Source organism: Lemur catta, chromosome 6, assembly GCF_020740605.2.
Source record: "Lemur catta isolate mLemCat1 chromosome 6, mLemCat1.pri, whole genome shotgun sequence".
Taxonomy (NCBI): Eukaryota; Metazoa; Chordata; class Mammalia; order Primates; family Lemuridae; genus Lemur; species Lemur catta.
In genome coordinates this window covers 83899190-83971278 of record NC_059133.1, presented here as the reverse complement: position 1 = coordinate 83971278, position 72089 = coordinate 83899190, and positions in this window count along the sequence as shown.

Sequence of the window (72089 nt, the reverse complement as noted above, 5' to 3'; positions counted from 1 at the left end):
CTTCATTTTTTATAATATTTTTTCTGATTTGCTTTAATTGTATATATTGTATGGAGCTCTTCTTGGGCTTTAATCAATACCACTTGGAATAAAATCAGGAAGATTATTCTATTCCCTAGACTTAGTGTCTATAAAAAAAACGCAAACTGGATTTTGCAAATGACTGTATGTGAAAACAGTAAAAGAGTTACTGGTTTTTAAAGTGACAATAGTCTTGAAGTCTGTTCTTAGTTTGTCTCCCACATTTTTCTTCTTCTCTCTCTCTCCTTATATATAATCTTTCATTTCTCTTTCTCTTCTGATGCCTCTGGATTTGGATTTTAGCTAGACATTCATCTACATATGTATATTCTTCTCCTTAGCCTTATTGCAAATATCACAGTCAGTTAAACAACAGAGCTTAGTTAATTCTTGAGTTATTTCCTAGAAGGCATGCTCTACTCTCTCCTATTTACAGATGTCAAGGTTTGGTGCTAAGAGGGGTAAGGGGGAATAAGGATCACAGGGTTATCTAAATAATTGAGGCACCATAAAACACTGTTTCTGCTTTTCTCCTTAATCACTCTGGGACATATAGCAAAAAAGTAATAATTATGTTATTTTCTATTCTGGGGTGTGTGCTTGCTCTCTCTCTCTCCCCCCCCATCTCTGTCTCCCTATAATTTTATTATTATTAATAAATTTTGAACTGCATATTACTTATATTACTTGCCTTTTATTCTTTTGGTGACTACGGAAAGAGAGTCACAGTAAAATCACATTCTTTTTATTTTCTTATTCCAGCAGTGTTCAATTTTAGAGTTTTCCAAGAAAAGAGGTTTGATTGCTCCTGGAAGAATTCTTTATCAAGTCCTTCTCATTTTGAAAAGGGTTCATGATTTCACTGTCAAAATTTTCTGAGCTTGCGACTTAAAGAGACAGATGAATGTCAATTGCTTATTGATAGTTTTAGGAAAGGTATCATAAAGACCAATATTTCTAAGGTTGTAGGAACCTGTGTGGCACTGGTACAATCAGCTCAATTTATTGTTAATTTCTTCAGGCAAGATGCAATGAGCTTTAGTGGAGTAGGGTTTTGAGGAGCTAATAGGCAAAAGTGTCCCATGGAAAGTAGTTGTTGTAAATGTCTATATTTTATTTATTTTATATTTGTGAAAGTAAGATGTTTGCACTATAAGGTATTAAAATAAATTATATTTACTTATTCTAAGTAAATTTTAAAATATATAATTACTTCATTCTGTGTACCATGCATTGCTGTAGACTTTTGGCATACACTGTAGAATACAACTAGCCAAGATCACTTAGTGGAGCTTACATTTTAGTACCGAGGGACAGACAATAAGCACTAAGTTGCTATATAGGTAAGTTATATAGAATATGAGAAGTTGATGAGCTAAAGAAAATAGAAACCAAAGTATGAGGTTTGGAAAGTGCTAGGAGTGACTGGGCAGGTTGAAATAGTGAATAGGTAGGTAATTCTCAGGAGACAATGAGCTTGAACAAAACTGGAAAGAGCGAGATTCTAGTGTAGCAGATGTCTGGGGCAATATGGGCTAAGAGGAAACTAGGGCAAAGATTCTAAGGCAGAAATGTGTTTGGCACGCTCTATGAGCCGGAACAAGGGGTGGAGTATAATGAACCTAGGTGGTGCGGCTTTGTAACAAAGTCTTAGATCAGTGTGCCAATAAACTACTTTTAGTGTTTACTCTAGAGAAATGTGCAGTCATTGCAAAGTTTTAAGCTGAGAAGTGGCATCGTCTGACAAATTAAAATTTGTATGTTATTAGAATGGAATTGAAGACTGATCAAAATAGGAAACCAAAAATGGTATCAATGTACCTTTATTCAGTAGCTTTTAAAAAATAATCTCTGTAAATCAAGACTTTTTTTCCACTTGAATTAATTAGAATTCACGTGAGGATTTGACCTTTAAAGGAAACTTATAGTCAACCTTTTGTAAAGACTTCTTCACTTCCCTGCAAATAATCATATCGTAATTTATACCTAGGCCATGTACAGCACCATTTCTAATAAAATGGAAGCTAGAATAAAAGGAACCCTAGATAATCAAAGATAACCAGATATATTGACTAATTTTTTTTTTTTTTTGGTGGGATGAGAACTGAAGGTATGTATGTATAGGATGTTCCACAGGTCATTTTGCAATTGCAGTGGACTTCTAATCTTCAATATTTATTTTTTTCCCCATTGCACATATGAGGAAGGGGTGTATGTGTGTATACATTTCAGTAAAAAAGAAAAAGAGAAGGAGGGAGAGAAGCTGCTGATTTTTATATATTTATTATACTCATCTAATCATTCCATTATTTCTGTCTCTTTCTTTCTCTCTCTGTCTCTCCTTCCCTCCTTCCCTGCCATCTATCTATATGTAATTATACTTTTAAAAATGTCAATGTCTAATTTCATCCTAGAAAGTTGCCAAGATAAAAATCTTCTTGCATTACTTGTTAGCAGGAGTAACTTAGGATACCAGGATATTAGAGTAAAATGTTATCTTTAATCTAAGCAGAAGAAAACATGAATCATTAAGAGAAAAGTAGGAAGAAGAGTTGATTTTCTCCTCCCTTGCCAATATGAGACCCTTTTGACTACATCGTTGCTCATCTATTGCTTAAAACAGTGACTGTGCAAATTAACAAGCGATCAATGTTTCTGTTAAAATCATTCATCTCAATTCCTATCATTTCAATATTTTACTTTTATTTTATGGTTTAAGTTACCTTGATTTTGACGTATGTACACACAGAATAAATAGGAAACCATCTTATGTCACAATAGAGTAAGAGGAAACATATACAGATAAAAAGAACTCTTAGAAAGATGTGCCAGAATGGAAGTTGATATCAAAATAAAATTTATATTTTTCTCCAGGGTTAGCTGAGGTCATGCCTTTTAATTTACCCTAAATGCTACTTTTGTAACATGCTATAAGTGGCTTATTCCAGTTATTTAGATATTTATGACAGTTCTTATTTTTCTTTTGACATCCTACAGTGTACATTCCTAAAAGATATTAAAATTTTGAAGTTTATTATTTAGTAAGAGGAAATTTGACAGGAAAAACTTAAGGAAGCTTTTAAATTATTTTACCTAACTTTTTCTTTTTTATTTATTCTAGGTATTAACACCTTTTTGATGTCTTGTTGAAGCCAAAGAGAAAAAAAAATACCACATGAATTTCTTTTTCAAATCTAAAAAATCCTACAGAGAATGTACCCACAGTGAAAATAGTTTGTATTATGTTAAGTATATTAACCATGTGTTGCTTGTCATAAGATAAAGAGACAGGTCTGGCATACATTTACACACAGTTCATAATCACATGACCTCCAAAAAATGACAGGCATCTATATTGTAAAAATAAAATTATATATATATTTTTATCAATATGAATATTTTCTGTCAACATACATTCACCTTGTCATGCTGGCTTTTTATAATTGCTATCTTGAGAGATTTAATTATGTCTTAAAATTATAAGTACAGTCATGCTTTGCTTAATGAGGGGATATGTTCTAAGAAATGTGTCATTAGGTGATTTTGTCATTGTGCAAACATCATAGAGTGTACTTACACAAAGCTAGATGGTACAGCCTGCTACACATCTAGGCTATGTGCTATAGCCTATTTGTCCTAGGCTACAAACTGGTACACCATGTTACTGTACTGAGTACTGTAGGCAATTGTAACACCGTGGTAAGTACTTTTGTATCTAAACATATCTAAACATAGAAAAGGTACAGTAAAAATATGGTACCATAATCTTACCTAGCCACTGTCATATATGCAGTCTGCCATTGACCAAGTACTGTTATGCGTCACATGACTGTATTTACATTTGCTTGGTCTCATGACTGTTACTGCCAATATGTCACGTTTTTTTCATGTGTGGTGACAACCAGTCACTCATTATTAATAAAATGACAACTCTCTCATGCAAGCAGTAAACACAGATTTTAAAAACCAACTTTAAAAGATTGAAGCTTCTCTGTGATTTCCTACAGAGTATACACGTCAGTAGAGTTGACTGTGTGCTGTTACTGTCTTCTATTAAGGCTAACTGAATTATCCAGCACACATGCACTTAGACTGACAACATCTTCTTAAGAATTAAAGTTGAGAGCAAGCAAGCAAGCAGTTAGAATGTTTGCCTTTCTTCTGGGAATCCAGGGTCTTTTATAAAATTGAAAACAAAAAAGAGAAATACTTTCCGTTGATCTTGAGTCTCGTTTATATGTAACCATGTTGTAGTTAACGGTCTTATATTATTTATTTAAGCTTAGTAATGACAGGATTTATTTCTTTTTAAAACTGAGCGACTTAATGTAGCTCATGTCTTGGTAGGTTATTCTTTAATAAAACTTTGTTAAAAGAAAAGAATTCAAGTTACACAAGTCATTTTAAGAATGTGTATAAAGTAGGGTTAAAGATATAATGTCATTTGGGCTATTTTGAGAAAAATACAGTTTGTAAAACTAAGTCAATTTCCTGTCAAAAATTTGTATGCAATATCTACAAATTTTATGTTCTAGAGGTGTGCAATGTTTTAAGACACAGCAACAACTAAACACAGAACAATGCAATATACAGAAAATACATGAGTATGTTAATAGCTTTGCCTCAAACTAGAATATTTGTAATTTAAATCTTATTAATAAGTACAGACATTAATGCACATTTAAGCCGTACAATTTATTCATTTACTCATTGATTTGATTTATAAAATCAATAAAATATTTACTATAAACAAGGTACAAATAAAAAGACAGTATAGTCACATCGTTTTCAAGAAACTTGAAATCAAATTAGTGATGACAAAAGAATAATACTATAAACAACATACAAATACTGTAAACAAATTCTGTAGAGTGGCAGGTAAACTAAGGCAGTAGCAATAAAAATAGAGAAGTTGTGTGTTTTAGAGATATTGTAACAGTAAGATTGACAAGATTCTATGTTAAATAAATGTAAGAAAAGGGAAGAATCAACTATTACTGAAGTTTCTTGCTATTGTGATTGAGTGGATTGACTGTCATGATCCAAGAAAATTAGAGCAAGAGTCTTAGTTCATTTGCATTGTTACAATAGAATACCTGAGAATGGATAATTTATAAAGAACAGAAGTTTATTTCTCACAATTCTGAAGGCTGGTAAGGCTCAAATCAAGGTGCCAGCATCTGGAGAGGGCTTTCTTGCTGTGTCCTCACATAATGGAGGGCAGAAGGGCAAGAGAGAGTGAACTCACTTCTGCAAGCCCTTTCTGTAGTAACATTGATCCATTAGAAAGGGCAGAACCCTCATAACCTAAACTCCTCCCAAAAGGTCTCACTGTTCAACACTATTTCATTGGGGATTACATTTACAATACATGCATTTTGAGGGACACATTTAGACTATAAGAACAAGTTTGGTAGGGAATAGTGGAATGTGTAGAGTTTAAGGTTCCTGCTATTCATTCAGGCAGAATGTCCAGTGTCCCAAACATTCAAAAGAAATGTGCAAAAGGCAAGTGGAAATTAATCTGCACAATGTAATATTTTTCAGCCTTAAAATAATGAAATCCTGTCATTTTGCAGCAACATGGAACTGGAGAACATTATGTTAAGTGAAATAAGCTAAGCACAGAAAGATGAAGCTCCCATACTCTCACTCATATGTGGGAGCTAAAAATTAAAACAATTGATCTCATGGAGATACAGAGTATAATGATGGTTATCAGAAGCTGGAAAGAGTAGCAGGGAGGGGTGGATAAAGTGGCAATGGTTAATGGGTATAAAAATATAGCTATACAGAATGAATAAATCTAATATTTGATAGGATAACAGGATTACTATATTCAACAAGTCATTCTACATTTTAAATTAACTAAAAGAGTGGAACTGGAATGTTCCTACCACAAAGAAATGATAAATCTTTGAGGTAATTATCCTGATTTGATCATTACACATTGTATGCCTGTATCAAAACATCACATGTACCCCATAAATTCCATTCTTTGTGTTTTTTTCAATTTCTTTCATCAGTGATTTATAGTTTTCATTGTAGGGATCTTTCACTTCTTTGGTTACATTTATTTCAGGTATTTTATTGTTTTTGTAGCTACCATAAATGTTATTATTTTCTTAATTTCTCTTTCATATTGTTTACTGTTGGCATATAGAAATGCTACTGATTTTTGTATGTTGATTTTGTATTCTGCAACTTTACTGAATTTGTTTATCAGCTCTAATAAATTTTTGGTGGAGTCTTTAGGTTTCTCTAAATATAAGATCATATCACCTGTCAAAAGGATAATTTGACTTCTTCCTTTCTAATTTGGATGTTCTTTATTTCCTTTTCTTGTCTGATTGCTCTAGCTAGAACTTCTAATATTATGTTGAATGACAATGGTGAAAGTGGACATTCTTGTCTTCTTCCAGATCGTAGAATAATGTCTTTCAGTTTTTCTCCATTCGGTATATTACTAGCTGTGGGTTTGTTACATGGCTTTTATTATATTGAGTTTTTTTTTCTATATCCAGTTTTTGAGACTTTTTACCATGAAAGGATGTTGAATTTAATTGAAAGCTTTTTCAGCATCGATTGAAATGATCATATGTTTTTTTCCTTCATTCTGTTGATGTAATGTACAATACTGATTGATTCGCATGTACTGAACCATCCTTGCATCCCTGGGATGAATCCCACTTGATTATGATGAATAATCTTTTATAATGTGTTGTTGAATTCAGTTTGCTAGTATTTTGTTGAGGATTTTTGCATATATTTTCATTAGAGATAGTGTCCTACAGTTTTCTTTTTTTATTGTGTCTTTGTCTGATTTTGGTATCAGGGTAATAGAAGCCTTGCAGAATTAGTTTGAAAGTATTATCTGCTCATCAATTTTTTGAAATAGTTACAGTAGGATTGCTATTAGTTCTTCTTTAAATGTTTGGTAGAATTTAGCAATGAAGCAACTGGGTCCTGGGTCTTTTCTTTGATGAGAGACTTTTTATTACTGTTTCCATGTCATTACTTGTTATTTGTCTATTTATGTTTTAGATTTCTTCCTTGTTCCACCTTGGTAGATTGTATGTGTCTAGGAATTGATCCATTTCTTCCAGGTTTTCTAATTTATTGGCACACAGTTGTTCATAGGAGTCTCTAATGATCCTTTGAATTTTTGTAGTATCAGTTGGAACATCTCCCTTTTTATCTCTGATTTTATTTATTTGGTTCTTTTTTTTCTTTCTTAGTAGTCAGGCTAAAGTTTTGTCAATTTAGTTTATCTTTTCCAAAAAATCAACTTTTCACTCTCTTGATCTTTTGAACTTTTTATTTTCAATTTCATTTATTTCTGCTCTGATTTTTATTATTTTTTCTTCTACTAATTTTGGGTTTCGTTTGCTCTTATTTTTCTAGTTCTTTAAGATACATCAAGTTATTTATTTGCAATTTTCTACTTATTTGATAAAGGCATTTATTGCCTTTGCTATATGCCATAGGTTTTAGTATATTATGTTTCTATTTCCATTTGTTTCAAGACAATTTTTAATTTGCTTCTTAATTTCTTCATTGACATATTGGTCATTCACAAACATACTGTTTAATTTCCATGTGTTATTTCCATGTGTTATTTCTTGTTATTGATTTCTTATTTTATTCCACTGTGGTCATAGAAAATACTTGATATGGTTTAAATTTTTTTTTAATTTTTTAAGACTTGTTTGTGGCTTGATGTATGGTCTATCCTTGCGAATGATCCATGTGCTAAGGAGAAGAATGTATTTTTTGTGCCTGTTGGATAACATGTTACATAAATATCTATGATTAATAGGGTCATTTGGTCTATAGTTTAAGTCTGATTTTTTTTTCTTTGTTGATTTTCTGTCTCAATGATCTGTCTAATGCTAAAAGTAGAGTGTTGAGGTCTCCAGCTATTACTTTATTGGGGTCTATCTCTCTCTTTAGTTCTAATAGCATGTGCTTCCTATATCTGGGTTCACCTGTGTTGGGTGCATATATATTTATAGCTATTATATCCCCTTCCTGAATTGACCCTTTTATCTTTATATAATAAACTTCTTTGTCTCTTTTTAAAGTTTTTTTTTGAAATCTATTCTATCTAAGTACAGCTATCCCTGCTTTTTTTAGTTTATATTTGCATAGAATATCTTTTTCCCCTCCCTTAATTTTCAGTCTATCTGTGTCTTTGTAGGTAAAGTGAGTTTCTTATAGTCAGCATATAGTTGTGTCTTGATTTTTATTCATTTGGCCATTCTCTGTCTATTGATTGAAGAATTTAGTCCATTTACATTCAATGTTATTATTGATAGGTAAAGACTTACTTTTGCAATGTTGTTATTTAATTTATCATTTTTTTAATCTTCTCTTTCTTTCTTCCTTGTTTCTTGTCTTGCTTTGTGTAAAGCTGTTACACAAAGTGTAGTGTGTTTTAATTTCTTGCTTTTTTATTTTTTGTGTATTTATTGTGGGTTTTTTGATTTAAGGTTACCATCAGGCTTGCAAAAAAATCTTATTACCAATTATTTTAAACTGATGACAACTTAATTCTAATTACAAAAAACAAAGAAACGAGCAAAGAGAAAGCTAAATAAAACTATGCCCTTCTACCCCATCCCCCTTGCTTTTTGACTTTTTGATATTTTTATCTTTAAAAAACATTTATTAATTTTGATGTTTTTTTAAAAACATATTATTATGTATAATTAGTACAAATAACTTTTATGAAGTTAGTTAACAACACTATTTGATGCTGAGTTTTAGATTTCAAAACTAGTTCCCTGAATATCCAAAATGAGTAATATTCACTAACATATTCTAAAGTTGGGCAGTCATTACTCTCTCTTTATAATTTAAGTTTTCAATTTTATATTATACTTATAATTCAGGAGAAACCATTCATTTCAAACATGAAGACACCTGAAATCTATAGGGAATTCATTTTAACTCTGTTACAGCAATGATCTCTATCAATTGTTTTCCTTTCTTTAACTTTGATTTTCTGTTTATTTTTAATAAAATTAATTGAAAGTCTGGGAAAGTTTTAAGTTTAGTTAGAAGAAACTTGCATATTTATGGTGTCTTAAAATTCAAAATCTATTTTCTCTATGGATGATTATCTTAGTAAAATAACATTGAGGCCTTGTGAGGAAGATTGTAAATTTACATTTATTTATTGTTAAATTGAAGTCTACTGGAGCCTATGTAATACATTCTTTATGCAAATTACTGGTCAACCAATTACGAAAGAACAAAAAGCAATGCCTTGCAGAAAACCTAAAAACAAAAATATCAGTAATTGCTAAGCTATACTTTGTTCTTCCCAACTTTTCACAGAAACATATTTATTTGGCAGGGAACCTGAATAAAAAAATGTCCATTCTTTCAATAAATCCTCTAATATTGCTCTCTCTAATTTCTATTTTTGGGCTCTGTAACCTCTAATTTCTGAGACTCTTCTAACCCCTGAGTTATTTGATAGTTGTTAATACTTATGTAATCACATAAAGCATTGCATCTATCCATTTTACTAGCATAAGGAAAGCACAATTTTTCTCATACTATGCTGAAATGCTGACTACTTGAAGGTGCTGACTTAGGGAGGTGGGGGGTGGGGGGAGGGGATGGAGGTATGACTACATGGTGAGTGCCAGGCGCACTGTCTGGAGAATGGACACGCTTGAGGCTCTGACTCAGGGGGATGGGCGGGACATTGGACAATGTATATAACCTGAGCTTTTGTACCCCCATGATGAGCTGAAATTAAAAAAAAAAAAGATGATTTTTGCTTAGTGTTACTTGTTTCTTATTTATATTTTTATAATATCTATATCATAAAAATTGTGGTTATTATTTTCAATAGGTTTATGTTTCAGTCTTCCTACTCAGGATATGAGTGGTTTACACACTGTAATTACAGTGACAGAGTCTTCTGCCAGATGCATTGGAGGTCCTTTAGATATTATTTGTTTCTTTTCCTTTTCTGCTCTTAGGATCCTTCTCTCTCTCTCTCTCTCTCTCTCTCTCTCTCTCTCTCTCTCTCTCTCTCTCACTCTCTCTCTTTCTCTCTCTCTCTCTCTCTCTCTCTCTCTCTCTCGGTTTTTTTTTTTTTTTTTTCTTTTTTTCTTTTTAGAGAAAGTCTCCCTTTGTCACCCTGGGTAGAATATAGTGGTGTCATCATAGCTCAGTGCAACCTCAAACTCCTGGGCTTAAGGGATCTTCCTGTCTCAGCTTCCTGAGTAGCTGGAACTACAGGTGCATGCCACCATGCCAGACTAATTTTTCTATTTTTATTAGAGATAGGAGTCTTACTTTTGCTTAGGCTGGTTTTGAGCTTCTGAGCTCAAGCAACCTCCCATCTCAGCCTCCAAGAGTGCAAGGATTACAGGCATGAGCCACTATGTCCTGACAGGATCTTTCTTTATTCATGACCTCTGGAAGTTCGAATATTCACTGCCTTATGTAGCCTTATTTTGGTTAAATTCTCTTGGTGTTCTATGACCTTCTTGTACCTAAATTACTGGTATCACTTTTTAGGTTTGAAAAGTTCTGTACTATTTCTTTGAATACACTTCCTACCGCAATCTTTCTCTCTACCTCCTCTTTAAGGTTTATCCTTTTGAGGCTACTTTCTAGATCATGTGGGCATGCTACATTATTTTTTATTCCTATTTTTTATCTTCTGACTGGTATTTTTATGTAACCTGTCTTCAAGCTCACTAATTCTTTCTTCTGCTTGATTAATTCTGCTGTTGAGAGACTTTGATGCATTTTTCAGTTTGTCACTTAAATTTTTCAGTCTTAGAATTTCTGCTTGTTCTTTTTTATTATTTCAATCTCTTTGTTAAATTTCTCCGATAGGATTCTGAATTCCTTCTCTGTGTTTTGTAGAAGTTCAGTGAGCTTCTTCAAAACAGCTAATTTGAATTCTCTCTCTGAAAAGTCCCATATCTCCATTACTCCAGGACTGGTCACTTGTGCCTTATTTAGTTTGTGTGGTTATGTCATGTTTTCCTAGATCTTCCCAATACCTGTGAAAATTCGTCTATGTCTGGGCAAAGAACAATTAGGTATTTATTCTAATCTTTGCAGTCTGGGCTTATTTGTACTCATCCTTCTTGAGAAAGCTTTCTAGGTATGCAAAAGGAATTGAGTGTTCTCATCTAAGTCTTTGGTCACTACAGTCATATCAGCACTGGGGGTGCCCAAGCCTAATAATGCTGTGACTCTTGCAGACTCCTGGTGATACCACATTCATGGACTTGGGTATGATACAGAAGAATTCCTTTAATTACAAAGCAAAGTCTCTCACTCTCTACTCTTCCCTTTCCTTTGCCTGAGTGGAGGGAGTCTTTCTCTGAGCTGCACTGCCTGGAGTTGTGGGAGGTGTGATGCAGGTACTCCCTTGGCTGCCACAACTGGTGTCTCACTGGGGTTATGTGCACCCCAAGTCCACTGGCTTCAAGCCTAGCCCAGAACCAGGACTTGCCCAAGGACTGCAGTCCTTGTGGCCTGATTGCCTTTCAAACTTATTCCAGGTCTCAGGTCACTATAGTAAGTGGCGATGGAGCTAACCAGAATTCAGGTTTCTACCACTGGGGCAGAAGATTCCTCTCTGGTTATGGCTGGTCTAAATACCACCTGCATTTAAGTACCAGCAGAATACTGCCCTGTGTTGTGTTCCACTGTGACAAGGCAGCACTTAGTTCCAATTCAAAAACCCCATAGTCATTTCTCTATTCTTCCACCAATCACAAAGATTCTTTCTCTGCCTGGACTTGCTGGAGGATGGATGAAGGCTGGTGTAGGCAATGCAAAAGTGTCTTTTCCCTACCCTCTTCAGTGCCTTTCTCCTGATATGATGTTAAAACAAGTACTGTGATTGCTCACCTGATTTTTGGTTCTTATGAAGATGGTTTCATGCATGGATAATTGTTTAATGTTCAATTTGGTGTTCCTGTGAGGGGGCAATCACTGGAGAATTCCATTCAGCCATCTTGGTCCACCTCTGGCAGTTGTTTTGCTTAGCACTTGATGTATATTATTCCACTGTCTTCTAGTTTTCATCATTTTTGCTTGAATATTAGTTATCAATCTTCTTGTTGCTTATTTGAAAATATTCTATATTTTCCTTTGGCTGATTTTAAGATTTTTCTCTTTGTCATTGATTTGCAGCAGTTTAAGATATGTTAAGGTGTTGTTTTCATAAGTCTTAGTGTTCTCAGAACTTCCTCAATCTATAGTTTAATAACTTTACTTAATTTTGAAAATGTTTTGGTCATTATCACTATAAATATGCCTCTGTTCCACACTTTCCCTCTTCTCTTTTTCTTGAACTCTAATTATTACTGCCATATCATTTCATTCAATATTCTCTTTTTTTCAATATTCTCTTTTCAACATTCTCTCTATTTTTCTTGGCATTTCAATTTAAATATTCTCTATCACACTGTCTTCAGTTACTAATCCTGTCTTCTCTGTCTAACCTGTCTTTAAGTCCATTTATTGACAATAAATTGTTGTTTTTAGTTCTTAAATTTCATTTGATTTTTTATTATATGCTGAATCTCTGACAAATATTAATCTTCTATGGTCTTTCCCTTTAACATGATATTTATAGTCTCTTGAGAGCTCTTGCCTCTAACTATAATATCTGGTTTAGGTATGGTTTTTTCTTTGGATGTTCTTTTTTTTTTTTGGTCTTACGGTCCTATCTTATGAATTGATTACATAATTTTTATATAAATGTAGAACATTTTGTATAAAAGATAAAGTAACCTTCCTCCTATGAAGGTTTACCCTTTATTCTGTTAGGCAAATTGAATGAGGACTAATCAACTTATTTCAGTAATGGACAGAAGAGACAAAGGGCAAGATTTGCCTTTGCTCCCAGAGCAGAGCCTTCCATTTCTCCACTTGAGAATCTGTGTGTTTACTGTGGCATTTTCCTGGGCAGGTCCCTAATTCTCCTTATACATTCAGAGACTGCCTTCTGATAAACTTTTTAGGATTCTGCCCAAATACCTTTTGAATTTGGTAAAATGTCTTAAGGGGAATAGCCAGAATTCAGAAAGTTTAGTTCTCCAACCTTCCCTGAAATGTTTTGATATCAAGGCTCCAATCTTGATTTTCTAGCCCCGTCAGCCTGGACTTTCTATCTGCTAGTGGTGGCCTTCTGCCCAGGAAAGATCTGGGTTCTCAGGCTCATGTTTTGAACCCAGTAATGGCAAATACTTCTGGAGTAGAGTGGCTCAAATGATCAGCTTACTTAAAATGTTGTTTCTCCTCCCCATTCTGTAATATTGGCCCCTAAAATCCTGGTTGCTTCAGCTGTTCTCCAAATGTTCTTGTGTGTACATTTATTCAGCAACTTTTCTTGATGTTTTTGGTAGCAATGTTGTTCTTTCACAGGCATATTCAGAAGTCCTACAAAAGCTCTTAAAAAAGTCATTTGAAAACACTAAACAAATTAAGTGCAGATAGTAAATGTTAAGTTTCATTATCCCCATCTCACAAGATCGTTTTAGAGTTTAAATGAAAAAAGGTTTAGAAAAGATATAAAATTATAAATACATTTATCATTTTCATTATTACTGGGAAATTATCAACTTTAAGTTTTGTGTGGAATTACTCATGGAGGCATGTTGATAAGACTGGTGATTTTTATTTTTTTATTTTTTTTTAATTTTTATTTTATTTTTTTTTTGAGACAGAGTGTCACTTTGTTGCCCGGGCTAGAGTGAGTGCCGTGGCATCAGCCTAGCTCACAGCAACCTCAAACTCCTGGGCTTAAGCGATCCTACTGCCTCAGCCTCCCTAGTAGCTGGGACTACAGGCATGAGCCACCATGCCCGGCTAATTTTTTTGTATATATATTTTTTAGTTGGCCAGATAATTTCTTTCTATTTTTAGTAGAGACGGGGTCTCACTCTTGCTCAGGCTGGTCTCGAACTCCTGACCTCGAGCGATCCACCCGCCTCGGCCTCCCAGAGCTAGGATTACAGGCGTGAGCCACCGCGCCCGGCCAAGACTGGTGATTTTTATTAAAGAACAAAATAATAAACAAGTTAATATCTTCAAGATTAGATTTCACCTCATTTTCTATGGAAGTCCTGGATATTATGAGTGATATTAAAAGGCAGGCAAGTGCTTTGGGAAAAATTGAGAAAATGAACATGGTCACCTGCTAATCATGGACCCCTAGAGTAGTAACAAGTAAAAAAAAAAATGGTTCAATTACCTTGGTTCCCAGCTTTCTGGAGAAAAGTTTAGTATTATTGTAAAAGCAAGTGATATTAGTATAGTATATAATTTTACTAAACTGAAATATATATGAGCAGTTAATTTGTGTCTGTAATCTGTGTGCTTCCTTTTTATTTGTAATAAAGAAATTCTGAATTACCTAAAGTATTATCAAATTTATAATTTACATTTATATGAACACCTCCATCTACAAAAAAAAAGTAGTTAAAGTAATTGCAAAATTAGTTATATCATTTTTAAAGAGGAGAAAAAAATGAGGCATATTCTATCTTTACCTAGAAACTAATATGCATGTCTGTGTGAAATTAGATATGAATGGTGATAATATCTAGACACAAAGTCTCCTACCGAAGGGACTACTTTGAACAAGATCAGCTATAAAATTTAACAAATGATTCAGACATTTACAACTCTGCACCAATATAATGGAACCTATACCTAATACTTACATTAAACTGCAGATTTTATGTGGTACAATGCTATGCCCAATGAATTAGAAATGTCCTTATCAATCTTATGGTGAAAATCAAGACAATCTAACAAAAAAATCTTACTTATTGTAAAGAATAAATAAAGTAAAACACTTTATGTCTTAGTGACAAAACCTCATATATTACCTTAGGTAATAGCATGCATGCTACAGACCTGAAGAAATACATGGTTCTCTGATTATGAAACAAAATTTAAATTTCAGTAAGAACAATAGATTATGTTTAAAGATGTCATGGTATTGGATCCTATCCTAATTCAGTGATGGTGCAATGAGAGCTTAAAAAATAAATTCATTGACTTAAAAGGGTAATGTTTGAGGTAGGTATAGTTACTATGGAAGTGACGCATTGATTTTTTTATGGACTCCAGCATGTAACAATTTTTCTTCCATTTTAATACAACACACTATCAGAAAAGAGATAGAATAAGTTTGATCTAGCTAATTTTAAGCACTTGAGTTGAACAAAAATGTGTTAAAACAGAACTGAGATAGAAAAATGATTGAGGATAAGGCATTTAAAAATTATAGAAGCGATATGCAATCTTTGTACAATATATATGATATTGATAAAAATCATCATAGTATGACCTTAAGACAGTTATTGTTAAAGTCTAGGTATAAAATGCACTAAATCACTGCCTCCTGATCTTTTGACATAAGGTGTGGTAAACAGACTGACTGCCTGATCCCACGTATTCTTGTCCACAATATTTCGTTAAAAATGCTATTTCCACTGACATCACATTTATAGCAAAACATTATTACCTTGTTGAGTACTGGCACTTTGAATAACTGTGCTAAATGTTAGCAGAATTTGCCCCCTCCAACTGTCTATCACCTGTGTATCGTCAATCTACATATATCTATATCAGAATATAATTTATTAAGGGAAAAAGACAAGATGTATGGATGCAATGATTTCTCCCTTTCTCCTACCCTCTAGAGCCTTTTCATAAATGCCACATCATCCCCTTCCATATGCATCACTACCCACTGAAGAAAAGAATTTGGGGGGGGCACTTATTTTAGGTATGCACTGCAGAATCTGTAAAGAAGAGGATTTAAGTAGAAAGGCTGTGTTGAAAAAAAATCATAAATATTTCTGACAGAAATCTGAAAGAAAATAGTAACTGTTTACAATAGGTCAGAGGAGGAAGAGGTTTAGGGTTTGACAAGTGATGGTCCTCAGAGTAGGTTGATGGCACCAGAGAATCCGTCAGTGAAGATGGGTTTGGGGTTGTATTGCTATGGGGTATCAATCATGCCCCTTTTAATGCTTCTGAAGGATGAAAGTAAAATTTTTCCATTTTAAAACTGCTATATGGTTGAAACCCTGGGACTTCATGTCACCCCCTTCCTACGTTTGCTATAGAAAAACAAAATAAAGAGATGGAGAAAGATTTGGTGATCCAAACAGAATGTCAGTCAGGAGAAAATGCACATGTGAGGGGACAGAGAGAGAAAGAGGGGAAAGGATTTAAGATTAATTGAACCCAAAAGGACCAATAGCAGAGGGATAAGATCTTGGAGATACCCAGGGAAATGTGAGCATGTTGTAAGCCCTAAGGGCATCTCAATACAGCACCATCATTACCCTGTCCCTCCTTAACTATCCATTTATATCTCTCTAAAGCCATTGGGGTAACTAATTGGTATCCAGAACTTTACAAGTCTAAAACGAAAGTCTTGATTTCTATCATCAACCTTTTCCTTTCTCTTTTCTTGTTTTAACTATTTCAATAAATAGCGACTCATTTTTACTAATTACCCAGACAAAAATACACGAAATCATCCTTGACTCTTTTTCTTACATTCCATATTTAATTTACCAAAACGCATAGTATACTATCTCTATTTTTTTCATGCACCTAAAATTTAACCATTTCTTATTACCTGTATACTATCACCTCTCCCTGGGAGCATTGCTATAGCTTCTTACCTGGTCCTGTAACTTCTATCCTTGACCTGACACAGTTGTCAGAGGGATTCTTTTAAAATATAATCCAGATCACATTCTCTTCCACTCAAACTCACCAAGGGATTTTATTTTACTTAGAATAAAATCCAAAGTCCTTTCCATGGCCTACACATCCTACATGAGGCTACTCATAGTTTTCTGATGTCATCTTCTGCTTTTCAGATGCTTCCTCCTCCTTTTTCCCTTTCACTCCATCCTCACTGTGTTCTTTGCTATTTGTTCATTACTTCAAATGAATTTCTCAAAGCTTGGCAATTGCTATTCCCTTTACTTGGACAAATCTTTCAGATATGTGCATATCTGAGGGATATGTATCTCTTATATCTGTCTCAATTACCATAGGTGAATTCTTAGATTTTATCCACACCTGACACATTATTTATATGTTTACTTTTATCTGTCTCCCACTATACTGTAAATCTTTTGATACCCGGCATTTTGTTTGATTGCTGTATCCTCAGGACACAGAATTATCTCTGACCCACAGTGGACCCTTATTTAGTGTAATATTTGTTAACTGAGTGAATATTTGTTAACTGAGCTCCTTCATCGGAGCAATGATTTTATTGTATTGCAAGTATTTGAATATTTTTAAAAAACTCAAAAATTTGTGATTCTTGAGGGTAGGGTTTGCTTTAGTTTGGGTTGTACAAGAAGCATATGCCAAGATGGCATTAGAAGTATAAGAGATTTATTCAGGGAAATGCCTGTGAAAGATAAGAAGTGAGCTCGAGAGGACATGGAGAGCCTGCAGACCACAATGCAGAAGTGACTCTTGTAAAGGTAAGGGGAAGGAGGCAGCATTAGGTAAAAAGAATCGCGCACTTCATTGCAATTCCAAGAAAGTGTCAACTGGACCATTGATACAATAGGACTCCCTAGTCCTTATGCCAGAGTAGCCATTTAAGGAGCCTAGTGTCTCCCAGCAGTGACCTGCATTGTAAGTTCACTGTGCTCAGTAATTGGTTGGGAGCAGCCTATGGGAAGTATGACCTAGGAACAAATGTGATGGCAGATCCAGAATGGCAGCAGCTGGGGTCATCAGTCAATTATGTTTCCTGTAGCAGGAGATCTGAACAGCACATTGTCACAGACGCCACAGGGTCGAAATGTTTATGCCCACAGTTCCTATCACAGAATATGACCAAATCAACGAGCACTTGAATAATCATATTCCCCCTGTCTAGAATGCCACTCACTGTTATTTGCCTATTTTATTCCTTTATCTATTTTTCCAGACCAATTTCAAGATCTCTATTCTGTGAAAATTTCCTCAAGATAATCCTGTTCATCAGGAATGTTAACTATGTTAGCTATATTAGCAAATATCAATTTGTCATCAAAATGAATATTAAATATATCAAATATATGAATGTCTTGCTCTTCCATGAAATCATAAGTTCTCTGAGAGGCAATCTACCTGTAATACTTCTAAACTTATTAAATATATAAATATATAAAACAACACATATTCATAGTTGTTGCTTAATACATGAGTATTGAATCAGGGGGTCCCGAGTCAATAAACAGTCTCAAGAAAAAAGTATGAAATACAGTTACAACTGAAAAATCAGGGGTGTGGAGTACAAGGAGGGCCGTGTTGTTGCTATAAGGCAAACAATAATAACAACAAGAGCCAAGAGGCAAATTTGCTAAGAGAAAGAATACCTACACTTCTCTGAATGCAACTTTCACTTACAGTGTAAAGGATTAATGCATAGTAACAAAACTCTTAATGAGCAATATTTTCTTTCTAAAATTTAACTTGTTTATCAAATGCATTTAAAAAGTATCTCATGATATTTGATGTGGAGAAAGAAAGGACTAATCATTAAAAACATCAAAAATAAATTTATTAAGAGGCACATTTCAATTAACTTAAAACTTCATAACAATGTATAAACTGAATACTGGACCACATTTATTTAATTGATATTGTCAACCTAGAAATTAAATTGTTGGAAAATATTTGCATATGTAAATATGTGTATGATGTATCACTAGAAACTTTAGAAACAATTGAAATAATTTGGCATTAAGAAAATGTTATTTAATTTACTATAAAACTTAAGTTAATCTAATAATGACCAAATCCTTCTTTCTTGTGCATTGTGCGAAACCCGAGTAATGTTACTAACAGTATAAACATGAAATTTCCTTTGTTTGACAAGTTACCATAATGGAAGAAGCAAGGGTGAAACAATTTACACTACTGCATTATTTGTGGGTAAGAACGAGGCAATAGGCAGGATAAGTTTTCCTTTGTAACAAAATTTTTGAGATTAATACTTAATGCTCCCACTATTGAGCAAAATTATTGTTTAAATATCCTAATAAACAGGCCCAAATTTTCCATGGCACTTTTTCTAAAATGCTTGAAAGAGCATCAGTCAGATGTCCATTTAGTAGACTGAGTGCCACCTGCTAAATTTCTCTATTGAATGTGAATCTTCACCAAGAGGAATTATATAAATAGACATTTTGTAGTGTCACTGCATAACAGCTAGATAGAAGTTCCTATATTTCTAGGGATGAAAAAAGTGATATGAATTTCCTAATAAGAATAAGCATTGCCATAGTGAATTGTTGAGGAAGAGGGGTCTACTCTTTGCTTATGAGGCTGTTTCCTCCACTGCCTACCTGCATAACAATTTGACTCCTTTTGAAGGAAAGAATTGATACAATCTAACATGTAAACACTAATAACTTTATCAACTTCCATGTCTTTTTGAATCTTAACTTTTCATCAAAATGTCATTGAGAAGATTGAGAAAAGAAAACTTGCCAATTATTCATAAATTTGTAATTTATGGAATGCTTGTTAATCTGTTTTTCTGATTTACAATAAAGAATCCTCTGGTTACAGTAGTCTTCTCAATCTTTTTCAACACTGTTCAACTGATCAGAATTATACTTTATTTGGACAGCCTGATATAATATCAAATGTCATCTTTAGCAATTTCATGTCTGCTCTGCCATTCTCAATGTAGTCTGGTGTTCATATACAGATACTCAGTGTTGTAAGATATCCGTAATTTAATACTATCAGTATGCAAGCAAAACTTATTTTATTTTGTGACTATAATTTGCAGCCTTATTCTGGGTCCTCGTCATGATATTTATAGAATGAAGTTTTTCTTTCTTCAATTATCCTTACTTACATAATTTAATATAGTACTGTGCAGAGAAAATCATTCAACTCACTATCAAACATGAAGAATGATTATTTACAAGCCCTGAATTAAATCTCCACATTGGAGAAAACTTTTAAACTAAATACTTTCTTTGCCCAAGAACTGAAAAACTGGTTGAGAATTAAAGTTTAGGATTACAAAATTTATACACAGAACATTTCTACATGAAAAGTCTTTTAAACATTTCATTTATTTTATATTAGGAGAAATTCAAGTTGGTATGATCATTTTAAATCTTTAATTTTAAAGTTCTTAAAAAGATCTAACTCTCATACATACTTCTGAAACATTTCTTTCCTGTATCTATCTTAGAATCTATGTCTTTAAATTGGCACAATCAAGATTATAATTTATTTACACATTCATTTTTATATCAAAGGATAATAAGAGAGTATTCCATATTCCTTTATTTCTTAAAATATGTAGTAGATTTTTTAAAAAGAGTTTCCAGGGACTATACTAAGCCACATAAATCATCAATATTTTTTTCATCCTAACAATAATCTGAAGAATTAAAAATTCTGACTCCATTTTACAGATGATGGAACTGAGGTACAGAATGTGCACAGAGCTAGTACATGATAAAACTTCTAAATAAATCCTGCAGTCTGCACAGCCAACATTCAGAAACATCTAATATTTGTAATAATTTTAAGAGTATTATTTGTGTGTATTTTTCTAACTTGGAAAATAATATAGTCATTCTAGACTTCCAATCCTGCAAGTTTCATTCTCAGTCAATAGTCACTCATATTGTTTTAAGATAATTATCTCTACATTTCTATTTTTATTGCCATTGCCTTACTTAAATGTTTAGTCATTTTTCATCTGGATTTTGGCAAAAGCTTTCTAATTGCTCCCTCTACTTCTATTTTATTGCCTCTTTTCAAATTGTCCTTTGTGTAAATACTAGAGTAATCCTTCTAAAATATAATTTTTTTTTTTTTTTTTGAGACAGAGTCTCACTTTGTTGCCCGGGCTAGAATGAGTGCCGTGGCATCATCCTAGCTCACAGCAACCTCAAACTCCTGGGCTTAAGTGATCCTACTGCCTCAGCCTCTCAAGTAGCTGGGACTACAGACATGCGCCACCATGCCCAGCTAATTTTTTTCTATATATATTTTTAGTTGGCCAGATAATTTCTTTCTATTTTTTTTTTTTTTTAGTAGAGACGAGGTCTCACTCAGGCTGGTCTTGAACTCCTGACCTCAAGCGATCCACCCTCCTCGGCCTCCCAGAGTGCTAGGATTACAGGTGTGAGCCACCGCGCCCGGCCCTAAAATATAAATTTTATTATGCCATTTCCTGACCTAGAGTACCCACTCCTGTCAAGGTAAAAGGCCATTTTCTTGGAATGTTGTACAAGATCTTACTTCATCTTGTCTCAGGTCTCAGCACACATTACTTGCCACATCCACTCTTCACTTCTGCTGCACAAAACAAAGAACAGTTCTCAGATTTAGAGCACTCTGTCTCCTTATCGCTGTGCCTTTGCACATCCTATTCATGCCCTTCACTCCTTTCTCTGGCTACCTTGCACCTACTCATCAACCACAGCACCCTGGTGTCATGTAGGACATCATTTCATTTTGTAATTATTTACAGGTTTATATATCACTCTACCTGTACTGTGAGCTCTGCAGAATGGAATCTACTCCTTATCTCTTAAACCCTAGTGACAAATATTCATAGTAATCATGCAATTCGAATTGTCTAAAGAAATTCTTTGAAACAGCTAAACATCCCTTTCAATAGAAAATCTTACTCAGGCCTATGTATGTATATAATGAAGTGGCCTGTAGGAAATATACATATAGATCAATATTAGAGGTAAATAAATCACCTGTATCTTGGTAACTTAGAGCTTAAAACCAAGAATTTTCTTGTTATACATCATTCTTACTCATTAATTCCACCATAATCCTCATAATTTCAACGTGTCCATTTGCATGGAACCAGCAAACAACCAGCAACATTTTTCAAAGCATGTGTGGAGGTGAGTTAACATGGATGAAAATCTCCAGCTGATTTAAATTGTATTTATACATTAATTGCTAAAATCAATTTCATAATTCAGTCTTCCAAATATTAGCTTAATGAGTGGTGTTTTCTTAAAATAGTTAATAAATAACACTCTCAAGTCATAAAAAATGTTGGAGAACTATGCACATTTTTATATACTTTTGAACTATGCATTTCTTCATTTATTGTTTTTTACCCTTGTTATTTGAATAGTGGATTATCTGACTTATTGATCTATTATTCAAAATGAAAAAATAAAATTTTAAATTTATGAATGACATAAATGCTGTATATTTTTAGTACAAAATAGAAAGTGTTTAAAATAGTTACTGTGGGTATGGTTTTATTTGCCTGCACGTACCTTCATTATGCTTTTTCTTGACAATATTACCTTGTTTCTCACGACTGCAGTTTGGGAGAACTGTCACTCAGTGAGTTTTATCTTCTCCTTGATAAAGAGTATGCATGTACCAAGGAGCCTATCCTTTAATTCTGTCTAATAAGAGCCCCGAGGCTGAGGCTGTTCTCCTTCCTGTTCTTTTCTAAGTATGGCTTTACAGTTTCCTTCAATTTGATGAACTGTTCCGTATCTTTCCAATAAGTTATTTTTTTCAAAATCATGGGCATAATTTATTTGTACTACTTACTACCAAAGTTTTATAACTTATTAGATAAATGTTAGACAATAAATAAATCACCTAGCAGAGTATTGGCACCAACACTATACTAAAAAGATGTATTTTTAAAGAATGAATAGGTAAGCTTTGCTTCTGCATGAAATGTAGCAATTCTCAGAATGTCACTCCAATTGAGAAAATGTGGGGAAAAGTGCATAATTTATGTAATCATAACCTTTTTCTGGGGATAGCATCAGATGGCAGGGGTCACAGGGCAATGAAGTGAACTAGGTCTCAAAGGATGAAAAACTCCTTGGGAAACATGACCTGGTGTACCTTTGGCTAAGCATAAGAGAAAGTGTTGGGAGCCATAGTAGGTATGAAGGAAACAACTGAAATTGGAAAGATTTCTTGAAAGTCAAGTGTGAGTTAAGTTGGCAGTTAGAATCCTAGAGCCCCAAACACAAGAAAAATTCACACTCATTTGTCAGCTCTTTTTTATAGCTCTTTGCCAGATTCACATGGCAAAGATTGGGGTCAAGTCAAAAGAACTAAGAAATCCCTCCTTGGTGCATACAACCCATCTACTTATTGAACACTTGTTTCATGGGGGTAGCTAAAAGAAAAGGTGTATTATCACCTGGGAAGGAGTAGAAGCAAACACCATCTACCTAAGGAGGAAGGGCAAGAATCCCATTAATGCCAAGACTCCTGCATTGATTCCTAGCAGAGGTCTGCTACCACTGGGAGATGCACAGGAAACCTGCTCCCATCCAACAGCCTCCACTGATACAGGCTGAGTTTGGCCATGTTAAGAAGGGTCAGAAATTCTGAGAAAGCTCAAACAATGAGGTTTAGATAGGTTTAAGATTAAGAGTGAAGCAGGAGAAGTAAGAGATTCTGTTGCCCCTACCGCTTGCTTTCCACCAAATAGCGGGTAATATCAGTTGATAGGGGAAAAGCAAGAGTGAAGAATGAAACAGTTTTTGTGTCACAGACATGCCAGTCCTGAAACAAAAAAAAAATGAGAGTAGAGTAGATTAGAAAAACTCTTTGGTATTGAAGAGCCAATACTGAGAATGAGGTACCAGCAGTCTACTATTGGAGAAACTTGAGCCCGCCACTGTGGTGCCCTGATGGCAAAAATAACACACCAAAAGTAGGCCATCATGGACTAGATTGATTCATCCCCACACACTAACATTCCGATAGAGAAAATGTAGGCCTAGTTTTTAGAAAAAATATCTACCTCACTTTCTACTGTTCTTTTAGACACAATTTCTGGCATTCAATAAAACATTATGAGACAAGGAGGAAAACAAAAGACATTTTGTCAGGACATACAGCAGTCAGCAGAACCAGACCCACTGACAGACAAAGTGTTGCAACTATTAGACAGGGTCTTTAAAATAGCTACAAATAATATGTTAAAGGATTTTGTGACAAGGGTGAAATAACATATAAAAATGAAAAATACCATCAGATATATAACTATAAACAAAAGTCAAAAAGAAAAAACTAGAATAAGAGTACATCAGAAATGAATACTTTTGATGGAGTTATTAGCATTCTTTCTCACAGCAGAGAAAGAATGAGTGAACTTGAAAATAGGTCAAAAGATATAATATGAAGTGAAACACAAGAAAAAAAAGAAAAGGGGAATGTAAAAAGAAGGACAGAGCATTCAAGAGTGGTGGGACAAGATCACATACATTGTGGTCAAACATACTAATACATGTATTCGTGGCATTCAAAAAGGAGAAGGAAACAGAAGCAGGGTGGAGAAGAAGAAATATTTCAGAAAGCTGGGTTTAGATGGATGTGAGGGAGAAACATACGATGAAAGAAATGAAAACTGACTTCTTATAAAAAAAAATACACCCAACTCAGAAGACAATGGAACAGTGTCTTTAAACTACTGAAGGATAAAATAGAAAATTTTACATCAAGAAAAAACATATTCAAAAATAGAGGCAGACTTCTGGTCAAGATGGAGTAGCTATATTTCTCCTAGTTCCTGTCTCTTAAAACTACAAACCCTGGACATAACACAACAAAACTAGCATAAGCAGATTCCAAGAAAATTGGCAAGAAGAAGATTGGAAGAAGATGGAAGTTTTCTCAAGGCTTGAGGAACAACACTGAAAGTCCCGGGGTTTTCTTATTACTTCCCATATGTCCTAGCGAGATCACTGAAGGAAACTTCTACCTGGAACTACCAACAGACACAGATTTAAAAAAAAGAAAAAGAAAAAGAAAGAAAGAAACCTTTAATAAAAGCCTTTCCTCCTAGTCAAAGGACTAGAAAAAAGGTAGCCTGATAAAACATAAAATCTCTCTGTCAATATCTAACCTTTTTCAGACAAACACCAAAAATAAAACTACCCCACTACACACAAATTCAGGGAAGAGCATGGACCTTCCATCCTATCCCACTTACCCTGCAATAGCAGACAAGAACACTATGATTCACTATATCCTCCAAGTTGTGTTGATGGGCTGAGTCGGAAACTGATCTGTTGTCCTCTGCTTGGCAGAAGCATAAGATGCTCAAATAGTGGTATAGTGTTAGGCGGAGCAAATGGGAGGCTGATCTTCCATACCCTCTAAGACAGTGACAACACTTAACAAGGTCATATAAGGCAGAATTAGTCAGCATTTTTGTCCACCTCAACTTTGGTGTGAACAGGGCTAAAAGATGTGCTGGTTGTAAGGTTTTTGGATGGTCGGCACCAGAGAAAGAAAGACGAGCAGAGTTGAAAGGGTTAAGTAAAGAGGTTTTATTGGAGTGTTCTAGGGTGAGGGTAAGGGATCCCAAGGGAGGGACCCGTGTAAGGTTCCCAGGCCCTAGAGAAAACGGAGCGCTTCAGGGACTGGGGAAGTCGCAGTCATCTGGGACTGAGGCAAGTGTATCTATATGCAGTGAGGGACATAAGCGGAGAGGGCTTGCTTTTTAGGTGCTTGTTCAAGTAGGTGGATTACCAAATTCTCAGTAAGCTCTGGGGCTGCAACAGGATGTCTCCAGGGTCAGACAGACAGCATGGGGGCTGGTGTGCTGCCAGTCACAGGGTGTGGCTGGGCCAGGTGCTTGTGGAGCTGACTCACTGCTTAGGGCAGAGGGGTTTGTAGCAGGGGAGGGGGGATACACGGCCCCCTACCAACCTTACACTGGTCCTCTACACAACCTGGCATCAATGATCTTGAACAAGGAGATGTGAGCTGTGGCTCATTCAGTTATCCAGTTCTTTTACCCTTCCTTTCTAGTATATGCAGGCACATGATGAACTGAACTTCTACCTTACCTGGCATCAGCAAGGTGGGATCAAGTGGTAGAAGGGGTCTTCTAATTTCCTTAGAAGACAATTGACTAAAACAAAAAAATTAACAATGCATTTTGGAGTTTTTAACATATAGATTATACACACACATATACACAAACACACACAAATAAATAAAATATATGACAGTAATAACATAAACAATGGAAAGGAGAAATTTAAATTATAATGCTGTAGGTTTCCAACAATATACTTTAAAGTTATATAATGTATTAGGGTGTTGATTTTGATTAATAAAATTGTATATCATACCTCTAAAGCAACTCATAAAAAATTTAGTAATATATCAACAAGCTAATAGTAGGAAAATGTAATAATAATCCAAAAGTGGCAGAAAAATAAAGAAATAAAAACTGATGAGATGAATAGAAAATAAATAGGAAGATGGTAGAAATAAAACTAACATTGATAGTAGATGTTACATAAATATTTCAATTAAAAGGCAGACATTTTCTGATTGGATAAAATAGGAAGATTCAACTGTATTTTAATGATAACACACCTGCTTTGAATAAAAGATAGAGATAGATGAAAAGTGAAAGATTTAAATAGATTAAAAGGTTACATTAATATCAAATAAGACATCAGAATAAGAAATATTTCTAAGAATTAGGAGAGACACTGCATATGATAAATGGGTCAAATCCTCAAAAATAGGTAATTATCTTAAATGTATATGCTCCTAATAAGAGAGTTTCAAACTATTTTAAGGAATAATGGATATATCCCAAAGGAGTAAGAAACAAAGTCAAAATTATAGTTGGAGACTTCAATACTCTTCTCTCTGTAATTGATACAATAATTTGATCAAAAAACGGAAGAAGATAGTACCTTTGAACAACACTCTCAACCAACTTGACCTAATTGACATTTATAGAACAATTCATCCAAAAATGGAGAAATACGTGTTCTTTATACTGATATAACCCATATTTTGAACCATAAAAATTTTCAACAAATTTAAAAGAACTGAAATTATAGAAATGTGTTCTCTGTCAAAAATAGACGTTAGCTATAAAAAGTAGAAAAATATCTAGAAAATTTTAACATATTTGGAAATTAAACAAAACATTTCTAAATAACCCATTGGCCAAAACAAAACAAAGCAAAACAAAAAAATGGGAAATTATAATATATGTTAATGGAATGAAAATAAAGCAAATCACAACAACAAAAAACGTAAATTGTGAGATGCAGCTAAAGCAGTATACATAGAGGAAAATTTATATCATTGAATTGTTTCATTAGAAAAGAAAAAAAATTTAATAATTTAGAAACTAGAAAAGACCAAATTAAATCCAAAGAAGTCAGAAGAAAAATAATAAAGATAAGAACAGAAATAAATGAAATAAAAAAGAAAAAATGATAGAGAAAATTAATGAAATCAACATTTGTTTGTTGAAAAAAATATAGATGGAGGAGGAAGACATCAGCAATACAAACTAAAAAGGCTTGGACCCTCCTTTTCCTCACAAACACACTGATTCAACAACAGTACATGACAAATCTGTTTGAGAGAAATCCAGAAACTAGTTTAGGAGAGCTCATATTCCAGGCAAGCACAAAACCAGCTATACGGAAGCAGGGAGGATACTTCGAGATAACACCTCACTGTAATCCCTCCCTGAGACACAGTGTCATAAGAACTCCAAGCTTCTCCTTGGGGAGGGAAAAAGGGGCTTCCCAAAGCAATAGTTTCTATTTTCCCTGTTTCAGCTGATGGGGACTGTCATACGCTAGATAACTGGGGGCCAGTGAGAACAAAGAGGGCAGTTTGATTAGCACTCAATTAGTTACCAGAGCCCCTCCTCCCAGCTCAGTGTAGAAAAAATACAAATGAAAAACCCCAGATCCATGCCTCTCTCTGGGGAGACAGAATTGGAAAGAACATCATAGATCCAACTTGTCTAAAAGCTTCCTGAGGGGATTGGCTTCAGTCTCAGTTGTCATGGAGGTGTGAGGAGACCTGGCATACACTAGACACCAGGTAGGTACTAACAACAAAGAAAGCTGGTTAGATTGGAAGGTTTGAGAGGTCCCTAGAAGCTCTGGTGGGGCTAGTAAGAGTCTACTCCTGTAGGAAGCCAGTCTGTGAATACCAGGAGAGGTAGCTTTATTATCTAATACACACATACTACCACAAAGAGTCAAAGAAAATGAAGAAATAGGGAAACATGTTTCAAAAAAGGAGCAAAATAAATCTCCAGAAACTGACACTAATAAAACATAGATATATGATTTACTTGACAGAGAATCCAAAATAGCAGTCATAACGATGCTTAATGAGGTCAGGAGAATATTGCATGGACAAAGAAAGTAAAAATTCCAACAAAAGGATAGAAAATATTCTAAAAAGTACCAAGAGCCCTTGGAGGTAAAGAATATAATAACTGAGCTGAAAAATTGACTAGAGAAGTTCAGCAGCATACTACATCTGGCAGAAGAAGGGATCAGCAAACTTGAAGGCAAGTCATTGTAAATTATTCACTTAGAGGACCAGAAAAAAAAGAATGAAAAACTAGAAATTAAGACTTGAAAGAAAATAGGATAATTCACAAATATGTGGAAATTAAACACCCTCTTCAACAATCAATGGATCAAAGAAAAAAGCAAAAGGGAACTTAGAAAATATATGGAGACAAAAATGTAACATACCAAAACCTGTGAGATGCAGTAATATCAGTACTAAAAGGAAAGTTCATGCTAATAAAAACCTACATTATAATATAAGATTTTAAGGCTGGGCATAGTGGCTCATACTTATAACCCTAGCACTCTGGGAGGCTGAGGCAGGAGGATCCCTTAAGGTCAGGAGTTTGAGTCCAGCCTGAGCAAGAGCTGGACTCCATCTCTACTAAAAATAGAAAAATTCACGTGTATTGTGGTGCACACCTAAAGTCCCAGCTGTTCAGGAGGCTGAGAGAGGAGGATCACTTGAGCCCAGGTATTTGAGATTGCAGTGAGCTATGATGATGCCACTGTACTCTACCTTGGGGGACAGCAAGAGACTCTGTTAAAAAAAAAAACAACAAAAAAGTAAGACTTACCATGAAAAATGATATGTATAGAAAATAATTCATATGTTAATTAGCTCAGTTTAGCCATTTCATTATGTACATAATTTTCAAAACATCATGTTGTACAAGATAAATATATGCAATGTTTATTTGTCATTAAAATAATTAATTAATTTAGAAAGAAAGATCTCAATTAAACTATCTAACTTTGCACCTTGAGGAACTAGAGAAAGAATATCAAATTAAGCCCAAAGTTAGAAGAAAGAAAATAATCAAGATTGGAGGAGAAATAAAATGGAGAAGAGAAAAACAACAGGAAAATTCAAGAAAAGTAAGAATTGTTTTTTTTTGACAGGAAACAAAATTGACAAACTTTTAAATAGACTGAGAAAAAAGTGATAAAACTCAAATAAAATCAGTAATGAAAGAGGAGACATTACAACTGATGCCACAGAAATAAAGGTGGACATGAGAGACTACTGTTAACAATTATATGCCACCAAAATGGTTAGCCTAGAGAAATGAATAAATTCTTAGAAACACACAGTCTACCAAGACTGAACCATAAAGGAGTAAGATACAGCCTTATAATTAGTAAAGAGATTGAATTGTTATCAAAAACTTCCCAACAAAGAAAAGCCCAGGACCAGCTGGCTTCGGTGAATCCTAATGTAAACTATGGACTCTGGGTGATTACGATGTGTTGCTGCAGTTTTATCCATTGGCACAAATGTACCACCCAGGATGTCGTTAATGGGGGAGGCCATGCATGTTTAGGTGAAGGGGCTATATTTTTTTCACATGTGAAAAAAAAAAACTCATCTTTTCTAAAAGTTGAGTATATGTAGTTTCATAGGGCCTACCACACCGTAAATACTGTAGTGACTTATAAATTAAAAAGATTTAGTTGTTAAATTCACAACTGGAACCAAAGCAGTGATAGAATAAATGGGAAACTGGTGAGAAAGATCTAGCCAAAAGGATGCTGTTTTTCACAAGAGAAAAGCCACATATTACTCGTATTGATAATGCACATTAAGTGGGAAAGTAAAAATGATTACAGAAAAAATATTATGAGGCTTGAGTTACTTTGCTAGTTCTGTGAACAGTTAACCGCATTTGCTTAGTCAAGTAAATTTTTTTTCGTAGGCTCCAGTTTCCTCAATGGAATAATGAGAGGTTGGAGTAATAATGTGTAAATTTTCTACCAGCTCTGCACAGATAAACTCAGGATCCCGAGGTCAGTGGGATATATCGTTGCAACCTGAATTATAGTAGAGTGACTTGTTAGGTTTCACATAAATAAAGATCATGAGATGTGGTAGGGATATAGCATAGTTAAAAGAGATTTGGAGAATTTGGAGAACAATAAACTCAATTATGACAGCACTGCCATAAAAAAATTTGAATACTTGATGAAAGCAGCTTAAAGAAATGGAAGAAATATAAATTCCAAATAAGACAGCAAAAAGAGTACTTTAAGACTATTCTTACTCATATTAAAAAGACCATGTACACCTTTTGAATGCTGTACACATATTATGGCATATTCAGGGGAGAATTGGCACAGTATTTATTGAATGGACTCTAGGCCATAACATATAGGGAAAACTGAAAGAATTGAGTCTTTCCATCCTTTATTTCCAAAGGGAGAATGGCATCTTAAAATACTTAAAAGTTTGCCATATGGAAGGGGGATTGGACTTATTTATTTAGACTCACTGTGTGAATCAAATATCTAAAACTAGAGCCTATTTTTATAGACAAAAAATGTTTTAGGAAAACTTTTAGTTGTTAGAACTGTCCAGAAACAAATATAGTTGCTCAGAGAACTGGGTGAAAACCATGTCACAGCAGTTATTCAAACATAGTATGTACCACCTCATTTTATGTGAGTTTATGAGAATCATCTGGCTGGTTGGAATAGATCAGATTCAAGGTTCTCAATGCAAAGGTTCTATGATTCCCTGATAATTCTTTTGTGCTACATAAGTAAGAGCAAGTGCAGAAATTAAGGGAAGACAAATTTCTGCTCAAGATAAGTAAGAACTTGCTAAGAATTATGGTTGTACGATGATCTAATGTGCTCTCTCAGTAGTAAGTCTCATTCCCTACTAGTGGAAATGTCAAGGTGTATTCACTGTTTAACATCATTTGTAGGTCCCCTGAATGCTATTAAAATAAAAATATTCCTCCTGACATTCAGGCCCTTTCTGCAGGCCCTTGCTCCATCAATCTGTATTTATTTCTATTTCCCAAGTCAGAGTCTCCACTGCAAATAAATTTATATTTATATCAAAGTTTACATATTGTTTCTACCATTATGTCTCCGATTATGATGTTCTCCTAAAGAATAACTTCTCTTTCTTTAATCTATGAAAATCTTACATATTTGTCAAAAACCAGTTCAACTCTAATCTGTCTCACGAAGCCTTCCCTGTTTCAGTTCATCACGCTGATTTTTCTTCTGCAGAGTGCCGCTTTATACGTCTGTCTCTCCAAAACAAAATCAATTGTTTTCTAATGCTTTCTTATATGGTATATCCTCTATTCTCAATTTGAAGTCAGGAAGCAAATCTTATACTGGTCTGTATCTACCAAGACCCCTCTTGTACTATTTGACACAGAATTAGTATTCGGTAAATAATTGCTGTTGCTCTTAACAGAATTCTAGGAATCCAATCATATTCAACCTCTGACCGTAAATATTATAAATATCATGGTGACTTAATCATTTTACAACCATCATCTATTGCCGGGTAACAAAACACCCCAAAACTTAGCAATTAAAACCACCAATATTTAATTATCTTGCACAATTTCTGAAGGTCAGGAATTTGGTAATGACTCAGCTGGATGGTTCTGGCTCAGAGTGTCACGTAAGGTCACAGTCAAGGTATTGGTGTTGCTGCAGTCATCTGAAGGCTCTTCTGGGGTGGATGGGTCTGATTACAAGATGGCAGATTGAAATGGTGTTGTCCGAAGGCCCGAGTTTCTTGCTGGCTGTTGGCAGGAGGTGTCAGTTATATGTCATGTGGATCTCTCTACATGGCTGCTCGAGTTTCCTCATGACATGGCAATGAACTTAAACTAGAATGATCAGCCTAAGAGAGAACAAAGCAGAAGTTGCCTTGACTTTTACAACCTAGTCTCAGAGGACACACACCATCACTTCTGTCCTATTCTATTGGTCAACTTCATCCCAACCCTAATTCAAAGTGAGAGGCGAGTACACAAGAGGACAAATACAAGGAGGTGGGGGTAATTGAGGACCACTTTGTAGCTTGTTGCTGCCACACATCTCCTATTAAATGTTTTACATGATCAAACTTGTGAAGTACTTTTTATTTTGTGTGCTTCATATAATTGTCAAATAATAACAAGGCCAAATTATTTTAGCTATTTTCCTTTCACTATTATGCATTGTTAATTTTCTTAGTTGAATTAATTAAATGTTTTTGTATTTTTATTTTGTAATGGATACTTAAAGAAATTGGAAAAATAAAGAAAAAATGAATAAAGAAAAAAATAAAGATTTTAGTTAGGTTCATTCAAATTTGACTCTTTTTCGCGTGAATTGTACACATTGAATAAAGTGGAAATTTTAGAGCTTAGATTTTATTAAGACAAAATAAATGACCTTAATAGGTGCTAGAGAAGTAAATGTATTTTCCTCATAATAGTTGTAAAAGTTAAATATTTTCTCTAGAAACATTTAACATATTTTCTTCATATCAGTGAATAAAATACTTATAAGAAAATAATTTTGGACAATGAATGAGAAAAAATAAATGATGAAAACTGTTGGTGTTGCTTTAAAACATGTAATCAAGTTTCAACTGTTTCTTGAACTGAAAAAATGTGTTCATATATAAGGAAAAATAAACTGGTATAGTCTTAATATTAATTGACATGCACAAATTTTTGCTAATTTATATCTCCTTGAATCTAAAGTCCCTTTTGCTATAAATCTTCTCCTATGGATATCCAAATATTTCCTTCTTCAGATTAGCTGACCATCCCACTGAAGATAATTACTTCATATTCCAAATTTCAGATTTCATACTACAAATTTTACTTCATTCATTGTTTGCACCACTTTTATATATGTATAAATATACTATTATTGGCCCCTTTTATATTTTTGTGTGTAACATTTCATCTTTCTAGCCAGAATGTCATTTCCTGAAGATGACAATTATACTCTTCATACCTACCACTGTATGGTGCCTAGTGTATGTCATGTTTCTGCAAATGTTTATGGAAATAAAATATTCTTGCCTTGCTTTAGATTTTGCCCTAAATTTAGAGATGTATGTATGTCCTTATAAAACTATATATAACATTTCCTTTGTACATATAAATTTACTTAAATTGCTGCTACTATTATACAGCCAATCCTTTATTAAACTTTTAAATTATGATTAGGATATTTCTACACCCATAAGCCATACTCTATTGTGCAGTTCTGAAATTATATTAATATATTATTCTAGCTAGAAGTGCTTTCTGAATCAACAAAGATAAATTACGTTCTGCTTGGCTGTAGTATTATGTACTTTTACTTTATTGTGTTTCAAATGGAAAATCTATGTATGATAGTTCAGTATCCCTTTGTCCGTCTTCATATAACCCTACCCTGGCTTCTGTTTGGGAAGGATTTCTCTTCATTTCTTAGTCCTTGACCTTCAGAAAGCTCTTCTCTCTCGGCTGGTGGAGAATGGTTCCCAGGCCTACACCAATGAGACCATCATACAGTAACCAGCTAAGTGACAGACACCATATAATCATTTTCTCAAAACCAATGAGAAACAAGATGTGTCTCAAAAATATTTTCCTATTTTTCCTTTATGAGATTTGAAGTGGAAAAAATGCAAGATGAGCTTATTAAATTATTTTTACAACCATAAGAAATCACTGTCTTAGAAACAAACTAACACAAAACAGAACTAAACCAAGATAGAGAAACAACAACAACAACAACAGCAAAACAGGTTATACCAAATTTCCCTACAGTTCCAGATGGCAGCATATTCACTATATACAAACGGTTAAGTAATTTTAATATTTTTATTTTTTGCTAATGGTGGACCTGAACAAGTATCTTTTTCTCAGTGTTGTCAGTGACTTTGCATATCTCTAACAAAGCCTGCTAGGTCTGACTTTATACCTGCTAATTTTTTTTTCTATATGATTCAACAGGTGCTGATACACTCTGTTGTGGTCACTTTTTGAAAACATGTTTGTTTACAGCTAAGAAAGATCAGTAGGTATATAAACACATTTCATTCCTATATAATTATCTCAGTAATTTGCATGAAGTATAGAAATGGAGATGTGACTTTAATCTAGAATAGGCCTACAGATTGCCTATGATCCATACACAATTGGGAAAGATGACTGGACTTTGGTGGAGAAGAAAACTATGAACCTGTGTCACTCGATATATTCAAATCTATGTTATAATCAGATAGCAGTCCATGTCAGTTCACTGTACAGTTATATATACTATATCTACTTACACTTATTTTGTCTTATATTTACCCCATATGAGGTCATTTCATTTAAGTCGAATTGGTTGGGCTGCTTCAGATAGACATTGTATTAGTAAGTATTCCCCAGAGAAACAGAAACAATGGAATGTGTATGTGTGTATGTGTATATGTGTGTGTGTATGTGTGTGTGTGTGTGTGTGTGTGTGTGTGTGTGTGTGTGTAGAGAGAGAGAGAGAAAGGGAGGGAGAGAAGAGATTTTAATGAATTGGCTCATCCAATTATGGAGGCTAAGTCCAAAACCTGCAGGGTGGGCTGGCAGGCTGGAGACTCAGGAAAGAGCCAACGTTGCAGTTCATGTCTGAGAGCCATGAAATGGCAGAAGTCTCTCTTGCTCAGGGAGGTTGGTTTTTGTGCCATTAAAGCCTTGCATTGAATGAATGAGGCTCACCCCCATTATGGAGGACAATAGTGGACCTAGTCAAGGTCCACAGATTTAAATTTTAATCTCATCCAAAAAAAAAAAAAAAACCCTCACAGAAATATCCAGAATAGCATTTGACCAAATATCTGAGCAGTGAGGTCTAGTGAATTTGACACATAAAATTAACCATCACAGACATGATAACAGGACCATGAAACCCTTAACATGAAATTTATTTTGACATAACTTATTTTATATTAACTTTAACTTCTTTTTTGGTATCCTTATCTATTTATATTTAGTTACGTTTTCAATTATTTGATAATTAAGTTTGCTTTTGACCAGTGCTAAAAATCTCTCTTCCTGTACAAAACTGTAAAGGTCATACTATGTTATCTCTTTTATCAAGTCAATTTTGGGCTTAGTAGTCAACATTTGTTTCTCTTGCCCAAAGCAATTTCTGAAGTAACATCACAGAGATTGACACCAATTCACAGGAGTCTGCCCTAAAATTTCCACAGAGGGTTTGTGGTCTTAATAGGTCATTGGCTAAGACCGGATGAAATTTTAAAATGGCAAGATCTTATGTCTAAGGAATGTCTTATCTTAGTTTCTAAAGTCTACACATTTTAAAAGATTCAAGATGATTTCAATTTTTAACTTTTTCATGAGTCAAGTTTTACTGTATTCCAACCTACTATAAATACTGTGTTAAAAATAACTAGAGTGAATTTAACATTTTTCATGTAATGATTTCCTGGGTTCATTACCTTTTACTAGAGCAATGCTTTGATGTAACAGATAGGTATACACATCTAAACATCTAATATCAAAATCTCCTGGAAAAATGATTGCTTTCTTGGTGATAAACAGGTTTATCAAACTTTTATCAAAGTTCAAGGTATAGTTCAAGACCTCAAAAGAAAATTATAGCTTCCGGCCTTATGAAGGTGGATTTCCTGCTCTTTAACTATCTTTTAATTTGTCTCCCTTTAATGCAGTCTTTATAATATCTTCAATTTCATGATCTTGTGCTATAAAACAGTTTGGAAGAAAGTTTCTAGGAAATAACTCTACCTGCTTCACTGAATTACAGTATTTCTTCAGTCATATCACATCTGTGATGCCACTTAACACCTGCATCACAGTTATTTTGGTGAATTGCTGTTGCCTGTTCTGTGACTTAATAGTACAGAATACACAGCATATGTTGGCAATTCTTTTATAATATGTTTGAAAATGTGCATACAAACAAATCCTTTTCAGGTGCAAGAGCATGAATTTACAGTGTAATTAACAGTTTGAGCTCACACCTGCTTTAAATACCACACAGACTTGTATTTTAATTACAAAGTGTGCAGTGAGACCACCTAAAGTCTCTATTCCATATGTAATCTAAAGAACTGGCGCAGAATCCAACTTTGAGTTTTGAGCCTTGTTTTCAAGGCCCATGCCTTTTACATTTAAAAAATCAACATTCTTCTTTCAACCACCTAAGGACTAAAAATGATGTGGCATATATTTTAAATAAAAGTAGAATAAAATGCAAATTGATTGATTGAATATTGAATGGTTAAAATATTTTAGGATTGCACATCTAAGAAGAATTAAACTGATAGTTTTGAGTCAAATATTTCTTTAATCTGTGCCTTTTATTTGACTAGTTCAATATATCTGACCTGGATTATAGAAATAATCTCATACCTGGCTTTCTCAATTCTATCCTTCATTTCCATCAACAGTATGCAAAAATTATCATTGTTCCTTTTCCAACATTAAAATCAACAGACTTAATATTTATCAGCCTCACATATATATCTTTGTGGTCTTAACTGATGTTTCTCTAATGCTGATGTGATTTTCATATGATGATTTGCTGTTCTTATTTCCACCTCCATGAAATGCCTGCTGCCAATTTGCCCAAATGTCTTTTTCCAATTTTAAATGGGTTGTTCATCTTATTGATTTGAAGGAAGAGTTTATGCTCTGCATACTAATTATTTTATGGTTATGTTAATTACAAGTAGCTTCTCCCCAGGTGGTACCTAGTTCATTTAATTGTCTGTGTGAAACTTTTCCATGCATAATGAAGCCTAATTTTAATGTAGTATATTGATTAATATTTTTCTTTAGGGTATATGTTTTTGATTTTGTAATATAAAATATTTTCCTAACCTGAAGTCCTAAAGTTATTATTTTATTTCTTTCTAATAGTTATAAAACTATTTATTTTCATGCTTCATTTCTTAATATACCTGGAATTGACTTATTTGTTTGGTGTGAGGCAGTGAACCAATTTCATTTTTTCTCTCTAATAGATAATTTCCCAGCACCATTTATTAGTAGTTGCTCTCTTCCCAACTAAATGGAAATATCACTTTTGTTGTACCATAGAGTCCAAACATAGGCTGATCAGGTGTTGCTCTAATGGTTAATTTCTCTATTCCTGTACCAAAACCACACTGTATTGCTGAATTAATAGAGTTAAGAATAAGTTTCCTCCTACATTATTCTTCAAGAATGGCTTGCTATTTTTGACATCTTATTTGAATGTATCCATTTTAGAGTCAGCTTGTTAAATTGTTAGGTATGTGTGTTAGTTTTTTTTTTTAATTGAGGCTAAATTAAATCTATATATCAATTCGTGGAGAATTGCATCTTTATGAGCATTTCTTTTTGTTGTTGATATCTTTTAGTGACATTTTAAAATTTTGTCTGCAAACATCTTGAATATCTTTCATACTATTTATTACTAGGTTCCTTATTTTTTAGTTGATATTTTAAATAGTATTATTTTTTGTTGTTAATTTGGTAGACAGTATTATTCTTTGAAAATACTTGTTTCTCCCTGGGGGAGGGTTATATTTCCCTACATCTTTGGATTAGACTTAGTCATTTGATATACATATGTGTGAATGTGTGTGTGTGTGTGTGTGTGTGTGTGTGTGTGTGATGTTATTATTATATATGTTACTTCTTGGCAGAAATTTTTTAAGAGCCAGTGCATGGTGTGCTCCATTTTCTCTCTAATGGCACACATTTCGGATAGCTCCTGTTCTGTCGTTCTGAGTTCCAGCACAAACATGATGAGGAGCAATGCCAGAGCCGACCTGCACAAACACACACCATGAACAAAAAAGCTTCAGACTTTGAGTTTTAAGCTACTGGGATTTTGGAGTCATTTGTTACTGCTTTATCTTTTAACCCTGTGTTTTTCAACTTTCCTTTTTAATTATAGCTGCCTTCCCTCCAAGGAGTTTTTAGACTTTTTTTTTCCAAGTAGATTAGAGTTGGAGGTTCCAAACTGATTTGTAATACCTGACATTGTCTTCACCTCTAAAACCCAATTTTTATATGCTTTCGGATGATATATCAAGGTATTTAACCTGCAGTATTTACTAACCCTTTGTCCTTTTGAATGTCATTGTAATTGACTTTTTTGTATAATGATATTAAAAAAAGTGGTCTTGTTTAAGTCTCCAAGTCTATTTTTAAATAAGTTTAGGTAGGCTAATATTTGTAAATAATGATGGAATTGTATATTTTTTCAATATTTATATTTTTATATAGTTATTTACTTTTTTGATGACTAGAGTAGGATCCCTTTACAATGTTGAGCAGAAAGGATGATAATGTGCTCCATGATGACTGGTCCTGATTTTATAGGAAATGTTTCTTGCATCTCCCTATTAGTGTAGATATTTGCCTTATGTGTTTTCCAGACACTCTATATCAAACTATTACAAATAAAATTGTAATAGTTAAGTAAATGCTATCTTTCTGTTCAATAATTTCCTAAAATGTGTTGGTTTAAATAAGATAGTACTTTTAATCTCTCAAAGAACTATTCAATGACAATTTAGCATGTTTAACACATTTCAGAACACTCATTTTGTAGCTTCTTAACCATTTCATTCACTCTATTCTCTTCAAACCATTTTTTTCTTTCAAAAAATTTCAAATATACACAAAATTGAAGAAATAGTACAAAGTATAGCAACATACCCATACACTCTTCATCTGTGGTCAAAAATGTGGATCTTTTTTTGCATTGGCTTGGATTCTTTGATATCTATTTATATATCTGCTATAGAGAGATAGCTTTGTAAATAAATACATAGTTATATAGCTCTCTATCTATATATGATTATGTAGTTAAGAAGTGAAATATCTACAAGTAACACACATGGCTCAACAACTTTTAAATGGGTCAGGAAAAATAACTTTACCCACATAATACTTTTCTTTAACGTAACAGTGAATAGTTTTTTAATTTTTTCAAATTATTTATCTAGCACTGTTGAAATTAAAATTTTTTTTAATTTGATAATGTAGTGAATTATATTTATGGTTTTCCTAAAACTTTCAAAGTACTAAAAGAAAATAAATGCCACCTGGAATAGCAAACCCAGTGAAAATATTCTTGAAGAAAGAAAATAAACATAATTTTCAATGTTTAAAAGCTATCCATAGATCCTCAAAAGAAAAGATGATTAAGGGATAAATTTCAGGAGGAAGAAATATCTCGAATGAAATATCCAAACTGCAAGAAAAATGCTACAAAAAGAATCACTTGGGTAAAATTGATTTTTAAAAAACACTAGGAAAATGTTAATATGTAAAATTAAAAATCAGTGATGATAGAAGTACTTTCCAGAAAAATAATATCATATCATTTGAAATTTTTAAAACAGTAAATCTCTAGATTAATTTTAGGTATTTATTTTTAAGCAAAAATTATGTAAAAATTGCTATTGTAATCATAAAAGAATAGAAGGCATAATTTCTAACTTAATAGAGGAAAAAATACAGTGAGAAAAGGAAAAAAATAATAACCCAAATGGAGAAAATAAAGAAGAAAAATAGTAGAAAAATGGGAAAATAAGCAAGAACTAAGATGATATATATTTCAGTAAAAATATTTCAAATCAATGCATGTATCAAATAATGTATTATGAATGCAGAATATCTACATAACTGTTTCAAATGAATAAGGAAGACAAACTGCCTAAAAGAGAACAAAAACAAATAGAAAAACACCAAAAGCTACATAAATAGGCAACTAATGGAAGAGGTAGTTTGAATGGTTACACAAGTGAAAACATATCAAACGTATTATTGATCAGAAAAATACAAAATGAGATTTTTGTCTTCCATTTAATATCCATCAAATGAACCAAAATAAAACATTGGGAAGTTCCAAGTCTGATGAGGATGTGGAGTAATGGTAATGGAAACTTTTATATGAACACATATTGGGTGACTATAAATTGGAAAAATCAGTTTTAAAAATAGTTTTCCACTACTTAGCAAATTTGAATATATGCACACCTAGAAATTCAGAATTTCCACTCATAAGAATTCTCTCTAGAGGAATACTTGTACATGTGCATCAGGAGATATGTTGAAGGATATTCAAAGAAACATTGTTTGGAATAGCAAGAAATTGAACAAAGAAAAAGACTCTAAAATCTCTTAGCAGGCAAAAGGATATAAAAATAGTGGTATTAGGATATAAAAGAATACTATATAATAGTGAAAATGAATCAACTGCAGCTATTTGCATCAACATAAATCATTTCTCTAAAATAATATGTGGAATACAACAAACCATGCCACTGAAGAATTTATTTAGCATTATTCCATCACATAAAATTTTAAAAAGAGTGAAACTTGAAAAAAAGATTGAAAAATAATTCACACATATATAGAAAAACTATAAAGAAAGCAAGAATGATTAACATAAAATTCAGAATATTAATTACTTTCTGGGTAGGAGATGCAACCTTGGAGATGCTACAGTTTTAAAAGTTATTATTATTAATATTCTACTTTGAGCACTTTATTACATATATATTTATCTGTGTATGTATATATACACACATGTAATATGTAAAATACTTATATATAAAATCTCTAAAATGTTATATACCCTATTTTTTTATTTTGGTTTAAATAAATTAAAATCTTTAAAAACATAACTGTTTAATCTGAATCAAGTAAACTATTACCGCTTATAATACATATGTGACACTTTTTTAAAAAAATTCTAATTCTGCAAATAATAATGGTGGATATATCAGTAAAGAATAAGTTTTGAGTATTCCAAGGCAATTATGACATAAAGAGACAATGGTGAAGTTGAGAAAATCAGGAAATGGTGTAGATGTCATGTTGAGAAACAGGTTTGGCCTCTTCACACTTGACTTTCCTGGGAAGGACAACAGATGGTTCTACATACAAGAGTGAGAACTGTGGGAGCTCCTCTAGGTCTGCAGGAGCCGGGATTGTGGTTTCACTTTAACAGGCCTTTATGCAACGTCAACTGCCGGAATCTGGACAGTATATTAATGTAACATTCATTATATCATTTAAGTTAAAACTCACTTGCAAGGTACATAGTACTCTCAATTCGCAATTGGAGACACTAAAAATAAGAGAGATCAAGTTAACAGCTCAACGTTATATTGCAGGTAGTAGAATCTGAATTTTAACCACTGCGTCCCTTGCTTGAGCCAGTTCTCTCTGACACTGTGGGTTTGTATTCAGGCACAGGAATGTTGAAGATGAACATCTGGAAAGAATTTCATCCTTGGCTTTTTAAAAAATTTCTGCCACCTTTGTTTTTTTCATTTTAGTATAAGTATTACTCTTTCATTCCAAGGTTCATCATAATTGGCCCTTAGACTTTTCATTCCTCCAAAAAATGGTCAAACATCTAGTTTAAAATAATGTAGGTTATATAGATAACTGTACTTAGCACAGCCTAACCCTATTTTCTCATTGATATCTATGTAGAGGTAAAAATTAAAAAGCAAAGAAAAACTCATATTACCACCAATAATAAAACTTGCCATTAATGTTTTGGAAGAATTTGAGAGAAGATTGAAAGATTAACTGATTTTTCTAAAAAAAATTTAGCCCTACCTTGACACATCCAAAAAATTAAAACAAAATGTATCTAACGAATCTCACAAGCATACATATTTCAGAGTTACATAAAACTGAAAACTTGAGAATGAACTGTGGCAAAGAGAAAAATAAGGATACGAAAATAAGACGAAGCCAAGAGTGAGGGTAGAAACCAAAATGTATATACTATAGTGAGTTCAGCAGTGTTTTTCCAAAATTCATGTCCACCTGGAAACTGTGACTATGATATTATTTGGAAATAGAGTCTTTGCAGATATAATTAAGTTAAGATGAGATCACACTGGACGGGAGTAGGAGCGGTGGTAACTCCAATGTCTGGTACCCTTAGGAAGAGGGAAATTTGGACACACAGACACAGAAACAGGAGAGAAGGCCTTGTAAAGATCGAGGCAGAGATTGGAGTCAGCTGCATGACTCCAGGAGTCAACTGTGTGATTGGAGTCAGCGGCAAGCAGCTGCCAGTCAAGGAAAGCCAAGGATTGCAGGCATCCTCCAGAAGCCAGAAGAGGCAAGAAAGTTTCCTTTCCTAGAACCTTCAAAAGGAGGAAGAAGGTCTAGCTGATATCTTGATTTCAAACATCTGCCAGATTTTTTACATAGTATATCTCTAGGATTTGTGAGGATTTTCCAACAAAGACTGATGAAACTGATTGGAGAAATTCATTTACAAGTATAAACTCATCTTTGCTCTCTGGCAAGGCCACCAGCCTCAAGGTAGGACAACACTGTACTTGATTGTTCCTCCAATTTCTTTATCTTATCCTAAGGATACCAGTTCTTGCCCAACTAAAAGTTTGTAGTACGTGCTTGTACAGTTCTTTGAAGAAGGTAGGCTATTTGTTTTCGTTTCTGCCTGTCATCAGTGCTATTCTTTTTTCTACTCACTAAAAACTTTAATTCCAAGAACTTAAAGGAGATGTTCAAGTATGGGAGGCCTGAGAGAGGGAACTGCAGAGGTATCACATTGTGGGGAGGCTGGGAGGCACAGAGTTTGTGATGTAAGAGGTTCCAGATGTTGGGTGATACAGTCTCAAGTGAAATGCTTAAGGGTAGGAAAGAGACAAGAAGAGTTCTTCAAATATAAGAATTTTAATTTTTAATGTACTGCATTAATTTGCTCTATCAGAGGACCAAGATGATGAGTATGATAATATTTCAATTCTGATCAACAAAGAAGAATAATGAAGAAATTGGACTAGCAACCAGACATATCAATCTGACGTCAGAGCAAAAATCTCATAAAGGGAATTATATTAATACCCAACTGTATTTAATGAAGCCAAGGCAAACCCACATGACCTGTTTGTTGGCAAAAATAGTATCTGGACAGATTAATCTTTGTTCTGGTATGAAAAGTAGGCCTCTGGTAATGGTCAGTATTCATAACAAAAGAATCCATTTATACAAGAAGAAAACATTTTTGTTACGTTTTGGTTTATATTCTTTTTTAGAGATGGGGATCTTGCTATGTTGCTGAGGCTGGAGTTCAGTGGCATCATCGTAGCTCACAGTAGCCTCAAACTCTTGGGCTCAAGTGATCCTCTGGCCTCAGCCTCCCATGTAGCTGAGATGGTACTACAGGCATGTGCCACTGCACCTAGTGAAAAAAAATATATATATAGAGAGAGAGAGATAAAAATGTCTCAAGGAACTTCCAAAAGAGCCAGAGTCAGGTTCTTGGATTATCACCCAGGAGCCAATTCCTGCCAGATCCTAGGACTGCTCCACTGAAGACTCCACTTACTCTGCAACTGATCATAAAGATCAAATTTTGAGTGGCTGATGCTGGCTCCAAATTCGATGACTGCTGCCCAAAGGCAAGACAAGACACCTCTACTGACACTCCCACCAGAAAATAGTTTCTGTGTGGAGCCTATCATCTCACCCAACCAGTAGAATTTAGATCAGTGGTCCCCAACCTTTTTGGCACCAAGAACCGGTTTCATGGACGAAATTTTTCCAAGCACTGGAGTGGGGAATGGTTTTGGGATGATTCAAGCACATTACATTTATTGTGCAGTGAAACCTCTCTGCTAATGATAATCTATATTTGTAGCTACTCGCTAGCGCTAGCATCACCATCTCAGCTCCACCTCAGATCATCAGGCACTGGATTCTCACAAGGAGTGCGCAACCTAGATCCCTCATGTGTGCAGTTTACAACAGGGTTCTCACTCCTATGAGAATTTAATGCTGCCACTGATCTGACGGGAGATGGAGCTCAGGTGATGAGAGTGATGGGGAGCAGCTGCAAATAGAGATGAAGCTTTGCTCACTCGCCTGCTGCTCACCTCCTGCTGTGCAGCCCTGTTCCTAACAGGACTCAGTAACTGTACATGGCCAGGGAGGTTGGGGCCCGCAGTTTTAAATTACAAGTCTGTGCTGTTCCTTTCAGGCAAGCAGAGCTATGCCTTTCTGGCCAATTACTTAAAAGATAAAACTCACTGTAGGAAATTTCTTAAACCACCCAGGGTGGTCAAAATGTATACGTGATCACAATCATGGCACACGTACATCTATTATATCTGTGAAATGAGAGACCTAAATAGACACCCCTTTTTCAACTAAGACGGACCCTAAGATTAATAAAACAAAGTTACCTATAGGTTGAGAGTTCGGGGCCTCGCCAGCATGGCAAATTTATAAATACCTATGGTTAAAGGACCTAGCAATAGGAGTTATAAACTCTAATTTTAAACCCAAACCTCTACAACCCTGAATGGACAGAGGATTGGCCTTACAAACTTCTTTTTTCTGTTAAGCAATCGCAGACCTTAAGCCAGTTTTAGCCAGCTTATAGAGGCTGAGCACAAATCATCTTAGTATCCTATAGTTCACCTTTTGACATGAAGAGCCAAATTCCACTAGTGTGGAGAGATATGGACAGTGGAATTTCCAGTTAAGAGTTAAGTGGGCAGCTGCGAAGGAGAGCTTTCAATCAATACTTATTACGGTAGGTTTCTCAGACTGACATCTAATGCAACGCAAAAGGAGTTCTTCCAAAGGCCTAAACCAGTCCTAGAGGGTTAGGCTGGTGCCTGAGGTAGGGGTCTTATGGTAAGGAAGGCACAGATTTGCTTAGTGCGCCTGCTATATGGTCATTTTCCTCAGAGACACCTAGGGCAGTGTCAGTAGCAATGTAGGATTCTAGGATTCAGAATGTTTCATCCTTAGAGCAAAGACTGTAACCTAAATGGATTCACATTTGACATAGAATGGGGGGTCTTGAATTCTGTCCATTGTTAGTCTTTCTTAAACCACTTCCCCATTCTATCCACTTACCCTGCTCTCTAGTTATACCTAAATTTTCTACTTTTTCTCACTCTTTTAGCCATATCTTTAAAAATAACATTCCCTTTTTCATATACACTAGAAATAGCAAGCAAACTCCCAATCTTTAAAGAATCAATGTAAATATCATTTTATTCTGTGCTCCTAGAGGAACTTTATTATAAAACACTTAAAACAATGAAAATTATTGTTTAATTCTTCACTAGGCTGTGAACTCCTGTGTGTAAGTACTATATTCTATTATCATTGTACTTCCAAAAGTACAGTCCTTGAGATTTAGTGCACTTATTGTATTGAAAAGCATAAGCCTTGGAACCAGAAAGATGAGTTTAGAATATTGGCTCTGCTATAGTTACCTTGGAATAAATTACTGAACCTTTCTAAGCTGAATTACTGCCTGTTTATTTGTTCATTAATGTATTCATCTTTCATTGACCATCTATACTGAAAACCTATTAGCAGTCATTCTGATTAGGTGCTTATATATATGAATAAACAAACAAGAAAAAATTAGTATGCTATAATTGGAAAGTATTAATATTGATAAAATAAAGATCAGAGAAAGGGCAAGTAGAATTCTTGGGAGGTAGCAGATGGTAATTTTAAATAAGGTGGTCAGGTCAGTCTCGTTGACAAGGTGATAAGCAAGCCATGATTTAAAAGAGATATAGATATCTGGGAAATATTATTCCAGGAAGAGAAAACAACCAACGAAAAGTCCCTAAGGCGGGATTGTGCCTGGCACGTGAACAGTAAACCTAGAACACCAGTGTGGCTACAACAGAACGAGAGATGTGGGCAGTAAGGAAAAGGAGAGCTTGATTGTGAAGCGCCTTGAAGGCTGTTAGAAAGGTTTGAGTTTTTACTCGGAGCACAGGGAGAGTCCCTTGGAAGGGCTGGAGCAGAAGAGGGAGGGGAACCATTTTAAATGTCAGTAGAATCTTCAAGTTGTGTTGAAGCAGAGACCTGGGAGGACACAATTGCAGTATTCCAGGTGAGAGGTGACGTGGATTGGATTGAGTCATGTGCTAGAGGCAGTGAAAATTGATCAAATTCTAAAGACATTATGAAGGTAGATCTCAGTAGGTCTGTGGACATCAAGCATGAGATACTTACTAGACATATGGGTGGAGATTCTGAAAGGGTGTCAGCTTTACAAGTCTGAAGTTCAGTGGAGAGACCAAGGCTAAAACAAGTAATTTGGAAGTTGTCAGAAAGTGGACCATAGCTAAAGCCATGAAGCTTGACAAGGTTACTGAAAACAGGAGTGTTAATAGAAAAGAAAAAACTCATGGGATAATCAAGGGGGCATGAGGAAGAAACAGAAAAGACTGAGAAAGGAAAGACAAAGGTGATAGAAGAATCATCAGTGTGTACTGTATTAGAAGCTAAATAAAAGGAGGAGGTGGTCAACCTTACTCCATGCTGTCAGTAAGTCATGTAAGATAAACACTGATAATTGGCCATCAGATACAGGAACATGGAAGTCATTGTTGACCTTAACAAAAGCAGCTTTTGTGGCACTGTGAGACAGGTGAGGTGATTGTGAGCACAAAGTGTTAGTCAGACATGGTTCAAGAGATCAAATGTTAGCATGTATATAAACATGTGTGTGTATATAATAAATGTTTTGAACTTATACACATTATGAATATATATTCATATATATGTGAACTTTTTCACCATACTTTATATCCTAACTCGAATCAGATATTGGTGTATGTTGCTTTTTGAGTTTCCTCATCTTTTTGTCCAAAAAGTCATCGTCTGAACCCATCTTCTTATATAGGGCCTGGGGATGGCCCACTCTGAGTGCTAGTGGTGATTAGCTGCGGGCACTGAATCCCTCTAAGTGAGCATTTAAAGTGAATCTACTAAGAAAAACATAGAATGTCACAATGCAATGGGACAAGCAGTAAGAGTTTATTTAGGAGGAAAATCAGAACCATTAGCTGAAAGTGCAACAGAGATGGAATATGCATAAAAGCAAGAGAAAAGCAAGAAGGTAGAAGAAGCTCCAACATATCCGTATGCCACTAGTAAAGTTACTGAAGATTAGCTCCTTATTTAATAATTACATTAATGCTTTTATATTAGGCAATGTCCAAATTGTTGCTTATAGAAAAGCAATTTTCTAAAATATGCTCTACAAACTTGAAAGAATTACATTCCAAAAAGTTAATTTGATATCATTGACTTAGACAGTGAGGCTCAACAGCATAGACTATCCTACTATGACTGCAAAGTCTTCCATTTACCTAGATATTAAATACTATCCTTATTCTCAAGATCTATAACAATGATTAATTTTTTGTCTAATACATGTGACGCTACACATTGCTCCATAATAACGTGATTGGTTTGCATGTTACTTGTAATAATCGCAGAATAATTATGAAAAACAAAAGAAATTGATAGTTGTTAATATTTTTAAATTCTTGAACAAACATCATGAAACTAACTAGAAAAATGGCATGGATGTTGTAGTAATTTCCTTATTTAAAGATCATGGCACCGATGGGAGGGAAGGAAAAGTTAGAGGAAGAGAAAGCATAACCACAGTACTTGTCTTCTTAAGAAAAGCATTTGAAAAAGATTATAGGCAAAGATTTCTTTTCTGTTCCAGGAATCATAATTTATATGATTTGATACTGTAATTTTTTTAGATTAAGCATACTTGATCATTTTCCTCATTTGTACTTTTTCTGCATCCTTGCCCTATACTTTTTATCATTTAATTACCTTATCAATCACTGTTCCTCCTTTAGTTCTTAAGTACTGCTGAAAATCATCTTCACAGTGTTGGAAAGCAAAATTGATTTGCTCTTCTTCCATCTCTCTCTTTTTTTTAACTAGTAAGGACTGAGCCCAACATAGCTTAAAATTGTATATTAGATTTTAACAGTGTGGTTAAGTGTTTATTAGACTTTTACCTTTCTAGCTTGTAGTTGCAGAAACCTAGTGGAAAAAATATAATTAGAATAACAAAAATGAAAATGATATATTAGAGCAGTCAGAAGAAACTGATCATGCCTCCGGTGGATCACTTCTTAATTATATCCAAACAATGACAAGCTAATAGAGACACTCAAGACAAACAGATAGACAGACACACATACATTTAATAATTCCAGAAAATTATTCATTCCTGTTTGGTTTACTATGATGACTCACAGTCATACTTATGAAGAAGTAGAAGCAAATGAACTTAAATGCTTAATATAACCTGCAGCAAATGTGTTATTTTTTTCTGTGGCTATTCAATTTTAAGCGATACGCATTTTGATGATTCAGGGACAGAAGAGCTTCTGAAAATACGCTGAAATCATTGTTTTATCTGTGTGGTTCATTTCAACAAATATTAAATTCTGTTAAAATACCAGACACTATGTAGGTGCTGATGACACCAAAAAAAAAAAATTATATCAGAGGACTTGCCTTCACAGAGTAAATGCAATATTCTAATATTCTGGATAGTGTCTTGGAATATAAAAGCAGACATTAGGGACAAATTAATAAAATCCAAATAAAGTGTTGGGTTTAGTTGATACTAATATAACAATGTTGGTTCCTTAGTTATGACAAATGTACCATAGTAAAGTAAGATATTAACAATATGGGAAATTGGGTGAGGGATGATATAGGGAACATATCTGTAAGAGTGAAACTATTCTAAAATATAAAGTTCACTAATAAAAAGGTATTAAAGGCTGGAGAAAAACCCTGAAACTTGTTACATAGTGGCAGATTAGCAACATTGTCTTCTGCAATAACCTGGACAATAGAAAGCATACCTAATAACCTTGTGGATATGGCTGAGGAAGTTTACAGGAAGAATAAAAAAAAGTGTCACAAGTATCTTATTCATAGGATCAAAGAGAAGCAAAAATGCACTAAGAAAGAAATGCTTTAGTTTTTAAGTTTAATTTAGAGAAAATAAAGAAGGCCCAGAAGTGATTCCAGGTAGCAAAATTGTTCTTGAATTAAGAAATGATCTCAGGTCAAAGATCAAATCCATGGTAATAAAATGTGATCTTAATGTGAATTAAAATAGATTGAAGGTGAAATTCTAAAATCATTTGCTAGAACCTAAGAAAGATATAAAGTGTCAATCCATACACACGTTTAGCCAGACAAAAACCTTGTAAGAATATTAAAGGAATGCATAGTAGAAACTCTCCATTAAGATTCTGTTGAGATTCTAAGAATTTGTGTAAGATTCTGTTAAGGTTCTAAGCATCTTAAATCTATTTTCTTACAACAGCCTCACAGTAGGCTCAAGGTAGAAAATGTCCTATCTTGAAGAATTTTTTTCTAGTATGATTATAAAATGGATAATAATTTAAAACATAAAATGTCCACAATTTTTTTTTTAAATTATGTGTCAACTTTGAAAGAGGCAGTAGTAATACAAATTTAAAACAGGCCTATAGATTTCCAATCTTCTATGGGCAGAAAACAGAGAGATAAAATTACTGTGCCAACCAATTTAATTCTTATGGGGAAAGGATGTTTTAAAAGGAAGAATCAAGAATATGGAGGGCATAGGCAAGAGATGTGGTAATTTTTTTTTTCCCCAGGACAACTAATAAAGGATTTAAACCAAGGAACTGATATCATAGGCCCAGGTGAATTTCAGAATTGCTGTGGGCCAGAGATTGCAATGAGCTTCTTACTTTCCCTTTTTTGGATGGAAGTATATCTTAAAATTATTCTATTCCTGTCTCACCATTGTATGTATGCTGAGTATATGTATAGACGTAATAAATTTTCTTTAATTTACTGGTCTTCAGATTGAGAAAAAACTATACCCAATACGCTTTATCAGCAGCACAACTTTATTTAGATGACAACATCTTTAACCCTTAACCTCGTGTCATAATAGAATGAATCTTGTGGCCTTTTGGAGGATGTCACTGTATTGTTCATTAGAAAGAAAGGTAAATAATATGTGCACAGAGGGCAAACTGTGGCATATTAAAATTGGTCAATTAGTCATCTAACTTAGTAGAGCATGAGACTCTTAAAAATGGTCAATATTCTTTCATACTTTTTGTGTTGAGACAGGGCTTTATCATACCTTCCCTTAAATCTGGGTAGGATCTGTGACTATTTTGAACTATAGAATATGGTAGAAGTTTAGGCTATGGAAAGGTTCCAGATCTAGGTCTTAACAGACTATCATTTTCTACTTACTGTCTCTGTCATCGCTCATTCTAGAAAAAGTAAGTTACTATATTAAAAGTCCAGCTTCGATGATATAGTCATACTGTGAAAAAGTCCAAACTAATAATGTGGAAAAGCTACATAGAGAAAGAAGAATGCTGATAAGTTTCCAGCTATTCCACCAATTTCATCCCAGGTAGCTGACAAGTAACTGAAGGATATATTATATGTGGAATATTTCAACCTCAGTAGATGCATGTGGAGAACAAAAAAGACCTAGGATACATGAGCCTGACTGGGTCGTTGTAGCCATTCTCAGCTCTGTGAACTAGCTCTGATGTCATGGAACAGAGACGAGCCATCTTTATTGCAGCATGCTGAAATCCCTGACTCATGGAATCATGAGCGTAATAAATATGTTGTTGATTTATGCCACTGAGTTTTGGGAGATTTCATTATATAGCAACTGGTAAATGGAAGACTGCATCATACTGTGTTAGATGATTAAAGGGTTGTCTGCAACACAGTAATTGTTTTATAACTGCTATATAAAGATAAAATAAGAAATAATTTTGCCACCTTCTTCATTTGTGCTTACATCCCAAGGCAGGATTAAGATTTTGGATGACTTTTGAATGTCCATGTATCTGTAAATTCTACTTTCTTCAATAATTTAATTTTTGATTGATTAATTTATAATTTCTCTGTTGAGCAAATCTACCTTTGAAACTTACACCTCTGTAATCATATAATTAGGTGAGGACAGTGAAGAATATCCAGTTAAGCATAAAGTTTCTTTGGTGTTTATGGTAGATAATAAACTTTTTCATTTCCTAAGAGCTAACGCATAGTGGATTTGGGAAATGATGAAGACCAAGGGCTAAGGCCTCTGATGTCTTATATTACTCATGTAACACCATTAACACCCCTTTCTTTGGCCTCAGCTTCCTATTCTTCACCATATGGTTGCAAATACAAAGGTAGATGCTAAAAAGTTGAACTTATGGAAGTAGAGAGAAGAATAGTAGTTACTCAAAGCTAGGAAAGGTAGGGGGAAAGGGGATAGGGAGAAATAGACTAACTGATATAAAATTAAAATTACATAAGAAGAATAATTTGTAGTGTTCTATAGCACTCTAGTGTAACTATAGTTAGCAATAATTTATTATTTTCAAGTATAGGCATACCTCAGAGATATTACAGGTTTGGTTCCAGATCACCACACTAAGGTGAATATTGCAATAAATTGAATCACACAAATTTTTTGGTTTCCCAGTACATACAAAAGTTATGTTTACACTGTAATGTAGTCTATTAAACATGCAATAGCATTATATCTAAAAATACATATATACATTAGATTAAAAATACTGTATTGATAAAAAATGTTAACATTTATCTGAGCCTTCAGCAAGTTCATAATCTTTTTGCTGGTGGAGAGTCTTGCCTTGATGCTGATAGCTGTTAATGGCTACTGAATGACCAGGGTGATGGTTGCTGAAGGTTTGGGTAGCTGTGGCAATTTCTTAAAACAAGACAGTAATGAAGTTTGTCATATTGATTGTCTCTTCATTTCACAAAAGATTTACTTGTAGCACAAGATGCTATTTAATAGCATTTTACACACAGTAAGACTTTTTTCAAAATTGGAATCAATCCTCTCACACCCTGACATTGCTTTATCAACTACTAAGTTTATATGATATTCTAAGTCTTTTATTGTCATTTCAACAATGTTCACAGCATCTTCACTAGGAGTAGATTCCATCTCAAGGAACCGCTTTCTTCGCTCATTCATAAGAAGCAACTCCTTATGCATTCAAGTTTGACCATGAGACTGTAGCAATTCAATCACATCTTCAGGCTCCACTTCTAACTCTAGTTATCTTGCTGTTTTCTCCACATCTGCATTTACTTCCTCCACTAACGTCTTGAACCCTTCAAAGTCATCCATAAGGGTTGGAATCAATTTCTTCTAAACTCTTATTAATGTTGATATTTTGACCTTCTCCCATGAATCACAAATGTTCCGAATGGCAACTAGAATAATAAATCCTACTCAGAAGATTTTCAATTTACTTTACCCAGATTCATCAGAGGAATCACTGTCAATGGCAGCTATAGCCTTACAAACTGTGCTTCTTAAATGATTAGATTACTCCTTGATCCATGGTCTGTAGAATTGATGCTATGTTAGCAAGCATTAAAACAGCATTCATATCCTTGTATATCTTCTTAAGAGTTCTTGAATGACCAGGTGCATTGTAAATGAGAAGTAATATTTTGAAAGGAATCTTTTTTGGGCACTGTTTCTTAACAGTGGGCTTAAAATATTCAGTAAGCCATGTTGCAAACAGACGTGCTGTCATCTAGCCTTTGTTGTTCCACTGATAGAGCACAGGAAGAATAGAGTTAACATAATTCTTAAGGTGCCCTAGGATTTTGACTGGCAAATAAGCATTGACATCAACTCAAAATCACCAGCTGTATTAGTCCCTAACAAAAGAGTCAGCCTGTTCTTCAGAGCTTTGAAGCCAGGCATGGACTTTTCCCCTCCACCTATGGAAGTGCTAGGTGGCATCTCATGCCTATGTAAGGTTGTTTTGTCTACACTGAAATTCTGTTGTTTTCTGTAGCCGCCTTCATGAATGATATTAGCTAGATCTTCTGGAGGACTTGGTGGAGGTTCTCAATCAGCACTTGCCACTTCACTTTGCATTTTATGTTATGGAGGTGACTTCTTTCCTTAAACTTCATAAACCAAACTTCCCCAGCCTTCATAGAATTGGAGAGAGTTAGGGCCTTGTTTTGAATTAGGATTTCACTTAAGGGGAACTTGTGGCTGTTTTGATCTGCTGTCCAGACCACTAAAACTTTCTCCATCTGAGCAATAAGGCTGTTTCACTTTCTTACCATTCATGTGTTCACTGGAGTAACACTTTTAATTTCCTTCAAGAACTTTTTCTACACATTCACAGCTTGGCTAAGTGTTTAGCACAAGAGACCTAGTTTTCAGCCTATCTCAGCTTTCAACATCCCTTCCTCACTGAGTTTAAACATTGGCAGCTTTTGAGTTAAAGTGAGAGATGTTTGTTCCTTTACTTGAACACTTTAGAGGCCATTGAAGGGTTGTTAACTGGCCTAATTTCAATAGTGTTGTGTTTCAGGGAATAGGGAGGCCTGAGGAGAGGGAGGTGGCCAGTTAGCGGAGCAATCCGAACACACATGATATTTGTAGATTAAGTTTGCAGTCTTCTATGGGCATGGTTTATGGTGCCTCAAAACAATTACAACAGTAACATCTAAGACTGCTGATCACAGATCACTTTAACAAATATAATAATAATGAAAGAGTTTGAAATATTTTGAGAATTATTAAAATGTGACAGAGAGACATGAAGTGAGCATGTGCTTTTGGAAAAATGGGCCTATGGCCTTGTTCCGTGTAGGGTTACCACAAACCTTCAATTTGTAAAGATTGAAATATCTGCAAAGCACAATAAAGCAAAGTGCAATAAAATTAGGTATGTTTGTAGTTAGAAAGTGGATTTTGAATGTTCCCAACACAAAGAAATTATAGAAGTGATGTTAGAGGTGAAGAATATCTTAATTACCTGATTTGTATCATAATATCGTACTGTACCCCATGAATATGTATATACAATTATTACATGTAAATTGAAAATAATAAAAATTTAAAGAGCAAATAAAGACCCAGAAGGCCTCAAAATCCCCTTTGCTATACTCTACTAGCCAAATAAATCATAAGATCAGCCAGATTCAAGGAATGGGAAAACAAACTTCACATTTTAATGGCGGCAGCTATGAAGTTACATTACAAAGTATATAGAAGGATGGAGGATTTAGACCATTTTTATCTGCAATTGACAAGAGGATTTTATAGGAAATTAAGGAAGTAGTGTTAAAATAAGTGGTATTCAATGAGTTCTATTTTATTTATTTATTTATCTATCTATTTATTTTGAGACAGAGTCTCTCTCTGTTGCCCTGGATAGAGTGCAGTGGCTTCATCATAGCTCACTGCAACCTCAAACTCCTGAGCTCAAGCCATCCTCCTGCCTCAGCCTCCTGAGTAGCTGGAACTACAGGTGTGCACCATGACACCCAGATAATTTTTCTATTTTTAGTAGAGATGGGGTCTCACTCTTGCTCAAGCTGGTCTCGAACTCCTGAGCTCAAGCAATCCCCAGTGTGCTAGGATTACAGGCGTGAGCCACTGTGCCTGGCCTGGTGAGCTCTATTTTAAATGTGTTGAGTTTGTGATTCCTATAGAATTTCTAAGTCATGATGTCTGGGAATTGGTTAGAAATATAGGTTTTGAGTTAGAGGGAAGGTCCTGAGCTGGATATAAATGTCTTAGAGTTATAGGAATATATTTTGTAAGCAAAGCCCAGATGTAATCGAGATCTTCTAGGGAGGTGTATAGAATTAACAAAGAAAAATGAGAGAAGACAAAAGAAGATTTGATGAGAGGAAAGGCCAAAGATAAAATCTAGGTATATCAATCTCTTAAACCAAGTTTAGGTATATTTCTGTTTTATCCTCTGCTTAGGCTGCTATAACAAAATACCATAGGCTGAGTGCATTAAACAATAGACATTTATTTCTCTCAGTTCGGGAGGCTGGGAAGTCCAAGATCAATGTGCCAGCATAGTTGGGTTCTAGTGAAGGCCCTCTTTCTGGCTTGTGGACAGCTACCCTCTTCTTGTATCCTTATGCCTTATGCTGGAGAGAGAAAGAGAGACAGAGAAAGAAAGGGAGAGAGAGAATGTGTTTTGGTCATCTCTTCTTATTATTATTAAAACAATAATTCCTTCATGCTGTCCCTGCTCTCCTAAGTTCATTTAAACCTGATACCTCCCAAAGGCCCGAGTTCCAAGTATCATCACATTGGGAATTGGGGCTTTAACATATGAATTTGGGGGGGACACAACATTCAATCTATAACAATGGTATTGGGGTAAGGCATGGATAAAATAAGGTTATAAATATTTAATATTTATGTATTGATTATATGTTCTGTAATAGAAAGAATAATGCATGCTAAGAGTAGAGTGATTAGCAAGAGGTGTTGCTGTTTAAGACAGAGTGGTCAGGAAAGACTTTTTGATAAATTGTCACTTATCTCCCTAAGTGATGTCTCTTAGTTTCCTGTTATTTGTATTTTAGTATATATGTTTAATGTATCCTATATGGTATACATACCTTTCCCTTGAACTTCTGCATCAATTGCTGTATCTGTTCCTGCCCGACTAACATCATTATTCTCAGAGAACGAATCCCTAAAAATAGAGAAAATGCCTATCATTGTCATTGCCTGACCATACTTACTTCTCTGTCCACTCTCTTTTGTGTTCAGGATCCTATGTTGAAGCCATTATTTTTTTTTAATTTCAAGGTTATTACTTTTATTGTTTCAGCAGACTGAAATACATTATATTTCTACCTTCTTATAATTTAGGTCTCTACTCAAATGTCACTTTCATAATCATTCTAGTTAAAGAAATCTCCATTTATATTACAGTTATTTCTCTATACCATGACCCTATTTTCTTTTATTATAGTATTTACATCTATTTAAAAGTAGACTATATATTGTCTTCCTATTTTTTGGTCTGTCCCCTTCCAAGATAAGGTAAGTTTCATAGGGAGTCAAACTTTATCAATACTCTCTACTTTTTACTGTTGTGTTCTAGATCTTATAAGATATCTAGTCCAATGTAGGTATTTGATGAACATATATGAAAGAATAAATCATCAGTGGCTGAATCAATGAACCAATTGTATTATTTGGAATTATAAGCCTTAATCTTATATCTCAGGGTAACCATTTATTTCACTATAGCACCACGGGCCTTATTTTGTCATCTAGGAAGACTACTCACCACGTTGTGTAATTTTGAGTAAAACAAAACAAATAAATAAGAAAAAGCATTGAAAACTTTGGACTACAGTAAAAATTGCATTATTATTTACATATTCAATAAAAATAAATTTCGATCTTTTTTAGAAATGTTATATCCATCACAAATTCACTATGGTCATTTCTAAAACAGGATACAAGCTTATATGCATAATTTTACATGCACTGAAGGAGGTGTTTGATTTCAGTATTTATTTACAACATTTTATCAGCTGGTGTTAGATATCATATGTTCTTACACCTGTTTTAAGAGACATGTGTAAACTTGTCAGCTCTAAAGTGCCTTTGAGGGTAGCCATTTTTCTTCAATGATTTCTTGAATTAAAACCAAAGCAAAGAATTCAGCGAGCCTTTAGTATTTCCACTTAATTCTGCAACAAGCTTCTACCATGATTCCTATGTGTTTTCACGGATTCTTAATAGATTTGTTTTTGGATATTAGAATAAAGGTGTTAAACTCAATGACCTCGCAACTCATTTCCATTTTCAATACATTGACATTGTATTTAAGAAACTGCTTAATAATCAAACAAAAATATTAGCAAGTACCTACTATGTGCTCAAAAATTGGAAATGTCTTTTTGCACACCAGATCAGAATTCAAAGATGCCTTTTTTCCTTTGTATTTACTGCAAGGCTGATTTAACCCCTTCGGTTTCCCTTTTATTTCCTTTTCTTTTTAAATTTTTTTTAATTGAAAATAGTAATGAGAACCACTAGGCTCAGTTTTCTGTATCATTTTTATTTTAATTTTATAGGGTTATGTTTTCCATGTTTTCTTTATTTCATTAGACTAAACAGACATAAATCATTTAAATTTTATTCACACAAAGACAGTATTTGTAACCTCTCAACATTATTTGGCTGATATCCTTAAAGCTTCAATAGCCAAGTCTCTTAATCAAAAATGCAAAATATCAATTGCAATAAATGTAAAAATCAAGTATATATAGTACATTTTTGCAAATAAAAATATATGAAGGTGATACAAACTTTTCATTGCTACATCCTACAAATTTCTCTTTATGTGAATTATTTGCTAAAATAAGCCAGTTGGCTCATTTTCTTATACCTGAAGGATTATATAAGATATGTGTGATGAGATAATGAAGATAATCTTGTTAGGAATTTGTAAGTGATAGATATAGGTTCTTCATACTGGAATAAGGCATACATAATAGGGATTAAGCATATTAAAGGGCAAAACCCATCATAATATCAATGTAATATATTGGCCAAACATATAAGTTGATTGTAGAAATGGGAATAACTTTTTAAGTTAAAAATAAGGTATGTAAATCTACTCCCTGATATTCAGTATTTCAATTATTACCTATTTATATTTTTCTTTTCAAACAATTTGGCAAATGCAGGAAAAATTATAAAGATGAAAATAAAAATCACATAACAGCTTGATGTTTTTAAGATACTACTTTCACATGTGTTTTTTTAAGATTGGGATCATACTGCTTATAACAATACTCTAGCTTACTTTTTTCACTTAATATTCTATCAGGGAATGTTCAAAGTTCACATTGAGAAAATCATCTTTATTATTTATTATTTTATTACTACAATAGTAGTACTGTTTGATGATTTAAAATGTTTTCAGTTTGAGATCTTTCCCTTCTTTTTTACAATTTGCTATTTGAATAATCTGCAAATGACTAAATTATATTACATCTGTTATCCTAGCCAATCTACTCAAAATTAAATCAATATATACAGTGTGATGTGCTATTTTGGAAAAAACTCTGTTTCTTTCGGGTCCATTAAAGACAAGTCCATTCTTTCACCTATTCAAGACAAAAACCTTAGAGTAATCCTTCATCTGTTTCTTTTTGTTTTCTCTCATACCTCAGATATAATCTATCTTCCACTTCTGTTAATTGTACCTTCAAAACGTATCTAGAATTTTTAAGCAAGTATTCAGAACTCACTTCTCACATTGCCCTTTCTGCAGCTAACTAGCTTCTCATGTGGTCTGTCATCACCTTTTGGCTGTAATGTGGAAACAGGACCCAAAAGGCCACGATCTTTTCCTGTCTATACTTTTATCTTCACAGAACCACTAAAAGTAATCTTTTAAAACACAGAAGTCACTCTTCTGAACATAACCATCCCATGGCTTTCCATCCTTCTCAGAGTTAAATACAAAGACCTTGATACATTCTGCAACGTCCTACACAACCTGTCCCCAGGTTACCACTCTGATGTCAACATAGAATGATTCCTCCTCTTGACAGTGACAGATGGTCTTTTCTGTCTTGGGTCTTTCTCTTTTTATTCTTCTGCCTGGAAAGCTGTCCTCCAGAATTCCCATATGCCCACCTTATTTCATTCATTTCATTCAGTTCCATGCACAGATCAGAGAACTGTTTCCTAGCATCTCACTCTTCTCTCCAAGATTCTCTTTACCCTAATTCAACATCATCTCTGTCATGACAGCATTTATCACAAACTGACATATTATATATTATACAAAGGACGTGCATGGGAATTCATAAAAGATTTTGAAATAAAGTGATAATTAAGTGAAAAATCTACAGGATGAGTTGGGAAAAAAAGCAGGAAAAGAGACAAAAAGAATTTTAAGACGGAAATCTATCTAAACAATTTAGAGTCAAGTTGAGAGCCTGGCATACTTGAGAAAACAGAACAAAACTATTTAAAAACATCAATGTGGACAGACGAGAGTCAAAGAGGAGTGGCAGGAGTTGAGGCTGGAGAGCGCGAGCCTTGTTAACTATGTTCCAAAGTTTGTACTTTGCCCTTCACCCTGTGGCCAAGGAATTCATTTCAGGTTTCAGCATTTCGATGCTTCGTGTGGAAGACTAATCCTCACGACCATGTGGAGAAAGGATTGAACTGCATACAGGTGGGATCTGGGCACTGGGTTAATTCAATAAATAGCTCACAGATTTACATTGGACACATTAAAATATTGTTCCTTAAATATGTTAAATAGCATGCATGCTGGCTATCTGTTTATTGTCTGTAGCACCTGATGACACAAGAATTGGGGTCTACAAACTACATTTTCAGATCCCCTCGCCAGTTTACTTCTTGTGAAGTTGTACGAGTAAGAGGAACTAGACATATTGATAATTTGGAAGACAGAAGGTCAGAAAAGACCTCCTTTCTTTTTCCGTTTCCTGTCAGTATTGTTCCAATAGCAAAAGCCATTCCAACTTTCATTTTCAATTGGCACTTCCAGCCCCAGGTAGGCTATGCCCCCTCAGAGATCTGAGAAATAGCTACACGGAAGATTTTCTTCTGAGCTATTAGGTATTTCTACTTTGCTTTGGTTCACCCCACCTTCAGGGTGCTAGCAGATTCATAGTTACCAATACTGGGATTACCTCAAGATTCCTTTTTAAAAATTTCTGTCTTCAACTAAATGTGTAGCCAATTGCCAATAAAGTATCTTCCATTTGAAATGGCTAATGTAATTTCTGGTTTCCAGACTACTCATTATCCATTTTTGTAAATTTTGCTCTCCATCCACTCAACTTTATACTCTGATGATTGTAGGGTCTATATTAGAATCACTGACTGGGGTGATTGTTCCCAATTTCCAAGAGGAAATTGTATTAATTCTACATAATTGGGGCAGGGAGATCTTTGTCTTAAGTTCACAGAATTTTCCAGCAAATATCTTCAACTTCTACGTGATAGTAAAAGTTAATGAAAAAATTTAGCAGTTAAGCAAAGGGGACCTTTAATAAGCAAAGGAAAACTGAAGTCATAAATATCAATTAGTTTTGAGACAATCATAGAGACAAAAACATAGAAACAAACTACTATTTTGTCCCTTGATTGCTATGTGTGTACGTATAAATGCTGACAAAGATTTTATCTACCTTCCTCATTTCCTTATTATTTTATGTAAAGATTGTTGTTAGTAATGTTATAATTGTGTCTTTAAGTTAAATAATATTCAGGTGGACTTGTGTTCAAATGGTAATAGAATTACCAGCAGTCCACAGTGAGGATATATTGGAAACAGTGACTGCTGGAATTTTGCATCTAACAATTTTTAAAAGGAGGTGAAAATGTTTTCATTTGAATGAAGAATTATTGGGCCTCATTAGGAGGAAGCACTAAGCTGTTATTGGTCTTTTATGGAAGCTTAAGTATGCTTAGAAATGTGTAGATGCTGGGCTGTGATGGTTATTTTTCTCACGGCTCCAAGCTCACCCTTCTATACTCTGCTCTGTTATGTTGGAACTGGAGGAGGCAAACTCTCTTGACATCTGGGTTCCTATTACATTCTGTTAGTAAAACGTATTAGTGGGAGCTTTATTGGCAGGCAAGGCTGATAAGAAATCCCCATTCTGTTTCCAGTTCATATCAGTCCTGCTACAGGAACAAAGGATCTCTGCAGTGCCAGCTTTGGCAGGCACCACCGTATACTTTGTGACCCATGAGAGGTCCAAGTACCAAGCACCCTGTGTGAACCAATCACCAGGAGTGCTGGCTTCTCTCAACTATCTTAGCAACAGTTGTGTTGTGGTCCCTTCTTTGAGCTCCTGAGGTTCTGAGTCATATTTATTAGCTTTTGAAAAAAATTTTATTGATATATAATGTTGTGCATATTTTGGGGGGTACATGTGAAATTTCGATACACGTATACAATGCGTAATGGTCAGATCAGGGTAATGAGGATATCTATCACCTAAAACATTTCTCTTTCTTTATGTTGGGAACATTTGATTTTTTTTTCTTCTAGCTATTTTGAAATCTACAATAATTATTGTTAACTATAGTCAGTCACTCTTCTATACTATTGAACCCTAGGTTGTATTCCTTCCATTTAACTGTATTTTTGTACCCATTAATCAATCTCTCTTCATCCCACCCTTGCCCCTACCCTTCCCAGCCTCTGCTAACCATGAATCTACTCCATATCTCCATGAGATCCACTTTTTTAGCTCTGACATATGAGTGAAAATATTTGCTATTTGTCTCCCTGTGCCTGGCTTATTTCATTTACCATAATGATTTCGAATTCCATCCATGTTGCTGCAAATGTCAAGCTTCTATTCTTTTTTAATGGCTGAATAATAGTCCATTGTGCATATATACCATATTTTCTTTATTCATTCGTCTGTTGATGGGCATTTAGGTTGATTATTACCTTTTGTTCCTTCGGTCTTCAGAAAAGCAGCTGTTTCCTGCAGTGGCTAATATCTGGATTTCCTCAGGATCCTGAACATTTCCAACATTTGGCTAATCAATTCCCTGTTTGCAATACCTAATGTGGGTCCTGTTTTATTTAACTAGAACTTTACTAGTACAGATAGGAAAACGTTTCTTAAAAAAAAAATCACCTCTCGTATAATTTATTGAAGGTGTGTTTGTGCATATGACTCAATGTAAATACACAAAAATAGTTTGTTTAATATTATATCTGGATAATGAGTTTCTGGGTGATTTTCATTATTTTATTTCCCAATATTTTCTAAATTTTCTATGTAAGACTACCTCACCTCAGTAATTAGGGAAAAAATTTAAATGGTGGGAATGTCATATTAGTTGTTAGTAATCAACGTCTCCTCTGTTTCTGGAGGCAGGGACATTCTAGGACATTATTTACAAAGTATATTCTGTGGATCACTTGTGCCAGAATAGCCTAGGATGCCAGTTTAGGGAAAAAAAAATCTTGGTTTCTCTACAGAGCCAGAGTCTTTGGATTAATGCCAGAAATCTGAATTTTAACAAGTGCCCCAGGTGATTCTTATGCATATATTGAATTTGAGATCTACCTCCCTAGAGCCCATTTCCTGTTTCTAATCAAATACAAAGTTATACTTACAAGGCTCATATAACTGTGGACCTGATGTTTTAGGGAAGAAACAAGTACAACAAATGTACTAATAATCCAGCTCCAACAAAAAACATTTGTCACCTTATTGAAAATTCTTTATTTCTTTTGTAAAACCGATGGGGTAGAAACATGTCAAACTGATTGCTCCCATATAGGACATGACTGTTAGTACTACTACCATGCATTTGGCTCCAACAGTTAAATTATTTGCTTACCAAGAGACAGTTGTGTTTGTTTCCATTCATTAAATCATTGTAAATATATAAGCAAGTAAAATATGTGAAAATAAGTTTTTTTAATAAAAATAAAGTTGAATATTTGAGGAAGACTATGTAAAGTTAATAGCTTAAGAGACTGCTATAAAATCAAGTGTGGGAAAGGCACCTAAAAAGAGTGGGTGGGGAAGGTCTACAACTTACAATTATACTAAAGTTTCCTTCATAATTCCCTTTAAATTATTGTTATACATTTAAAAATCTTGGTATTGTAGAGACATATTATATTTGTTGTTTATACAAAAAAGAGAAAACACGATATGAAATCCAAATAGTGGATTACAGTAAAAGAAAAATTCTGGGCTCTTACCTCAAAATGTTAGTGAACAAATGTACCTTTTGTAAGATTGTCTTTCTCAGTTATGTACCAAATATATGTATAAACCACAAAGTATTGGTTAAAGAGTTTTGTTAGATATTTTTAGAATGATTTAAGTATTGATCAGAATCCCATGGGAAGCTTTAGAGGATTTTTGTCTGATTTTGGGTCTGGAATAATTTGAGAAATCAGTTTTGGCTTGGATCAGGCATATAGAGAATAGTGATTGCATCATATTCTAAGAAATATTTTATTCTAGTTTAAAGTTAAACTTCAGAAGTAAATTGCATCCCAATGGGAGAACAGCAATCATTGTGGGATTTCTTTTCAATTCCTTTAGCCTATTCCAGGAGTAGAATTTCACAATCCTAAAAATGCAGGAGTGTTTACAGATAAACTTTTAATTCAATACAGATTGCTTCTTTTATTCCTTATGAGATGATGCTGCTTAAACATTTTCATTGTCAGACATTTCAGTAACTTGTAATGTACTCCATATTAGACATTTCAAAAATTGAAAGTTTAATTTTGATATCTAACCTTTTAAAAATTATACTTGGCAATACCATTCACAATTGCTACAAATAAAATAAAATAGCTAGGAATATACTTAACCGAGGAGGTGAAAGATCTCTACAAAGGGGACCACAAAACACTGAGGAAAGAAATTGCAAATGATATAAACAAATGGAAATATATATCATGCTCACGGATCAGTAGAATCCACATTGTTAAAATGTCCATACAACTCAAAGGGATTTATAGATTCAATGCAATCCCCATCAAAATACCAATGTCATATTTCACATATCTGGAAAAAATACTTCCACATTTTGTTTGGCACCAGAAAAGAACCTGCATAGCCAAAGCAACCTAAAGCAAAAGGAACAAATCAGCAGGCATCACATTACCAGACTTCAAATTATACTGCAAGTCTATAGTAACCAAAACAGCATGGTATTGGCACAAAGATAGAGACACAGACCAATGGAACAGAACAGAAAACCCAGATTTAAAACCATCCACATACAGTCAACTGATCTTTGACAAAGCAGACAATAATATACATTGGGGAAAAGGGTCTCTATTCAATAAATGGTGCTGGGAAAATTGGATAACCACATGTAGAAGACTGAAACAGGATCCATATCTCTCACCACTCACAAAAATTAATTCAAGATGGATAACAGATTTAAAAGTAAGAAATGAAACCATAAGAATTCTAGAAGAAAATGTTGGAAAAACTCTTACAGACCTTTGCTTAGGCAAAGAATTTATGAAAAAGACCCGAACGGCAATCACAGCAACAACAAAAATAAATAAATGGGACTTGATTAAATTAAAAGGCTTCTGTACAGCTAAGGAAATAATCCACAGAGCAAACAGACAACCTACAGAATGGGAGAAAATGTTCACAATCTATATATCTGATAAAGGACTAATAACCAGAATCTGCAAAGAACTCAAGTAAATCAGCAAGAAAAAAATCAAATAACCCCATCAAAAAGTGGACAAAATGCATTAACAGAAGCTTCTCAAAAGAAGGTAGACAAGTGACCAATAAACATATGAAAAAATGCTCAATTTCACTAATCATCAGGGAAATGCAAATTAAAACCACAATGATATATAACCTTACCCCAGTCAGAATGGCTTTTATTAAAAAGTCCAAAAACAATAGATGCTGGCATGGATGCAGAGAAAAAGGAACACTTATACACTCTTGGTGGGGCTGAAAATTAGTACAATCTCTATGGAAAATAGTATATAGATTAATCAAAGAAATAAAAGTTGACCTACCATTCAATCCAGCAATCCCACTACTGGGTATTTACGCAAAGGAAAATAAGTCATTGTATCAAAAAGACACCTATACTCGAATGTTTATTTCAGCACAATTCACAATTGCAGCAATGTGGAATCAACCCACATGCCCATAAATTCATATGTAAATGAACAAAATGTGGTATAGGTATACCATGGAATACTACTCAGCCATGGAAAAGGATGAATTAATGCTTTTTACAACAATTTGAATGGAACTGGAGACCATTATTCTAAATGAAGTATCTAAAGAATGGAAAAAAAGAAACACTGTTGCGTCGTCCTATGTTGACAAAACACCACATGTACTCACTATTAAATGAGAACTGATGAGCACACATGTACATAGAGGTAAGTAAAACTCAATGGAAATCAAACGGGGAAGTGGGGAGGAGGGGATGGGTGAAAATCTACAATGAACACTATCTGGGTGACAGGCACACTTTTAACTCTGACTCAAGCATTACAAAGGTGATCCATGTAACCAAAAACATTTATACCCCTGTAATACTTTGAAATAAAAAAAGGAATAAAAAATAAATAAACAAATAAAAATTGTACTCTGAGTATGAGTTAAAAAGCAAAAACATGTTTTTTTTTTAAACAATGCTCTCTTTCTCTTTATGTGCATACTAATATTATATGTTGTATATGTTTCAGAATTAAAAATGAATAGAATTATTATTAATTTTGGTTGATTTGTGGGACTTGTATAATTAATAGCGGTATTTTAGATTAGACACCATCTATTCAAAAGAAAAGAATAGGGATTTTCTAATCAAGATTCATAGGATTAGGTAAAACAATGGCAAAATGTCGTTAAAATATATTAAAAACACAATAATGAGAACATTCCACTTGCATCATAAATGTTTTAAAAGCTCATGGAATTATTATAGTTTTGAGTTTTGTTTTTGAGTTTGTTTTAGACAGTTCACCAAAATGGAAACTTGTAAAAGTTGTTAGGCTAGAAAATGTAATCCTGTATGGATAGTGCGGGGAAGAAGCTCAGGAACACAACAATGGTGGGAAAAGGTAGAGAGGTAGAGACATAGAAGCAAAGAAGCTGGGAAGGACATAGGTGGGAAAGAGCAATGACATTTTGAAGATAGAGAAATATTTATGGAAAAGTGTCAACTCTATAATAAAGTTTTGGACTTTGATTAAAGGCAAGTATGAATGAAGTAAAGATGGAGCTTCAACTCAACTATGTCAACATATAAAATTTACTGCAAACAAATATATATGAAATAAGTTTGATAATAGATTTTATATATGTATATATTAATATTTATATGTGCATGTTTTTATACGTATCAATATATTTTATATATAATCTATTGTCCAACTTATAATATGTAAAATAAGTTATATGCTATTGCATAGATGTGTTTAAATAAGTATATATAATATATATTATATAATATGTTTACATATAATACATTTATGTTTATCTGTGTAAAATAATTGAAACTCAAATGTAATAGCTGGTAAATTCTTTGAAATCTTGCTAAATATGTGTAATTACCAGCCCCACGGAGGTTTATATTTTATTTCGAAAACAGCCTTAATTTAAATTGAGTACAGCATTCTTTCATCAAATGTTGTATCAACTGAAAATATTTATTATACCTTCCAGCTATGACAGGACAATGAAAATTGATGCATGTGGGAATAGCCTTGATGTCCTGAAAACTACTATAATATATTCAGAATGACAAAAATAATGGGATGAATTTACATTTTGAATGTTTTGAATCGCCTTTGTGTTCAATATATTTTATTATACTCTGAGTATAAAATTGATAATCTGAGTATAAACTATACTAATTTTTTTGTTGACTAAATTATATTGAGCAGAACATACCATTTCCTGAATATTCTGCTAAACATCAGACATTGTAGTATTTTTTACTATCTTCTATGTTTTGTTCTATTCAATTGCATATAAAGGAAAGAAAATGCATTTTTCTCTATAAAATGACAAAATATTATAATTAAATTGTCAACAAATATAACCAAAATTATACATTAAAATAAGTCTTGTCTTCTTCAAAACTTAGTGAGGAATACACAGAGAATAGATTTAGGTCTTAGTATTTGAACTTATTACAATAATCTAGGTAAGTCTTCAAACTGTCATGAATTCTGGAATTATTTTTAAGGTTTAAATATATTTTAAGTGTAAGCAATAATGAAATATGTTTATGCCTTGACAATGGATTTGATTTTCAGACACCAAACATCATCACTATCTAAGCCTGATAAAATAATGGTTAATCAAGGTGGTTAATAATTTGTCAAAATGAGGCATGATTATAAGATTATGACATGGGTGTTTCTCCTTATATTGTAAATTTATCTAGAAACATTTATAAAGTTATTTTGAGATGTATGTATGTAACTACATACATTAAGATATGTTTATTAAAAAACAATTTGCTATTTGATTAACAGAGCTTATAAGGTATTTGAATATGTTAATTGACTGATTTGTTAATAACTCAAAGGAAGATTAGCTATTTAAAATCTCAATTTTTGGTTTCAGGATATTACAGCTGGATTTAACCATAGAAAATCAAATTTTGGAATAAATATTTCATGAGTGCTGACTAAAAATCTACCTCACAGGGTGTAGCCTTAAGGAGGAGAAGGCATCTTTTTCTAATTTGCATAATGTCGCTGTTCAGGGTAGCTATCATCCTGCTCTCACCACTGTCAGACAATCACTACAGTGGTCTCTGGTACCCAGAGGGGATTTGTTCCAGGACCCCACCCTGCAGATTTTGGTATCTCAATGTCCCGGGTATAAAATGCTCAAGTCCCTGATGTAAAATGGCACAGCATTTGCATATAACCTATGCACATCCTCCCATATACTTTAGATCATCTCTAGATTACTTATAATAGCTAATACAATGTAAATTCTATGTAAATAGCTGTTAGACTGTATTGTTTATTTATATTATTTTTATTGTTATATTGTTATTTTTCATTCTCTTTTGAAATATTTTTGGTCTGCAGTTGGTTGAATCGTGATTGTGAAACCTCTATTACGAAGGGACCAATTTAATTTTCCACACTCTCTGTATTCTGTTGTCCTCAATAGCAATTAAATATATGAAATATATTCCAAAAGAAAACCAGTTACAAAAGAAAACAGACCAAGGAGTTTATATTTTTTAAGATTCCATTTGTGACATTGATTTTTGTTATTACAACTTTGAGATTGGAACGTTCATAGAAATGAATGGTTGGAAGATGGTGTGAGGTGTGGTTTTCATTCCCCCTTTTCCTACTCTGTCATATTGCCACACATTAGTATTCAAATGAGAACTTCAAAATACGTGAGATGTGTTCTGTTGTGACTGATGGCACAGCCTCTGAAAATATGTGATTTCCGGAAAAACTGATACTTTGGAAATCTTCCTGTACTAGCGAGGTTGGCTAGAAAGCAAAGCACTGTCCTAAGGAACGTGGGCTTTGGATCCCGCCGCTGACTCCTTCTTCGGCTTCCTTGAGTAAACTACTTTAGCACTCGCGTTTCTTCTTTTATAGGGTTTCTAATCCTCAAGATTTTTTGACAAATAAGGGAGCACCACTCACTTCATTCACTGAAGATGTTCAATAAATGTTAATTTTCATCTCTCATAATGGGGACTCAGATGGACATCTAAGGAAAATTTGCTTTCATTCAGTGCTTTTGATAATTCAAAAATGTTAATTGAGCATCTACTGTGTTTCAGGTACACTTCTAGACACCTCTGGTACATTAGTGAAGAACTACGGAAATTTCTGCTCTTGTGGGGCTTACATTCTGAAAAGGAAACCGAGACAGTTATGCAATCTATTTCCTCTAGACAGTTATACATCCATAGAGAAATATAAAACGTATAAGAGGCACATGGCTGACAGGGAGAGGGGTGAATAGTTAGGGTGGATCAGAAAAGACTCCTTGAAAAGAAAAGTTTTAAGTAAATATTTGAAGATTACATCTGGAAGCAGTTGAAGGAATGAGCCATACAAAAATATCTAAGGAAAGGTTATTTGAAGTGGAGGGAATAACAGATACCAAGGCCCTGGGGTTAGCGTAACTGGGGAACAGCAGAAAGCCAGTGTAGCTAGACAACAGTGAGGAAGGAACCGTGAGAATAACAGGCAATCAGATCATAGTAGACAGAAGCAGTGCGGGCCTTTGAGTACCATGGCAAGGACTTTAGCTTTTTCTACACTGATATAAAATCATTGCAGGATTTAGGAAACAGAAGGAACACAATCTGACACATGTGACAGTGATCATATTGGCTGCTATGTTGAGAAGAGATTGTAAGGGCTGAAGCACAGCGAACAGTTAGGAAACTATTAAATGGTAATTAATAGAAACGTAGCGCAAGAATGAGGAGAATAGCATAAGTGGTGAGAAGTTGGATTTGGAATATATTTTGATGTTAGAGACAACAGGATTTATGGACAGCTAGGATACAGATATAATAAAAGAAAAGTTTGTGATAACTGTTAGGTTATAAACTGGTTCAACTTCAAGGAAGTTCTCATTAGCTGAGAAAGGGAACTCTAAGGAAGAATGTGTTGGGGAGAAAGATTAGAAGTTGTTTTTTGCCTTAATGTCAACTATTTAAACCTTTGACCACAAAGTAGTCAATTCTCTGTTATGCAATATTTCTCATTGTTCCTTAATCCCCCATTGTTGATCCTTATTCTGATACTGTTGTTTTATTGCTCATTTTAGCCGGGTTGATCTTATTCTCAGTGGTTTAAAGATTTTTTTTTTTCTTTTTCTTTTTCTTGATACCCAACTTCTCAGATTCATTAGCTAATCTCACTGCTTTTCTCTTTAAATTTTGCCAAATGCTGTTTTTGAGTCACTCTGTGCAAAATCTCCTACTTGTAATAATTATCTGATGAAGGATCAAATCCTATTTGGGATGACTAGTTTGAAAGTATGGGTTTTGTTTGGTTTGTTTTAGTTTTTTGGCAGAGAACTCACTCAACTCTGAATCAAAATTGCAAAAAGAATTTCAATCCCTACAGAGAATCAGAAAGTAATAATTTTCTTGGACTCTTCCTCTTAGTTTTTATCCAAATTCTTAGCTATAGCTATTCTTATAGAATGGTATGTAAGGATAGGAATTAATATGTGATTAGTTTTAAACCAGGAAGTTTAATAGTCTTGTAAAATGGCTGTGGCCACATGGGTCACAGCTTGGCCTTTGAACATCAGGGCAAACCACATAGTGTCTTTCTGCCATTGCAAACCCTGCCATTTAAATGGAATATTGTTGGCCACTTTCATGTATCAACTATGTCTATGGAAAGGCATGGATGCATTTATTACATTCACACTTTGAGGATGTGTGTCTGATCTGCCTTTTATTAAATAGACTGTTAGGGTACTTTTGGTTTCATCAGCAGTGGCAACAACAATAACACCACCACCCAGTCTTTAAATGTTGGGTCATACTGTGCTAAGAGAAGCACAAAGAGTTGCATAACTACAGTTCTCATCCTCTCAGAGCTTAAAGTAAAAATTACTAAAAATGCCCAAGAAAGTCAGCTATGACAAACAGCTTATCAAATAAAACTATCAGGAATTTAATTAAGAATCTCAAACATGATATACATTCATTCATTCTTTCAAAAAACATTCATTTAGTATTGATTGTATGGGAACAAAGTAAACCTGGTTCACTGCATAGAACAACAAAAAACACAGATCTGTTTTATCTCATCATGGAAAGTTCACATTAATTAAAGAAAAAAAAATAGTTGAGGAAACACTTTCAATACAGTGTGCTAAGAGCCATGATACCAGGAAGAATAGGAGTCCCACTTATCCAAGTACTTGGTTTCAGAGTCCTTGAAGTTACAATGTTGCCCAGGGAAACAAGAGTCTTACCACACTGGAACTGTTCACCAATAAACTGACTATTTTTTTAAACTGATCTTAGTTCAAATATCAAAATTCTCTTGAACTTCAATCCTGTGATGACACCATCAATAGCCAACCAGAAAGAATGTCAGCTAAAGCCCTGGGCCAGGACCATGGGGGCCTGGGCTGTGCCAAGAATTTCCATCCTAGCTATTGCATTATGAGAAAGTCTGGAGGTCTCAGAAAGGGATTAGGGTAATGAGGGTAGCAGCACCTAGCAGTCATTGACCTTCAAGGTAATGCCTTTATTTCAAGGTATGGCTCTATCTGAATTAATCTAACAAATGGTATGACCACGACAGTGTTTATTGGATGAATATTAGCTCTGCTTCTAATGCCAAACATCTTCCTCATTGCACTGAGGTCTTCATTCCTTGTTTTTCAGTCTTTAACTGGTTGTTAGCTGGTGTAAACATCTAAAAACACAATGCAAGCACAATGGCACGTAATTGCAAAGTAAAATTACATATCTGGTACAAAAGTGGAGGATTTCATGAAATTCTTAAAAATGTTGGAGAACTACATTAATCATTGATAATGATTAACTGCATTAATCACCAGTAACTACTAATAAAGTTACTATACTTAATGTAGATAATGTAGTTAATGTAGTATAAAAAATACTATTACATTTTTCAGTGGCAGAAATATATAAAAAAACAAGAATTAAAGTTAGGCTTATCAAAGAGCTAGATCTGAAAATCAGAGGATAAAATAGACTTTAGGGAAAACTGACAAATACTTGATTTCCTTTTCTGATCATGTTGCAAAGTTTAGAATAGCTTTATAATTATGGTGGGTGATCTTTATAATTATGCTTCATAATTAGAGTCTCTTTTTTGTGTTCCAAAATATAACTTTAGATATAAAGTCAAAACCAATTTCTTTATCATCTGTTTCATTGTTGGTTCATTTTAAGAAAAGGTTATAAGCTAAGTTTTGTAAATATCAGACAAAATAGACATATATATGATTTCAAGTTTCATTTTTTTCAAAATAAATCTCTAGTGAAAACATTTGTCACCATTTCCTATAATGTTTAAAATGTGTTTGAAGTTAAGTGATTGTAGAGTTTACTGTTAGATTCTAAAAGAGGGGCACCAAAACTGGACTTGGGGATGACTAGAGAACCTTCCTAGAAAACGCAGGGTCTGGAAGCCAAAGAATGAATTTGAAAATTAGTCACATATAAGGCAAGTGTCATGTTTCCTCTTTCAATGGCCATCCTCTTCTAATATATGCTCTCTGCCAGTCTTGGTTGTTTCCCTCCCATCAAAACCATGGGCCTCTCCTGTATTTACTGCTCATCGAGTCTGCACTTGATCTTAGTCAAAAGGCTGAGAAGTGATTACTGCGCATCGAGTCTGAACCTCCAGGATTCCAAGTCCCTTCCCTGTCATGGTATCACCTCTGTAAGACACTACTAAGTGGGTGCTGAATTTGGAGTAGGCTGTAACTCTATTTTCATTCCTGCATTTCTGTTTCTCCTTAACTACATCAATAAAATCCTACTGATAACTCAGGGTTCTAGAAATCCACGGATGAGATAAGAGTGCATAAAACCGCTCTCACTGTTTCAGGCTCCACAGCATCTCTTCTTATAACCAGACAGGGAGATTGAGGGGTTGAGGGTGCCAGTCAGTTACTGGCAAGCAAGGGGACAGCTAATGTTAACACATCTTATTAGCTACAGTGG